The sequence below is a fragment of the Podarcis cretensis genome (assembly GCF_951804945.1).
Source record: "Podarcis cretensis genome assembly, chromosome: 6".
NCBI classification, from domain to species: domain Eukaryota; kingdom Metazoa; phylum Chordata; class Lepidosauria; order Squamata; family Lacertidae; genus Podarcis; species Podarcis cretensis.
The window spans coordinates 21,177,198-21,244,728 of NC_137175.1; the positions used below are offsets into that span (position 1 = coordinate 21,177,198).

At 40.7% G+C, this 67,531-nt stretch overlaps 1 protein-coding gene across 3 annotated transcripts; it reads right to left on the reverse strand.

Moving 5' to 3' along the window:
* Window positions 1-438: 438 nt before the first annotated feature.
* Window positions 439-49,642, reverse strand: ARFGEF2 (ARF guanine nucleotide exchange factor 2). Of its 3 annotated transcripts, XM_079978830.1 has the most exons (39): window positions 49,246-49,631; window positions 41,603-41,633; window positions 39,157-39,280; window positions 38,630-38,776; window positions 36,205-36,384; window positions 34,975-35,194; window positions 32,153-32,224; window positions 31,676-31,839; window positions 30,507-30,637; window positions 29,324-29,558; window positions 28,985-29,084; window positions 27,835-27,974; window positions 27,115-27,223; window positions 26,044-26,245; window positions 25,082-25,193; window positions 24,467-24,672; window positions 22,992-23,076; window positions 22,722-22,893; window positions 20,192-20,343; window positions 19,708-19,836; window positions 19,130-19,288; window positions 17,881-18,028; window positions 17,318-17,417; window positions 16,668-16,708; window positions 16,061-16,230; window positions 14,778-14,929; window positions 14,484-14,656; window positions 13,523-13,683; window positions 12,636-12,766; window positions 12,396-12,525; window positions 11,760-11,895; window positions 10,524-10,662; window positions 10,387-10,441; window positions 10,012-10,126; window positions 9,097-9,227; window positions 8,199-8,367; window positions 7,077-7,215; window positions 6,111-6,228; window positions 439-4,905 (listed from the first exon to the last, which is right to left on the reverse strand). In XM_079978830.1, exons 1-39 carry the CDS (start codon window positions 49,382-49,384, stop codon window positions 4,729-4,731), a joined length of 5,394 nt encoding a protein of 1,797 aa, XP_079834956.1. In that variant the 5' UTR covers window positions 49,385-49,631; the 3' UTR covers window positions 439-4,728. The 3 variants fall into 3 exon arrangements, with proteins under 3 accessions (XP_079834956.1, XP_079834957.1, XP_079834958.1); XM_079978831.1 differs by lacking the exon at window positions 32,153-32,224; XM_079978832.1 differs by lacking the exons at window positions 439-4,905; window positions 6,111-6,228; window positions 7,077-7,215; ... (2 more) ...; window positions 10,012-10,126; window positions 10,387-10,441 and having other exon boundaries at window positions 10,527-10,662; window positions 11,774-11,895; window positions 49,246-49,642.
* Between the last annotated feature and the right edge of the window lie 17,889 nt (window positions 49,643-67,531).

The following is a 67,531-nucleotide window of genomic DNA, read 5'->3' on the forward strand; positions in this document are numbered from 1 at the left end:
AACCAATGTGGGGTCTTTCAGATGTTGTTGAACTCCCACCAGCCCCAGCCACCACTGTCAACTATCAGACAATAGGGGAGTCTGACACACTGCAAAGTGCTGGATAAGTAGATCCTTGTGTTGCAACCACTGGCACCACACATAGGGAAGATTTCCTTGAATGGAAATCATTGCTATGAACGTATCATTCTTGGCTGGATTGGGTGACGCATAACAAGCTGTTCCATCTATCTGCCAGTATTGGAACACTTTGGCTGGTTCCAGACAAGATGTTTATTGTGGAATGAGTGGGTCTCATTCACTCAAAATTTTACAAGGGGAAGTGGACCAGACTTTATCAGGCATGTTATACCTGTGTTTTCCTCTATAGTATCACCCCATCCAACTGGATACAAATAGTTGATGAAAGCTTTAAATCATTACATTTGAAAAAGAAAGTTCGTTTTTAAACTTTTATTTACCACCTGATTAAAGCATGGAATACAACAGTATTATACATAATATTTTTATGTAAAAAACTTTACATAGCTTTTCATAATTATATAATTATTCTGCTATTCTCTCAAAAATGTATACATCCATCGGGCAAGGAATGCTTTTCATTAACTTAATGATATTAAATGCACTTCATAATAGAAGATCTCTTAAGAAAAAAAGTAGCTTGTAACTAATTTTAGGCATTTATATAGGTAAAACATTTTGCACAAAGTATATTTTATTTAAAGTTGCAAAGAGATATTCTGGACAAAATGTCAAGACATTTAGGAACTGCACCTCTCACAAATTGTTTCAAGCCAAGGATCATATCATCTGATTAAATGTTAAAATAAAATTTGGGGGCAAATTTCACTGGCCATTTTACACTGGCTTAAGTTATCTTCAAACACGATTGTGCTAGTGGTAAGCAAACTATCCTTATGAAATGCAACACACAAAGATTTAAGCAAACTTTATTCCATCAACTTTGCTCAAAAAATAAACCAGCTTGTGTGCAAATATGCAGGCTTAAGACATTTGAGCCTCGCTTTGAATTTATACTACAGACCTTTAACATACAGGAGCTGTACTGGACTTTTGTTCTATCTCTGGTTTAGAATTTAAATAAATAAACTTAACTTTCAGAAAAGGGTGCAAAAATAATAATAATAAAGCTCCATAAGACAACCCTCAAACCCTTCAGGATATCTGTCTATGTTAACCGTTTTTCCTCACCTGTTTACTGTAGAGTGCCTCTTCCAAATATTGACTACATGTAGATTTGTACATCTTGTCAAACTGTATTCTACACATTTTACTGTGGCATAACTTACTTTCATCAGTTTAAATGTCTCCAATTGTAAGAGTGCTCTGTGGGCTACTGTAGATACAAAGCTGGACAGCCACAGTTAAAGAGAATATGAGCAGGCTCTGTGTGTTCTTATCTCCCTTCTCCAGTTCCTATTCCTGCTGCCACAATTCCCAATTCATAGTTTAACAATGTGTCTGCATCAGCAATAACCAGGGTTAATGCTAACCAGAGTTTACATCTTAAAACTGTTTGAGAAGCAGGTCTGCAACCTCTGGTTTAAAAGGAAACCTGATGACTGTTAACCACGAGTGCACACAGTATAGTGGTAAAGCTAAACCAAGGTTAATGCTGATTAGGACAGAGGGTAGGAATTCATACTAGAAATGGGAGGAAGAGGCCTGTGTTCTGCATGAGTCCATGGGTCGCTCCTGATCTCTAAGTTACGGTTAACGGATGGGCAGAAATATGTACATAGGACCTTACACAAACCTCTAATCCTACATTGGATCCAAGACACAGAATTCTGCTGCTGACCTGTACCGGCTGAATCAAATTTCATGTGGGTCGAAGGAAGTCTATAGGAGGTACTGTGTTTAGTCTGCAGAATCTGCTCCACGATCTGCACTCAAATGAATTGCTGTGAAAGCAGACGGAGAGAATTCCTATCACTGTTACGATTGTCCTTGGAGTTTGGTGCTGACAAAATGGAAAGGTACACTGAAGCCCATAGCCACTGCAAGAACACATCCAGACATTACATGTACGATATCAATCTCCACAGATCTAGTACACACACACTTTCAGGAACATCTGGAGTAAGGCTATTATGGAGTCTCTCTCTTTCTCTACACACACACACACACAGATCATATGGTAATCTAGATCCCTGCCTCCGCCCCTCCAAGTGTCATTAAATTAAACTTCAGCCATTTGAAAATGTAACTGTTGACTGCTAACAGCTTACTGAAGGAAACGAAGTCATTTAACACTAAGGCTTTAAAAAGTTCTAAGTTGTATGATCAGAATATTATCTATAAGCTAAGATCTCACATATAAAGCTTCTTCATATTATTTTACATTGCAAAGTTCTGGAAGATACTATTACAGTCCCAAGGGTATTGCACTTCTCCTTCAGATTCTGAAGCAGCTGTAATGTTGCCATGCTCTCTTAATAAAAGACAAACAGCTACAACTTTGAACAGGTAACACTTGACAAAACGGGGTGGAGGCCAAGCTGCATTCATACAATGTATTAATAGCAGAACCATAGCAGTGGAAAAAATAAACAGCTCAATTAAAGAATATGTCCAATTAAAGAATATGTGGATGTAAATTTATATATTTATATATAAACAATAAATGACTTGGTACACAGTGAAATACATATCTATGATGCAAACTTAAAAGTTGAAATTTCTTTCAGTTTTGAAGAAAGTCAGACTATTGTTTTTTTCACTGTGGCAAAATGCCACCACAATCTTAAAATAAATTACTCACATTTCTGTCAACGTACTTCATATGAGACAAATGCTGCAGCTCTTATGCAAAAAAATTCTTTGGTAGAGAAATTAAACGTCAGAAACTGTTATTACTTATATTAATGACCAAACACAAATATAAAACAAAATTAACTTGAGATAGAGAGCACCAGTATTTAACAAAACAAATCCAGCCGTCAATTCTGGTTCTCCAAAAACCGCAACAACTTTGGTTGAGCTAAACAGCCAAACTCAATTTACAAAGCAAAAAGTTCCAAACACACTGAACCCCAATCACATTTCAACTCAGGCGTTATCATTTTCAATGGAACTTCAGGAACACTTGCTTAGGATTGCAGCCAACCAACTACCATTTCCCCACCCCCAATTAAGTTAATACTTTTACCATTCTTATTTGCAGATATGGGTAAGTACAAAATATGCTTAATAATACACTTGCGCTTGCATTTTTAAATATATATACACATTTGGACGGAAACAATTCCCTTCCTGCCCTCTTATGCAAATCTTACACTCATATCGGAGGGTTGAAATACAACTAAACAGGTTCTAGCCTGCTATACCTTACAAAACTATTTCCTCTACTAGGCCAAGAATACTAAGACATGGTCTTACAAATAAACAAAACAACTCTACCCCCCCCCCGACCCAAAGTCAGTAGAGCCAATAGAACTGCACTGATAAAACTGCAAGTTTGCTTCCTATTGCCCCTAACAAACAGGATTTCGTCACAAGTACATGTGCACTTATATTAATAAATCAAGTGGTCCCAATAGGAACCAGACTCTTCGCCCTCATACAACTATTGACAATAAAGTACTAACCAAGCCATTAAAAACAACCGCAACTCACAATTCTGCAATAAAAATAGAAATATCTTAATGCACATTAAAGATAGACTGTTTCTACCAAAATGTTAATCTATATATTATTCAAAAGGGGAAGGGCTTGACCAACTGCTATACATTTTAATCCATTCAATGTGCAATTCAAATATTAATTTGAAAGTTTCATTTTGCCATTTCCTCCATACGAGTCAAGAATCAGAAGAATTTCCAAAGATATCAAGCTTCGTGGTGCATTCAAGGCATGAGAGATTTAGTAATGGGATTAAGAGGCTCATGTGTAATGGTTTTCTCCTGCTACATTTGGTGGGGGGGGGTAGTATTTCCTTTGCAATACTGTATACTGCAAATTATTTTCTTGATACAGATCTAGTATCAAGGGTATTTACTTATGATGAAAAACAATGAAGGTCCAGGCCAACACGATATGCCGCAGTTCTGGGAATGATTTACCACACACATTCTGCAACATGTAAGTTGGCAGGGAGGGTGATGAAGATCAATATCTCTTTGGATTCTTGCTAGGTTGTTGGTTATACTACCGCCCAACTGCCATCTTGCTATGACTCTGCAGAATAGACAGCACCAAATCATTTTTTTAAAAAAGCACCCCGTATTAACACAGAGATTGAATCCACCCAAATGGGGGCGTGGGGGACCAGATTCCCAGCATGATTTTCGGATGAATTTAAGCCCTCTCTTAAATATTTATTAATACATTTGCTAACATCACAGGCCTATATGAATATATTCGGTATTATCTCATTTTCCATTCATTCATCATTTCCAACAGATTATGGGCAATTAGCTGAAAGGCATTAAGAAGGAACCATTGCAAACAACAGATTTGAAGACACAAGCTTTGTGATAAGAATGACTTGACATTTACTGCATTAAATTGCAAAATGCTCAACAGCTACTCTTATAGGGAAGCCAGAATTTATTTTTTTTAAAGGAGACAGTTTTCCTTTAGAAATGCTATTATTTTGATCTGTTCCAGTGGTTGTTTCATCTTCTTTGAGTACAATCTCCCTCTCTCTGCATCCATTCTTTGAACTTAGCGTAACTCAAGCTTTGGGAAAGAGCAGTGATGGAGCTACCATGCAAGCGAGGGGGTCCCCGTCGTCCGCAACTGTCCTTCAGGAATCCAGATTTTGAATACTACACCTATGCGCAGGAAAAACTTCCGCAGTACCGCTCGGAGCTCTGGGATAAGGTCAAACTGCATTATCTCACACAAGTAGGGGTAATATGTTGAAGCATGTGCTTTGAACTTGGAAGGAAAAAAAAGGGGGGGGGAGTAAGATTGTTTTTAAAAACCAGCACTTAATAATAAAATAATAATAATAATAATAATAATAATAATAATAATAATAATAGAAGGAACCGAATTCTCACAGTCCGACTATGGCAGGCATCCCCTAACTCGGCCCTCCAGATGTTTTGGGACTACAGTTCTCATCATCCCTGACCACTGGTCCTGTTAACTAGGGATGATGGGAGTTGTAGTCCCAAAACATCTGGAGGGCCGAGTTTGGGGATGCCTGGACTATGGGGTAAGCAACATCCAGGTTTGGAAACTGCATGCCTCTTGAGGCCGCCAATGAACTTTTTCTTCCGTTTCTTACCTAACCAGAACAGCCAGTCCAAGCAATTTTCTTGACTGAGTCAGAGCAGAAAATGCCACTGCCCTTCAAGTTAAGGTTTGTCTTTACTTAAGGCCAGTCAAGTTATCCCATAAGCAACTTTCCCCTGCTCCCTGGGAGTTAAAATAGTATATATTAAACAGTTATCTATTCTGCTGCCCTTTCATAGCTTTAGAAATCAGCTGCCTGGGACGGCTATTTCCACTCTGCCTAATGGTAGGGCTGGCCCTCCAGTAACCAGAAATTCCCCCAGGGATCAATTTATTGTAGAGGTGGCCAGTGAGTGGTGGTTCCCAAACTTGAGTCTCTAACTGTTTTTGGACTACAACTCCCATTACCCCTAGCTACCAAGAACACTGGTCAGGGATGATGGGAATTGTAGTCCAAAAACAGCTGGAGACCCAAATTTTCCCATTCTATGTCAACATATAGCAATAGTAATCGTTTTTAAAGAAATCTTCAAGTTTTAGGTTGCAACACACTAAGCACATAACACTGAGAAAGTCCATCTAAACCATGGGTTTAGAACTTGTGGTCCTACCTGATGTGGTTGAATTCCAGCTCCCACCAGCCCCATGCATTTTGCAACCCCAATCGCAGAGTTCCAGAACAGACACTGCCTCTTATTTTACAGATATCCATGCCTGAGTTGGAGAAGGGCCAGCGCCACCACCACATGACTTTGGGGGGTGGGGCCAGAGGCACATCCCTGAAGCCACAATTTAATTGTGATGCCCTTTCATACAATGTGTGTGAGAGAGAAAAGGGATACAGTTTCATGTTAAAGTGTGAAAATAATGTGCATGAAACCAAGGTGAGAATCTTTTCTTACCTTTTCATCACTGACTTTTAGTGTTTTTGTTAGAAGTAACAACAGGAGATTGGTCCAGGCCTCTCGGTGGCTTTCTGAGTTCACGGTGATAAAATACGCCAACGCCTCACTGCACACACTAGAGAAAGATTATGCACCCACTCAATACATAGAAAAAGGAATCTTAAGCAAATGGAATCAACAGGTGCTGCGGTCTACCCTCAAGCCTACCAGTAAACGTGGAAGCTTGATAGGTTTCACTTTAAATGGGAAGAGGAAAGTGACAAAACATTCAGTGGGCAGGATTCAACTAATGCAAGACGCGGCTGTTCCCTTCTATGCTGCTGCCGCACATAGACCTGCCCCCTAAAACTGGCTTGGAGAACCCCTAGAACAGAGTGGCAGAAGAAGAAATGGGGGATTGTTCCATCTGCAAGCAGAAACGCTTCTACTAATTGGACCATTATCACAGTGCTATACTGAATTCCTCTCAATGTCTTTTTATTTCATTATTTGACCTTTGTGTTTTCTATTTAAAATCACCCGGCTGAAGCTGCAAGTGGGCTTGGAAGTATTGCAGTTCAATGTACAAATGGGCGATTTTCTTTATCTGGTATCCACACAGGCTGTCCAGTGTCATTTATGAATAGGATTATCTTTTCACTCTCTGAACAATTTCACCTAACTAACTAGAAGCAACACTTTGCAAAAAGCACACTGAAGCCAGAGCAAAAAGCTCTTTTATCAAATGGTGCGGAAGGGATGAATGGCCTGCTTCAAGTATCAGGTTACTTTCACAGACACATTCCAGGATGGTCTTAATGGAAGGCCCAGATTTGAACACCCATCACTTTTTATTACCTTGACTGAAATTAATAGGAAGATTAGGGGGAGGCATTCCATACAGACACTGGAATCCAGAAGCCAAAAGCAGTCAGTTGACTGGGCAACCTAGTAACATCTTTGAAGGATAGAAATAATGCTTACTTCAGGAGTCTCTCTTGTATAGCTTCCCAGGAGTCTCTGCGATTTTCATCAACGTACATTCGGAAGAGGATTCTCAGACAGCAAGCCAAACTGCTGGTTTCTTGTTTTAAAAGATTAGGCTTGGATTTACCCTTGAACCCTAGAAATCAAGGACAGCGATATAGCTAGATAACTATACCTGCATGTCTGCTCCAACTCCAACAGACTTGCATACATACAACTTTTCCACACTGTGAGGTCCCAAACACACATTTGGCAAGACACATATGCCTTTGAAACCACATGCAGGTAAACACTATTGAAGGTAGAGCCATTTGGAGAAAGGAAATGTGCAGCTTCACTTAAACCCTGAACAAAGTCTCTTAATGCCTCACTTGGAGCCTGACTCCACATTACACTTAAATGTCCATAGTTACCACCCAATCACTTTTAAAACTGGAAAAAAATAAAATTTTAGGAGGAAATGATTAGAACAGAAAAGGGGAAGGGGTACTTAACGCTTCTATAGGTATAAGGTTTACAACAACCCAAAATATGACATGCTCCCTCTGTACCATAAGGACAAAATAAATGCCATTAGCTTTGGCTTCATTTCACTGAATCTGAGCATATCTTCTGGAATCACATTTATGGAATTCCTATATGATGAACGGATATGAACAGCTTTTGCATACTGTGATCTTCATACGAGGCAGGGATGGGAAACCTGTTGCCTTTATAGGCTACAACTTCCATCACTCCTTTACCACTGGTATGCTGCCCGGGGTTGATGGAAGTTTTTGATTCCCCAACTTGATATAAGATCATTAGCAAGGTACATTTCTTAATTGGATTATAATATCCCAAGTTATACATTTAACCTCAAAATCAAAATAATAAAATTCCATGTTATTAGATCAGGTATGGTGAATCTGTGACCCTCTAAATATTGCTGGACTGCAACTCTCAAACTCCAGATAGCATGACCAATGGACAAGGATGATGGGAGTTGCAGTCTAGCAATATCTGGGGAGCCACCAGTTCCCTGAACTGGATTCATGTACTAGTCCTGCAATTTTTTGCTTACATTGCTTTAAGTATATTTTTAAAAAACCCTTTGTGCACCACACACTTGGTGCTTACCTGCTCTCCACAGGACGGTCCTTTGTTCGTAATTTGAGTTAAAAGCTTTTGAAAATGAATGGGACTCCTGCAAACAATCCAGCAACTTGAACAGGTGTTGGGAAGACATGTATTTGTACATTCCTTGGTCTTCAGTATCAATGTGGATGTCTGTTTCTAGTGTGTCCCTCTAAAATGGAAAACCCAGTTACAAGAAATGTTGACTGAAGGAATAGGTGTAATCATATATTTTTTTTAATCAGAGTATATCACAATTTCCAAGCGCAATAGACCAATTTTGGTATCAGTCCAGTGCACCTGGATGCATCAGTTGCTATCCCCCCACCTCGCCCCCCAGCCAGAGCAGAGGGCACATGCCACAGTTTCTGGTATTGGTAAAAGAAGTGTCATTATTCTATGCAGAATCACCATTAATTGATGATGCCTCCCAGTTTGTGGGAGGCAAAACCTACAAAATCACAGATGCACAGGTAGAATATGTGCCAGTTGCTTCTGGATGCAGTTTAGGAAATAAATGTAGTTCTGTTATCGGAAACGTAATCTAAATTTCTCTCTGGTTCACAGCAACATTTGTCCAGACAGTCGGCACATTGGGTCTTCTGGAGAAAAACAGGGTGGTATTGGTTTCAAGGGTATCCTTAATTTTCACTGATGTCGTTGACCTATCTACAATTGTTCAGTAGCAACACTTTGTTTGCTCACTTCATGCTCTTGTCAGACACAGCAGAATGCTAAGCCTCTTCAGCTAAATTTAAGGCACTGTTATAGCGGGACCTCGCATACAGGGCAAAAGACTGTCAGGGCACAGTTCACTCCCTGCCTTCCATACTAGCTGATAAATGTTAAACAAATGGGAAAGTCAAGATGTGACTCTGGAGAAGAACGTGAGGTTTCTTACCTGAGCGGCAGCCATATGCTCAGCATCTTCCTTCTTGCTCGTTGCTGGGTAAAATACTATGTTATCAATGGTCTGTATCAATTCCAGCTGCACAACACACTTAATAAGGAGGCTGGCAAAGAGTTTCTGGTCTAAGAGAATATCAATATGATAGGTCTTAGTTTCAAAGTAATTTGGCTGTATGCACTAAAAACTGGTGTAGCCAAATATAGGTACCTTGATGTCCCTATCATCCAACAAGATTCCTTTCCAAGCATATACTGTGCAATATTCTCTAGCAACAGGGAACCATGGATTTCATGGTGCCAGTGAAGATTACCATCATCCCTAGACTAGCACCATGCCATTGATAAAATAATACTGAGACTTCCGGGTATAGGGCAGTATATAAATTCAATAAATAACATCAACAACAGAATACATTTCCCTGTGTAAGTAAGATAGCAGACTTTTGTGTCACTGCTACATGAATGCTCCTTAAATTGAGGTTAACCAACCAGCATAATTTGACCTGGAAAATGGGACTGTAAACCTCTCAGAGGTTATAGATGATTATGTGACATATGAATCCTGTTAAGAAAATTTCAAGAATCTATGAATCCCATCGACCCAAGCTCTTAAAAGAACAACAACCAGCAATAGGCTGTCAATGGTTGTGGACTGCCATTTCCAAGGCTCTTGCACAATGCTACAAATCTGGAAACAAATTTGTACACAAGTTGGCAGCAATACTGTAGTGGAGGCTAGGAACTAATAATGCCTGAATGCAGATGGTGCTGAAAGCAGAATGGAAAACCTCAACAGCCCTTCAGCACAATGGGGTGGTGTTGCTTGCAAGGGGACTTGGGTGAGGAGTGGACAGCCCTCAAAGATAGATGATAGATAGATGTTGAGGAGATTGAAGTGCAGACTTACTTGAATAAGGGCCACCTTTCCAACTTTCATCTGTAGGATTTGAAAACTGGCTCTGTCCCCTTTCTGAAGCATTTTTATCTATGCTGCTTAATGACTGGCGATCTAGATCCATATCCTAGAAGTAAACAGGAGCAATTCAATAATAAAGAAGAAGAATAAAAAACAATATATTATTATTAATAACAAGTTTAAAACACACCCAAAGATACATATTGCTGCTACTAATATTTTTATTTGTTAATAAATATGAGTCTAATGAATGTTCTTGTAGATAACTCCTGTTTCCACATTAAATGTCTATAAACATGAAGCCGTCACATACATCATTTTGCGCACATTTTTTTCAGCTAAGGAATGAGTAATCAGAGCACTTACCAAGTGCTTTTCAGATGAATCATCTTCCATTCCTGCTGGTCTCCATGTCAGCAAGCTTCAAGGAAGAAAAAAATTGATCAGAAACGTAACCTAATTTGAAACCACTTTAAATATTCTGCACTTAGAATTATACTCACACATGAGGAATTGTAGTTTTGAAGATCTCTAGCATACAATTGCAGGTTTGGTCCCAGACTTCATGACTGAATTTCTGCCCATTTAATATTACCAGGCTTTCTAGGCAGTTGGTACCCGATCGAGCCAGCTGTTCATTATCTGCAGAAAATGAAGAACCAGCTTAAAAAAAACCACAATCCTCATTTATGCAAAATTAAAGAACATTTACAGTGACTATAGACACACAGTGTCAGAGATCAATGGTATTTATAAACCACCTAACAAGAACTTGCAGTTGTTTGGCGCTTATTCTTACTGAGAAGTAGTAAGTCAAGGCAACACTGCAAAATGAGACGAGATGGAGCAAATGTAACATTATATGTGTATTGTATTCTTTTCTTATCTTCCCCTCCCCAGAATATTTCCTCCCCACTCAACACATTTCTATCAAAAGCACAAACAGAATATTATCCAAACAGAGAGCTAAGACCTTGCCCCAAGGTTATTCATTCAGTATAAAGTTGGGATGTGGGAAGAAATTAATCCAGCTTGTCTGTTAATGCAAATTACCCAATTCATGCTCTCTGAACCAATACATGAACTGAAATGCAGCTAACCTTCAAGATTCCCACTTGTCCAATTTCTATGATGCCGTTCTCCAACCCCAAATCAGGGAAAAGTGCAAACAAAAATGCATCAACTAATGGAAACAGCATATAAAAATGAATTTTACTTTGTAATATGAATTTTATTTGTAAGACAAAGTAGTTACATATTCAGGTTGAGTAATTTAATATCTTAAGTAATGATATAATAAGAATAGGAAAGGAAATGATTTGCAAAAAAGTAAAATTTAACTTTGTGAACCATTAGGAGGGAGGGAGGGAAGTCGTTTAGGCTCGGTTGAGCCAAGCGACTTAATAAGAGGACACGATGTTACGTATTGTGATTTAGTGTATTTTTCATCTTTGTTGGAAGCCGCCCAGAGTGGCTGGGGAAACCCAGCCAGATGGGCGGGGTACAAATAAATAATAATAATAATAATAATAATAATAATAATAATAATAATAATAATAATATGTAAAATTAATAAAAATTATTTTAAAAAACAAAAATGAATTTTACTAGTTAAAAACTGCAAGCTGATGCTTAAGTGGGACAAACTGAATTTAGAAGATTTGAAAAATTAGAAATTGAGAGAATTTGACCAATTCATCCATCCAGAGAATAAAGTGACATGTATGTAAATAAGCTACCTTGTTTTACACACCAGTGTAACTGTGCAAATATGTCAGCAAGAAGAATCTCATTCAAAGCGTCATAGAACTGAGTGAATACATCACAGATTGCATAAAGTGCATGATTACACGTAGTAGTCATCCATTCAGATTTCTGTCAAGAGAAAAAGCAGACCTTGTATTTATTTAATTATTTTTTTTTTGGGGGGGGGGAAATACTGCTAACTGGGAAAAGTTCTGATTGAATATTGAAAAGCACAATAAAGCTTATCAATTTAAAGGCTGCCTCCATGTGTTGCCCCTTTCCCATTGTAAAAATGTAAGACTGCAAGCTCCTAAGGATAGTAACTTGCTATTTTTTGTTTATGCTAACCCAAGAAGCACCATATACTGGTCATAGCAAGAACTAGATTGCCTACTGAAGCACAGAGTGGCCCAACGTTCTTGCTCAACTTGGGCAAGGCACAACGACAACATGGAATATAAACCTTTGCCCTTGTAGCATGCTACCTCAGGTAGAAAAGCCTCAAGCTCTACAATTCCAGTCCCAACCCTGCCCCCACAAAAAAGGAATAATAGCACCCCACTAGATCAAACTTTGACTTCAATTTCTGTTTTTAATATTGTTTGCTTCTATAAAATGGCTTCCAATACCTCTGTCTGCTGCTCTGGAAGCTTCATGTTATCAAATATCCTAAACACAATTCGAAACAGATCTTGCCACCAGTGTTGTTCAAAGGTATGGCCATAGCTCTTCATGATTTCAAACATAACTGTTAGGCCTCTACAACATGGAGGGGAAAGAAGTAATAAGACAATACAAGTTAACAGGGAAAAACATTAATAACTGGGTAGAACAAAAAAAAAAAAAAAAAGATGATGATGTTTCATTACCTCGTCCGCACATCTAGCTTGCACCGATTGATGATACAAGAAAGTTCAAATAAAATGGGGAACCAGCCTCTAACCCAAACTCTGTCCCCAGGGGCCACATTCATGTCGTCACTTGTGTATTCTCTCAAAACCTGTGAATAGACAAGAACTGGTAGTTCAGTACAAACACTTAAGCCACTCAATCAGGTCTTTTTAAAGAACGGAGAAATGCAAAGAAAAGTGCAAGACAAAACACACTTTAAAAATGTTTCACACACAAGCAAATCGCTCCGTAACCTCACAAAAAAATAACATCCCTCCTAGTGGGCCATTTTTCTGCCCAAGCCACTAGGCAAAAATGGTAGATTCCCTATTCATATTTAATTGGAGATGCAGGAGGAGGAAGGAACTAAGATTTGATAGAGAGAGTTGCTGAAATATAATGGGTGTCATCCAACAAAATCATTCTCAGAGTAGGTCTGTTAAAATCAATAGGCTGGTGTCAATCATAATGTTATTCTGAGAATGATTTAAGAAGCTGCTACCCAATAATAACCAGCATAGGCTTCATTTAAAGCAGGTCTGTGGTATAATATATGTGTTATTACTAAAATCATTTGATACAAATTGATCTTTCATGTTTCTTAAAAAAAAAACTACAAAATTGAAACAGTTTGTAAAATCAATAAAATCCAATAGCACAAAACAGTAAAAAAGAAGCAAACAGTGGTCATAAAAAAGCAGTGAGCATATCCAAAAGGCTTGCTGGAATAGAGTTGCCTTGCCTTGTTCCCTAATGGTCTTTAGGGAATGAGGAAGGTAGACATGCCTAGGAGTGAGTTCCGTTACTGAAAATGTTTTTGAGCCTCTGAAAAAGCACAGAAATACAAATGAGGGGAGGAAAGTACCTGAGGTCTTTCTGAAACGTATTTTGCACAATAACGAATAAGCCTAATTGCTTCCATACTGGTGTCTGGAAAGGCAGCATTACAGGCAAACTCTGATAAACATTTTACGGCATCCTGGAATGAATCTATTGCTGCAGGAAAATGCTGTTGAAAAATATTGGCTGTGGAGGGAAATGTGAAATAAAGACAAATCACTACTTTTGTATTTCTGCTCTGCTTTAGAATACAGTTGGTATACAAGTACATAAGCAGAGCAGGTCAACAGGGCTTGGAGTTACGTTGCGATACAAACATTTGCCCTTCTATATAATAAATGCTGATTGCAAGATGGTTGCAATTCTAAGAGGTGACCCATTGCACCTGCACAACTTGCATGTGTTATAGCCCATCACAAAGTCCAGCAGCTATTTATGGTGGTCCAGCGAGGTAAGTAGGTGTGTTGAAATTTATTGCAATTGCAGGGCACTTCTTTTGTCAACAACTTTCCACTGCTAATCCAATCAGTCCTCCAAGGGAGGAAAGCCATCCAGCAGAGCCCAGGAACCCATACAAACCTGTGGGCAAGGCAGGGATTTCACCTAAGGGTAAGCAGAGATTTATAGCAAGCCTCGCTGTGCCGGAGCTGGTGTCACACAATGTGGGCAGTTTCTGAAAGTGAACTTGTTTGACACAACTACATCATACAATGCTTTCAGTGAGCCTACAGCTGCAGAAATTTCAAAGTTGTGGGCTGCTGGATTCTCTGTTCTCATAAGGAGCTTTTCAATCCCTTCTTAAAATGTGTTTTCCTTAACAGCAAAATCAAGGAGCACCCCCCACCCAGCATTTTCTAGAAGGTAAAGAGAGGGAGAAATATTATTTGAAGTACATGTGAGGAATACTACAAGTCATTGTTTCAAAATTTTGAGGTTGGTCTCTACAATCATCATTTGGCACATTAGTCTTGCTGAAATTCACTTACTAACTATATGTCCCGTTGACTGGAACGCCAGCTCCACAATATTCCCATCATGATCAGACGCCGCTTGATGAAATACTGCGAAGATATTTTTCCACCCTGAGCGAATATTAGCAGCTTGAGAATTTACCATCTGAGCAATGCAGCGTATTACCATATCTCGAATTGTAGGAGACCTGAAGAAAAATAAAATAATAATTACTGACTTATTTGTTGTATCTCTCGTGTATGATGATGCCAGAGGAATCTGCATTGGCATAAAAGAACACATTTACATTTCAAGTTATCAGGACGAACCTGTTTTTCTTCATGATATGCTCAAATGGCCTCAGAAAGTCTTTCTGAAATCGGAAGTTGGCTAACTCTCCCTTCTCAAGGAACTTCATTGACAGCTGTCTCAATGAATCAACCGCAAAGATGGCCACGTCTTCATTAGGATTGCAACCAACCTATTAAAAAGAGAAACGGGCATTCTCTCAGAAGAAGTGCATATCCACTGAAAATTGGACTATACAAATACAGCCCTGAAGCCTGATTGGTCCATAGAACAATGACTGGCACGATGCTGCTAACAAGACAGTCAGAAACAGCCTGGGGCAGGCCTGGGGAAGCTCAGGCCCTCTGGGTCTCTCTATTCAGCCACTGGAACTCTTCCTAAGCTATGCCACACTTCCCAGGCAACCTCTCCTTCACAGACCATCCCTACTCAGTGGCCCTGCTCTAGGCCCTTCTTGGGTCTGCCCCAGCCCCTTTTGCCTCTGCCCATAGCTGGCATGTGCCCCCTAAAGACTGACACAAATCTTTGCAGTGTGTCAAAATGAGCTTGGCAGTAAATATCATCAATCGGAGTAGTGTTTGTTTCCCTGTAATTTTGTTTATGATCAAGACATAAATCCAGAAACTTTGAGCACAATTAGGACAAGCCAATCATTAAGGAAAGACACATGGTAATATAAAAGGCTATATATTTTAAAAAGAAGGGAAAAAGAAATGCAGACTCTGTATCACACTAAGCCTGTTTGCGCTGACAAGGAGCAGTAAGGGAGAAAGCTAACTGTCCATGCTTGAAAATAGGAAGTCCAACCACACCCTAAAGGGCTTTCAACTTCTTAAACTTCTTGTTTCTTCTTACAGGCTTAACACATTTTCTTAACACTGTTCCAATTCCATATTTGGGATCATCTAAATTCCAAGGCTGTGTGACTCATGAGGTCTAGCCAAGAAATAAGTCATGTCCAACATAAATTGGTGTCTATGCTAAAAATGGTCTGTAGTTTTGCCCAAGTGCTGCACGTCACCTCCAGGCCCCTTGGATCTTCCTAATAACAAAGGGTGTGCCTTTGCAGAGTTGCAGTTTTGCCAGTCAAGCTTTATATAGGACCTGCCAACAATATTTTTCTACCTAGTAGTGTGGGCGGAATGGATTCCAAGTCCATCTTGTTCAATCTAAGTCTATATTTCATTTTATGCCATCAGAGATTGCCATGTAAATTTGATGGGTCTTGAAATGAAGCAGTTGTGTGCATGCTAACCTTGGTGTTTGAACCAGAAAGGGAAATAGGTTTCAAATGCTGAAATACCTTATTGAAATGATCTCCAATGACGTGCCATATCCTGGACCACTGCAGCCTAATTCTGTTCATGTTGTAATAGGAGATCTCAACAATCTTCTGCAAGCTGAACATGCGTGGATGGTGAGGGGAAGCTAACTCATCCATGGAAACAGCACACAACCACCGAACGAAGTCCACTGAAAATTTTGAGACCAAACATGTCAGTAAGCCTGAAATGGTACAAAGCAATTACAGTGGTGCCTCGCAAGACGAAATTAATCCGTTCCGTGAGACTCTTCGTATAGCGGTTTTTTCGTCTTGCGAAGCAAGCCCATTGACAGCTTAGCGGTTTAGCGGCTTTTAGCGATCAGCTGTTAAGCGGCTTATCAGCGGATCAGCTGATAAGCAGCTTAGCGGCTTAGGAAAAGGGGGGGGAGGGGAAAAAACCCGCAGGAACTCGCAAGACATTTTCGTCTTGCGAAGCAAGCCCATAGGGAAATTCGTTTTGCGAAGCGCCTCCAAAACGGAAAACCCTTTCGTCTAGCGGGTTTTCCGTCTTGCGAGGCGTTCGTCTTGCGGGGCACCACTGTATTATTTGCCTTAGGGTATTCCCCCCTCCCCCCAACATACATACCTATTGCATTTCCATCCAGTCTGGTTGAACCTGTAAATATTCTGTGAGATAAATTGAGATAGAGTTAATTCTCAAGATGCAGAACATTTGGGAAAGCCCATTACGTATTATTGTAAATTTATGTGATGTTAGAATGAAGAACACTGTTTTTCCTGATGGGGCTCAATGCAACATACAGAAAAAAATAGAAACTGTTAAAAGCATAGAAGAAACAATAATTAAAAACAATTAAACATTGATAGAATTTAAAACTATATGTATATGTGTAAGAGTGTGTGTGTGTGTGTGTGTGTGTGTGTGTGTGTGTGTCATACCAATAATTACAATAGGAAAGTCTTCACTTCATGGAACTCCTAACTTATTATGGAAGGGTAAAATGTGCCATGCTGTTTTTAAGAGGGGAAGGACAGGGGGATCCAACAATAGCAAAGACAATTTCTCTGCTCTTAAGTCCCAACTTCTGATCCCCTCTCCCTTTTTTTGGTATCTTTAACTACTCTGCATCAGAGACCAGGAAACTGTTAATTTTATAAGCTTGAGTTAAAATTATGGTTTGTATCTAAAAACCTGTGCCACAGCCTGTTGTGATAATAGTGACAGTAAGCCTTTCAATATTTCTTTTTTTTTTTTTTTAAAGGTCACTGTAATACCTGTCTACTGCCACCACCACACTTTGCGAACTGGTTTCTCCCACAGATTCCTGAATACTGGCTATTTGCCTTCTATCAACACCTCCGCCAACGAAGTTACCTAGTTAGAAAGAAACCCCCAACTGTTAAATCTAACATGAAATATATTACCATCAGTGAACTACCAATACCATTTATAGACTGTAAAATCAAAGGAACAGGCTCAAAGAATAACAGCATCTAGCGGTCTGAGAATTCACCCACCAAAGTGGTCCTCTTATAAAATACGGTATTGTATGTGATGCAATAGTTAAGGAAAGCTTTATTTCCTGTTCCCAAAATGACATGAATAAATATATCACCCTGCGTGAGCTATATATGATTAATCATCTACCCTTGTTTCTTATTTCCAAACCAGCAATTCAACGAGCCACTGCCATTAATTACTTTAAACAGAGGGTCTTTAAGGTTAAAGCAGTCTGAAATCAAGAAACAGGTAATTTGTTATGATGACAAATGCTTTTATTTAATTAACCTGAATCCTTAGGCATGAGAACAGACAGAGTCAAGGCTAATCTTCTCACCTAGTCCAAGACCCATGAACTCTTCTCCTCCAGATGTGAAGCCTTTGAGGCTCCCTTCTCTTTCGCGCCCAGATCCAGACAGGTAGCGTGTTTTAACTCCAGTCCCTATGAGCTGTGCTAGTTCTAGCTGGCTGATACATTTCAAGATCTAATGAAAACAAATGCGCATTTCAGTACTGAAGTCAGCAACTACAGATTGCAGAACCAAGAAAATACCTCCAATGCAAATGCCACACTCCACATCATCAGACATATCCCCATTCACTTCTAATGCTAAGGAATTGCTGTGCATGCACTTCCACTGCTCCACTTCAAAAACTGCAGTTCTGACATATGTATGCAATCCAGGCGAGATTGTCCAATAAGACAATTCCTGTCTACTATGGATGGCTGCAGCTCTTTGGGTTCTCAGCCAAAGGAGTTTCCTACCCGATCATTTTAATTGGAAATCCTTTCTTCCCCAAAGCCACAATCCCTTCTTCCCCAAAATATAGCTCTTGGCACATTGGCCCATTAAAGTCATGGGGCGGCAGGATTAAATTTGCAATGCTATTTCAGGACCAGGTAGGTTAAACCCATGGAATTACAATTCACCTAATATATAGTTGAGCAGGTAGAGAGGATTTGATACTTCATTGTGGGTCCTCTGTCTAGCAGACAGAGCCAATTAGCACTTTAAGGAAACAGATAAGCCATTTTGAAAAGTGGAAGGCAGTTATGGAGAAATAAATGTTTGGTTTCTTTTGACAAGCCTATCTCAAGGAACCTCAAACCCCCATATCCCAGAAAAGTTGATGCTGTCTTGAAATTCACTTTTCCTAGGCTTGGCAATGAGAAGGGCATGTTCACAGAATTGCTTTGTGTACTTTAGCAGTGGAGAACGTCTAGCTCTCCTTAGGCCCAGCGAGACTGTTTTCCCCAAGCCACGCCCACCCCATACATGTTGTCATACATTATGTCAAGTATGCGGCAGAGAAAGACACAGCTTCAAAGGAACCATCTACAATATCAGAATGTAATTCCAATTGCTCTTTGGAAAACAGGACTCTTATTTGGCACTGTTAAAATTTGGTGCCAAATGCAAGCCCCACTGGGATTAGTTCCACATATAAATGCAATGAGAGGTTTTCTGCTTCAATTCTGAGACTACATGCATGAATATGTAGAACGTGTATCAGCAGATCAGTCTGATACAGCAAGACTTCTTCAAAATTGACAGCACACAGCAAAGGCGCAGGTGCTTTCTTACCTCATGCCAGGAATTTCCAAGGTAGTTGCCATCAGTGTGGGCCACTGTAATGAGGGTCTTAATTGTATCTATGTTTTTCTGTTTCATTTCTGTGATGCTGGAGCTGGCAGTCAACAAGGAAAAGCGAGCAAGTGCCTGCACATAAGCATCTCGTTCAAGCTAAAATGTAAGAAGGAAAATTCAGAAGTAGAAATAAACCATGGTAAAAGACAGGCATGTTGCATTCCTCACCCCCACCACTCCCGCCAAAAACATGTATCTCAGGAAATAAGAACATGGAGTGAAGATGGCATGTTACTCAGTGATGGCATGTGGCTAACTTGGATACGGTTCCAGAGAAGAAAGAGTTCTGTGGATGGAATAATCTCTTAAAGCAAGTGAACAGGGAATAGGATGGATATTCTGCAGTGTTTTCTAAACATCAAAATCTCTGAAGATCTCTAGTTCAGTGTGCATTTTGGAGAGATCTTGCTTTGGCTCAAACAAGCCCCAAATCTGACAGATGGCTTTGGTTCCTGGGTTGAGGATTCATACAACTCTTTTTGCACACCCCTACTACATACAGCAAGCCTACTAACCTGCATGCCAAAAATGCAGGCTATTCGGATGGCACAGCGTATTCCTTCCAAGCATAATGATGCAACTTCAGTGTCATCACAGTTCTGAAGACCCACGCTATAAGCAGCCAGTAACGGAGTCCACACAAGCTATTAAAAAAAGGATGGGGAGAGGAAGAAGGGGGAGGCTTTAGTCAATCTGGCTTTTTTAACCCAACCATATTTTGCCCCAGAAAGTTATTTAATGTAGACATAACTCAAGTAAAAAAGGAACTGTTGTACGTCATGTGACATAGACCAGGAACATTACAATATTTTTGACATTCTTGACTATCTTCTGACTGTACCTTCTCCCCTCTGTTATTTCACACATGTTAAGTCTATCACTGCACAGCCCCGCAAACTCACTGTTTCTTAAATGAAAGCTGTGCAAATAGGGTCCCAAGACAAAAGGATGCTTAGGAAGTCTGACCTCTGGTTTCCATGACTTCAGTTCCATACTCACTTTGAACATAGGCCTGACATGATCCAGGTGAGTTGCACTAGTAAAAGGTGCCTTTGCATGGCTCACTGCCTCCATTAGAGCTTTAGCTGTCTTTGCCATTTGCTCCATCTCCAGGTTGTACAACAACCTTCGCTGCTTCTCACTGGCTACATCTAAAAATAAAAAAAAAACCAAACCCCCCACAAAGTTGCATTAAATATCTTTTGGCACACCTACACCACATTCCAGACAAATCAAGAGTATGTAGTCTTTAAAAAACAAATCCTTCTTCCCATATCCACCAAGAAATTTATGTGCAACTTAAGAAATCCATGCATAATTGAACATATTAAATACCGAGGATATAATAAATTCATTTTCATTATTATACTGAGGATATAATAAATTCATTTTCATTATGTTTCTGCTTCACTTCTCAGAAAAGACCAATCTAAATCATACATTTCATACTCAGACTGTATCATTCCTTCAGAACCTCTCAGTTTCAGTTAAACATTATAAGAATTATACTGTTACTCCTTGATGAAGTCATGACGCTTACCAGTGCTGATTCAACCTTATCTGCCATTTTAGAAGTGGCAAATGACCCACTATTCAAGTTGTGTTACTCTGGTTGGCCCCAAGCAGGTGCAGCAAGAAAATAAGGCTTTTCGTGCTGCTTCATTTTGACCTTTTTTAACCCTGTTGCAGAAGTGGGGAAAAGAACTGACACAATTGCTTTGTTCCCTCAGGTAAAAGTGAAGAAATCCTGCAGTGTTTGAGTGTACAACGGTTGCTGTCAGTGTTGTTCTGCTGCCACAGCTCCCAGTACACCTTTTTGAAGGAGGTAACAGAGGACTGTTACCAATGTTCACTTAGTCCCGGCCATACGTAATATGCTTTACTGTTACTACCATTACTATTGCTTTATCTGGGTCGTGATGGGAGGAGGGGGTGCAGAAAAAGACATCCCCAAAGGAATGGAGACACTTGATGGGGTATTTTGGGGAAAGTTTTGTTGGGAGTTTTTGCTGTCATTGATATTAATCTTTTGTAACTTAATTTTTATGTGGAAATTGTTCAGTTTGGTTATGTAGTTTTTTGTTTTTTTTTAAGCGTTTATTAATTTTCTAATAAAAACATCTAATTAACATAAAATCAAATCAAATCCAATCCAATAAAAATAAAAAACTAAAATTAAAAAAAAATCCAATTGTCTTCCAAATTGTAGTAATTTTTGTTTTGGCTTCCCACGGTCTGAATTCCGAAGCGCTTTCAGCATCATAGTCCTGCCTCTCATCATCATCAATGTTTTTCATAATTCCATAGCCGATCTTTTCCTCCACGTTTTGACTCTGGTTCTGTGATCCTCATTCATGTCAGAAGACAGATACTTTTTTTTCTATGGAGTTTGGTTATGTAGTTTTGATGTGTTTTATTTATTTTTATGAGTATTTTGCTATGTTTGTAACTATGTAATTTTTTTCATATTGAGCATTGTTTTAACTGTGGAAAGGTGGCATACAAATAAAATGATGATGATGATGATGATGATGATGATGATGATGATGATGTGGGAAGAATGACCACTCGGTGACTACAGTTTTCTTAAGCCCAGTCCTTAGGAATCACTTCACCCAGCAGGGTGGGCAGCTTAACATGCCAGTGAAGCTTTCCTCTGAGGCAGCCACAAGAATCTCATTCCCCTCATCTGAGCCTCCTCAACTGAGCTATGTGTTAAGAAGAGATCATCTGTTTTAAGCAGCTATATTCCTATACTTTCTCTTTCCTGTGGCAGTGGTTTGACTTTTAGGCCGCAATCCTACATACATGTACCTGGGAGCAAGTCCTCTTGGACTCAGTGGGACTTACTACTGAGTAGGTAAGTACAGGAGCATGCTGTTTATTTCAATCTTCTAAGACAGCATGAAATAAAAGGACTTTATATGTCAGCTTGAAACAATCTCCAACCTAACTCCACCAGGTAAACAGAGGTGTGATGCTGAACATTCAGAGAACACAGAATCATAGGCCTGGAACAAGCCTGGTGTCCTCCAGATGTTTGGAACAACAACTGCAACCAGCCCCAGTCAGGATGGTCAATAGGCATGGTGGGATGATGGGAGTTGTAGTCCAAAATTTTTGAAGGGGAATTTGGGGCAGGAAAGGAAGCCTGCGAAGTCTAAAGCACCTGCTCCAATGCAAGGTCAGCCAGACCAGCAACAGACTATTTCCCTCTTGTTTCCACAACATCTGGAACCAGCTCCTCCTCCAAGAAGCCCAGACTGGAAGCATATGAGACTGTTTCACCCTCACAACAACTTTCTGAGGCAGCTGTGGCTAAAAGATACACTGGCCCAAAGTGAGCCAAGTGATGCCAGAGCAAGGATCTGAACCCAGACTTCCTTAGGCCATATCCTCTGTCCACCATACCGCCTTGGTTATTCTAAGTATCTTCTGCGCCAACAATAGGAAGTTAGCAAGTTGAACAATGAAAACATACTAAACCAAAGCCTAGGATTATTGAGGGTTCTGGGTTAAAACATCATACTTGGCTTAGTAGACTTTGGTGTGATTGCATATTCTTTCGCGTCCTTCATTGCAATTTTCTTCCCTTCTATTTCATCATAGATGGTAGATAAATACTCTTCTGGAAGGTCTTTGCTGTCATTGATCCCACGATTCATTTTTATATATTGCTCTTTCGTCATCTTATTCTTCACCTGTTATGGCAAAACAGTCAAAAGCTGGTAAAGAAGTTGTGAGTTACTTAGAAGCCCATTTGCAACCATTCTGTATCATTATATAGATACACACATACCTGGGGACTGTGCAAGTCTGTTGTCAACATTATAATAGAATATGCTAGAACGTAAGCTGTGTCGGCACTAGCAAACAGAATTTGACTGGAAAAGAAAGAAAATCAGGTTTTTAGAATCCTAGGGTATTGTTATTATCATCTTTTCATGTGTGCATTTTCAAAACACCATTAGAAACTCTATTATAGCATTTCCTACTGAAATGTAGACGCTGTTCATTGAGCTGTGACTATAGACTGCTCCGGAGTCCATAACAATTTGGCAAAATATCAATAGGGAACTGCCAAGTAGGACAATTATCACTATGTTCATCCAGAAAATAGCTATGCTTGCAGAATATCTAGCACTGGGAACCAGCAGCCAGATTCTTCCTGAGCTCTTCCAAATCCACTGCCTCCCCAGTGATCAAGGGTCAAACCAGATGTAGTGCCATTCAGGCAATTACTGATTGTATGAATGGCTTTTTTTAAAAAAGAAGATAATTCAGGTGCGGTACCCCTTACCAGTTTTCCATCAGAAAAAATGGTCATTCTCCTGACCTGACAGAAATGAGAGCAAGGAACATGGTTTGTCTGTCTCTGAATTTTGTGTTTCAGCATTCTCTGTGAACACTTGCCCTGTCTGAGGCCTAATCACTGACCTTGATTGTTCTGAAACACTGGAAATAATGTCAGTCAGGAAAAAATGAGTGCCTTGAGGCAAGGCAGGCGGAAAAGAAACAATTATTTTTAAATTTATTTTTAGGCCTAGAGTTATGAGGATGGAGAAAAAAAATGCTTTGCTTTTAAGATATTCAATTATCTTATTGCACAAAGAGAGTGGGAATCGGAGAAAATGCTTTAAATCTACTATATTATTCTACTGTTTTTAATATCATTTTTATACTGGAACTGAAACATAATGTTCATGATGTAAGTGTATGTGCGTAAATAATAAAGAGCCTTAAACATCCCTACTGGATAGGTGACTTAAGCTATGTCAGGAACAAGTGAACTTATTCTATGTAAGGTGGTCCTGTTTGAAGTATTCATCAAGTCCGGCTTCCGGTTGGTTTCTTTCAAAGTTGCAGCCAAGTTCTAATTGATTGGGGAAGGGGGAAATTCTCACATATAATAAAAACAAGGTGTTGAGAGTCCCCCAAGCCCTGATGCAATGCCTGGAATATACGGCCACTGACCCCAGAATAGCAACATCAGCTTATGAATCAGTTCTCCCTTAGGTACAGATACACTTCCCTAATTTTCTTAGGATTCTATGGTCTGGCTACAGAAAGGTTTTGCTTTTAGAATATGTCAGCCATATCCTATTTTTGAATAATATGGTATTCTACGCATGGTATTCTACAAATTGCTTTTGCTTGATGAGCTGGATGACTAAGGCTACCTCGCCAGTCTTACTAAACTATATCTTCTCCCAACCGCTGCTTCCAAAAATGCATTCATTTCTGTTATGATTTGTCCAATATCTTTCAAGTTACCCTTGGTTGCATTCAATATATCTAGCAGCAAACTTTTCCATTAGTCTGTCAATCTTCTGAGCTTCGCCAGGTAACCGAAATCCTTCCAGGAATATGCGTAAAGCAGAGACAAAGTCTTTCCCGCAGAAATCAAGCAGGTCTACGTAGGCGTACATCACCTCCTTGTTAAACTTGTTACTGTCCCCCAGAAATTCTCCCACCTGGCTCTAACAGAAAACAAAGCAAAGAAAGAAAGAAAAAGAAATGTATGAAATATTGTAAAGGTAGCAACTTTGATAATTTCCCCTCTTACAATCCAAATATATTACATTACAAAATCATCATGTTTCACCATCACGTTCACTTTATGTTGTGAACCGCTCTGTGATCTCTGAATGAAAGGCATATACAAATTTAATTAATTATAATGAAGTGATTAAGGACATTTGTGACTCCATTAAGTAGCATTAGCTGTCAATCTGGTTATCAATGCCTGGTCCCGAAACGCCACCAAAAGCCTCATTAGTGTGATATTTACACACTCACATCCCCCATGGAAACAGCTGTGAAAAGCATGTACGTGTATAGCATTAACAAAAGCGTGTGATTTTTGAACAATGTAAGATTCAGCCTTACAGAACTCAGGCGCTCTTCTTGGTGCAGAAACTGTGCTATGTCTTCTGCTGTTACTCCAAGCATTCCCTGTTCCTGCAAATACTGCAGTCCTCTCTTGGACTTTTTATTAAACCTATAGTTTAGAGACAGGACAAGGAGGAAAAGGATAGATCAATCGGATGCAGAAAAACAGTCTCCTGAACTCTCAAACACTGACAGAAAATATCAGAAAACAATAAGGTTTAGCATAGTTGTTATTAATTTTATAATATTTTGACTTCCTCTTGCAGCCCTAGCAGGCCCCTTTCTAAAATGTACAATTAAAAACTTATGAACTACAAACCAGAGTTAAACCTGAACTGGAAATCCCAGGACTTCATACAGAAATATATTGACAGCACTGTATAATTTTAAGGGATATTAATGGCTAATGTAGCCACAAAAAACAGAAAGCAGGTGTTCCTTTTAAAGGGAGTTTTACAAGTTGTAAGAATGGACAAAACAAATGGGAAGGAGTTACTTATGCTCAGTTGGATGGAATTGGCTCAGTAGGCACAGAAGTGTTAAATCAACTAAACAGAAATGTTTAACAATCTTTGTTGAACATTTATATATTTCCTAAAATGTATGCACTGCTTTATTTTGTAAGCCGCTCTAGAGTTTTTTCAAATATAAATTCATAAAATCTGGGGAAAAATTACAGTACATTAAAAGATACAAGAAGTTAAAATGCTAAAACAGATTAAAATTCACTTTTGCACTCTTACATATTCTGAAAAATGGGAAATTTACTGAATGAATACAAATGCCAAACACTCAATGCAATAAATTATTTGGCACCAATCTGAATTCTTGTTGATTCCTTGGTACCAGCTTACTTTTCTTTTCACTGTTAATATGCACAGCAAATAAAGCAGTAAAAAGTTTAAAAGTACAATTAGAAAAGCCATTTCAAAGCTACTTTAGCAATAGGTTCAACTCACAGTTCAATCCCGTGCTCAATTATCTCTTTTTGTTGCTTGATCACCTCAAATTGTTCAGGATCATCAGGGACAGCAGTCTGGGTGCCAACACTTCCAACTCCAGAGGAGACTGTTGAATCTAAGGAGCTTGCACTACTTCTTCTTCCCCCAATATCTAAACATTTGACTTCCCCCATTTCATGTTCTGAAGGCTTGTCTGGACCTGCATGTAAGAAAAGGGACGTAAAGACATATTCCCAAATAATGCGTAAGTAAAAGCATGTGGGCTCTCCAAACAGACGGACACTCACACCAGCCTTGTGGTCTTAGACACAGCTCAAGAGGTCAGCCAATACACCCAACCACTACCTTCCAAGTTTCCCACCAGTCCAGAAATTGTCTTCCTGCAGAGTGTATTGAGGTATTCTGCATCTGACCCAGAGACCATTCTGGGCAAACCATGCCCACCTGTCAGTCAGCTGACATCGTATGACATCATGCATGGACACCTGTGATCTCCAATCCAAGCATTAAGTGCCAAGACTGGAGATAAGTGATCTCAATCCTAGGCACCACAGTGCAAAGATTGGAGATAAAACACAGTAGCCCCACGGCACTAGGATCAGATACAGACCTCTACCAGTTGCCACGGGCTGAGATTCATACTACCTGACGTTGTATGATTGACATGGGTTGCCATGCCCATCTGTCAAAAATGGCCCACAGGGGGCAGGCCAGATTCCCACCTCTGATCTAGATAAAGAGCCACAGTTGCCCCATCACAAAGGAATCTTTCATCTTGATAATCCACGAAAGCAAGTGAGGAGGGTGCTACTGCATTCAGGGCCTCTTTGTGGGCTTCCAATAAGCAGCTGGTGGGAATGGGATGCTTGATTATTAATTATTCACTGGCAATCCCCCAATATTAAAAAGTCACAAAACTTGCACCAGAAAATTCTAATTCTATGATAATATAAGGCCTAAAATAAGAAGCCAGCTTTAGGTAACATGTACGAAGCCACAAATCATTTCTCTCCGGCTTCCAGCTATTTTAAGTAAGGTTTTGGATACAGAGAAGGTTTGATTTCTCACCAACGCTGGCCTGATGGTTGGGGTTCACATACAGGTCTTTGCTCCATTCTACCATGCACTTTAATATAGAGACCAAACATTCAAGACCTTTCTTCCGTAGGCTTAGTTCCTGTGCACAAAATATGTGGAGAAAGAACAATTACAATGTAAACAGGTCGAGATCTTTGGAACCTCAGAATATTAAAAACAAAAAACAAAAAAGCCATAGCCTTTCAGCTATTTGGGGCCTAAGTTGTTTTTGCCTTTAAATGCTACTGCAAATACTTGGAATTTGGTTTGGGAACCAACCAATAACTCAGGCTTCCTCAAACTCGGCCCTCCAGATGTTTTGAGACTACAATTCCCATCATCCCTGACCACTGGCCCTGCTAGCTAGGGATCATGGGAGTTGTAGGCCAAAAACATCTGGAGGGCCGAGTTTGAGGAAGTTTGCAATAACTGATGCAAGCTATTTTAAAACTGAGGTTATGCGAGCTCTAAATGGAAACCCAACCAGTAATCTGGCTGCTGCATTTTGGAGCAGTTTCTGAGTTATTTTCAAGGGCATTGCTTTACACTTCTGCTCAAGTTTGGCTCCATGTTCAATTGTCATGAAACTAAGTGCACTCCTAAACTCTTTGCAAGCAAATAGACAAGTGGATGGAATACATACAAGATACTAATACAAGGCTGCCAATATACTTAACTGAACACAGTGGGAATTGCACGAATGAGTCTTACCTGCAGCGGTGTCATGCCTAACTCATGTCCACTCCTTCCCTGGGCAATTTTAGATAAGTCATTTACTAGCCGTTCAAAAATATTAGCAGCATTCAAATCACAGTCATAGTTCACATATATGTCCACCACACACTGAGCATCTAAAACAAAACAAAACAAAAAAATAGATTATGAAAATTGAGTTGTCTGGGAACAATGTATGCAGACAACAGACTATTGTGACAGGATACACCCCCCCCCCATTTAATACCTATGAAACGTACTGGGGAAAAGGGTGAGGAAGGGATAATACAAGCCATTGTTTGCATTATTATACCAGAGCTGGGTTACATTTTCTGAACTATTTCCCCCACATCAAAAAAGGCCTGCACTAGTAGCAAAAAGCAAGACTAGGGCTGTGCATATGCACTGGTGGGAAAGCCAGGCTTGCTCCGATGGTGCATCTGTGCAACTCTGACCTTGTCACAGCAATGCCCCATGCCTACCACATCCAGGTAACAAGCAATTTTGGAGTCAGGAAGCTCCACCCCACCCCACCAGCCACTGCTGGAAGGCAGGAAATACTCAGTTGGCACCCAAACCCCTTGAAGACCCCTTTTCCCACCACTTTTTTGCCTCTATATTCCAAATGCCTCCAGTGTCTGCCCTTTGGCTAAACAGGACATGAGAGAGTCCCTGCATAGCCAGAAAGCACAGTGGGTTGATTACCTTGAACCAATCACCACCAGTCTTTAGCAGACTTCCCACTAGTTACGGGGATAAATACTGCAAAACCCTTAGCACAGTGAAAGACACCTACATTAGCTGCTTTTATTCCCTCCTGCTACGCCTGACATTTTCACAGCGCTACTGTACTTCTCATTCCCTCTTGTTTCTCCTGGGCTCCACCAACCTCATATTGTCTTAGCAACTACGTTTGGGAAATACTTCAGGTACACACTCTGGGGGTCACATTCCAACAATTCCAACAAAAAAGTGCCCAGACTAATATTTTTAGTGTGTATGGTGTTTGTGGGTGTGTTGCCTCATGGCACTTTGATATATTTATTTTGTTATCACTTCTATACAGTATGCCTATATTTCTTCTATTCATTCTTGATATTCTAAACAGGCAGAAAAGGAAAATTTCTTGATGATGTTATAAAATTACCTGCAGAAATTCTAGTCAAGGTCTGAATTACCATCCATTTGTGCTCAAAGGAACTAGAAGAGGTTTCTAAAATGTTCAGGAAGATCTCCTTGAAAAATACCTGTTGAATACAATTAGGAAAAGTAGGTGCAAGGTCTGTACCCCAGGCATACATTCAAGGATATCGTTAAAAGTTCTGAACACAAACACACACACACACACACACACACACATTCAAATACAGAACATACAGGGTTGATTCATGATCCATATGCAGAGGCAGTTTCATATTACTATTGAACTGAACTTAAGAAGAGTATCAAGCATTTGAAGCAAGAGAATAAAACAAAACCTTCTTACCTCAATCTGCATTTTCAAATGGGTCTTAAAGTTTGAGAGAAGGGTGAGGAAAATGGCAAGGGAGAGCTCAAAGACGTCAGGAACGGAAGATACTCCATTTTTAGATAATGCTACACAAAGGTATTGCTTGATTGCATTTATAAACATTTCATGTGTCCTGAAGACCGGACCAGCATTTTGCAAAACTGAAAGCAACAGCTGGAGAGACACTATTTTAGAGCGTAGTTCATGGGATCTAAAAATAGTAAACAGAAGAACAGAGTCAAAACAATATCTTGTTATAAGCTCTTTGTATGTTATAAGAGTAAAGGTTGTCCTACATGATGTCCTCCAGATCACATGGACTCCAATTCCAGTCAGACCTAACCAACATAGCATCAAGAGTGATGGTAGTGGCAGTGCATAGAATCGGGCTGGGTGTATGTGTGTGGAGGATGCAACATTGACTATAGAGCATGTCTGATGTACTGAAACATTTGATTCTCTTTCAACGTTCACGAGAGAGTAGTTTTTAGATGATTTCACCACACTTAACAAAGAAGCTAACCTTTAACCTTTCCTTTCCTTTGTAATAAGACACACACTCACACCCTGGACAGCACTGCATGCTAACAATGCTTGAGGATCACTTAATTCCATTGAAGGCATCAAACTTTACCATGCCCTTTACAGATGCTGAATCCCTTTGAACCTTCATCCATTTCCCAGCACAAGAAATACAGCAATTTCTGTCAGCCGGAATCATATCACAGCCCTGAGCCTTCTGGCATCTCTACAGCTTACATTTCACTTTCTCTCTCACACACAAATCTTACTTGACAGCAAACGTACAAATCAAGTAGTGAACCTATACACACAGTTAGTCTCCCTCTGCTGCAGAGGAGAGAATAATATGTTTTGTGTCTCTCTGAAGTCAAGGCATGCAGCTGTTCCTTTGGGCATGTCTCAGAATTCAGACATGGTCCAGCAATCATGGATCACTTTAGAAAAATATGACTTAGCAGTTTCATAAATGAGGAAGGTTTACACCCAAGATAAGTAAGGCTACAATATACTATACACCAAAGCAACAATACATGCAGCTTGATAGCTAATTAAATTATGAATGCATTTTTAACTGTGTTACGTCAGGTCTCATTCTGGATAGTGTACAAATCAATAAATGTAATATTTTCTTTTTTACTTGGGATCTGGAGGCCCATCACCAAGCGGTTTCATCGAAAGCTTGCACAATGACCGAAACACAAGGAAGGCATCCTTCTGAAGGATATGGGAGAATCTGGCAGCTGCCTGAGGTCCAGGTACATCAGTTTCCTAGACAAAGAAACAAAATAATTAGTTTGGATTCAGCCACAAACACATATGAACAAGTGGCATTTGAATTACACTTATGTTTTGCTGAGATCAGTTTTAAAAAGGAAATAAAAGTCTTGCTCAGATGTAATGCTGCACCATGATTATAGGATCAAGTCTGTGTAAGCCTTGGGCTTGTGCACTCCCTTCTGGCATGGCTGCAAGTCTTGAGTTCTGAGGCATGCACTTCAAATTAAGCACAACTTATTATGTCTGGACAAACACTGATAAATCTTAATTATGGTTTCTTGAAACACAGCTACCTTCAAACCACAGTTTATGAAGCTATTCCCCCCACCCCCCGCCCAACTATTCTAAAAAGAAGAAGCAGATGCTTCTGATCGTATTGCCATGCCGAAAGAGGAAAGAGGTGCATAAGTCCATGGCTCACGCAGGCTCAGTCTCATAATATTCAACCAAGGTCTAGCATTACATTCAAATGCAGTTGTTTGAATAGAAGGAAAACTGCGTATAATGTCAGATTTGGTTACATTAAGCACAACAGACCGTTGCAAAATAAATTGCACGTAGAAAACAATTAAGCCTTAACCATTCCACTACAGAAGGGCTACAGCTCAGTAGAACACATGATCTGCATGCAGAAGGTCTTATGTTCAATCCCTGGCTTCTCCACATAGGCCTGGAAAGTTGCTGTTTGTCACTGCACATAAAACTGAGGCAGACTGACTAAAGGTCCTACTTTGTCTCAAGCAGCTTTTTATTTTACAGCCCTGTTAAAGTAAGTAAGGCTTTGCTTTCAAGAACAAGACTGAATAAGGATTCTCATATAAGCTTCATATTATATTAAGCTTCATACTATACTTAATGATAGTATGTACCCAAATCACATTTCTATGGAAAATCTACTAAAGTAGTGGGGATATGTCCTTTCACACATTTTGGTGTGTGAGTATCCTGTGGTCCAACTGATCTCCTACCAATTACTCTCAGAATGTTAGGAACTTTGCATTACGTTTACTGTACACTTAAATCTCCTACCAGATTATCCGTGGAGGAGACAGACTGTCTATCATCAGGAATTCCATTTGCTTGTGTGTTTTCATTAATACCACCAGGAGAGGCAGGAACTGCACTTGCCAAGTCAGATAAAATCCTAACCGATTCAGGAAGAGACGGCTTTTTCATTTCTTCTTCTAAAGAAGCTGCAGGGGGTGGGGGGTGGAAATGCAGTATTTTTTTTATAAACAGCATCCTCAATATATAATCTCATTCAAACCAGCTAAAAGAAAGGGGAAAAAGCACTGCTAAACAATTAGATAGTACTTATCCTATCTTATATATGGGAGATTAGTAGATATAGAATCCTATCGGTGGCAAGTCATTAACGCTACTCCTGCACAGAACTCTAATATACTTTTCTCAGGATTTGTAGTCTTGGAAGAAAGGTTTTAAGAATGAGTCAATCTCTTAGGAAAGGGATGAAGAAAGACAGAGACTTCCCCAAAGAAATTTTACCTCTAACTGCAGATGTCACCACATCCTCCAAGATTCCTTTAACAATTTCTTTGCCTTCATCAGTTTCTTCTTCTGATAAAACATATATCAATAAGTCATTTGAAAAATGTTGCAATTTAGCCTTCCCTTTTAAAAGATGGCTTCAACAATTTACATAAGATCAGAGATTAGGTTTATATTATGTATATGTGTGTGTGTGTGTGTGTGTGCGCGCGCGCACACGTGCGTGCGTGTGTACACACACACACAGCACAAAGCCCTGGTTAGGAAAAGCTGATTAGAGATATTTAGACTTATTTCACACAGGACAGGAGCCCTAAAGCTGTTTGACATTTACAGCAAGCTTGCTATGGGAACGTATGGATAGAACTATAGAGGTTCCAATGGGGAACTCTACACAGCAGCCGATTCCAGCAGGTATGTTGTCACCACCAATTAATTGATCGGCACTGACAGCAAGCCTGACTTGCCAAGGAACTATCAAAAGCATTTTAAGGCTTCCAAATGTTCCTTGCAAATGCATCTTCACCTGGACACAGGACATCAGGTGGTTGTGGGGAAAATTACCTCGTGGGCCAAACTGAGACCTGTGCCAGGCCTTAACAGAGCCTCTACATAGCAGGAAGTCAGTTCACTAGATAAGCATGTTATATTCTGAGATAGATCTTAGGGGAAATTTGATTCTACTCTGTGCTCCTCTTTCAAGGATGGCTAAGCTCCAGTGGTTCTTAGCTATTATGGAAGTCACCTGAAAAACCATTTTGATCAAGCTGTTCACACGGCTGAAGAATCAAGTAGCACAGTAAGGTAACATTGCTATGTCAGAGAATGCTTTGTGGAACACCAAGGCACTTGGACTCACCTAGTGTCAGTTTCAAAGGCTAAAACTGTGTTTGTATCAGTAAAATAGGGCTACAATGGCTATTAAACAAGTCCCACCACTGTAAAATTTTTACTTTCCACTGAAAGACACATGGAAATGAATATTTGGGATTCTGAGTACTTACTTCAGTCATCCTAGAAAAAAATAACAGTTTTGGTGCAGTCAATTATTATTAAATTGGGCCAATATGTCAATCATTTCCTAGAATATCTGTCAAATGGATGATATCTGAAAGAACTTATATTTGATGCCAAATACAATACTTTCTCCTATATACGCTTTTAAAAATAAATGTTGGCAATTAGAATCCACTAAAAAAAGAGATAACATTCAAGATATTGAACTAGGAAGTGAGATCTATTAGCAGGTGACAAACTACTTATTATACTTCAGCCAATAAGAAATAGGAATCAAAATAGAAGATTTTACATTTTAATAGAGAGATTATCAGGATTAATATTACCGATATGTAAAAATACTGTTTTTATCTTAACATAATTAGCTTGGTCTCATAATTAAAATTTATTCTCTCTTTTTTTTCTGATGCTGCAATCTGTAGATTAGTCTTCAACAAATAGAGTCCTATTTAGCAACAGTACTTGAAGTTCAGCATCTAGATGGCCACAAGTGAGCCACACCTGCCCTATAGCTACACAAATGAATGCTTTTAGCTATCTTGACAAATCACGGCATCCAATAAGCTGGAAAATCTAGCAGTTGTTTATTGTGATTGATTCGTTTTTTTAAAAAATTGCCTTGCATGGTTTTTTGTCAACCATTCACCTATCCAACATACTTTTTAACGATGCCAAATTCCATTAGACTAACATTTGGCACAAAAAGCTGCAATTTGATAGAGATACCTACAGATAAATTACACTGCTTGGAGCTGCAAGCCTTTGAGAAATAGCCAGCCTGCTGCTGAAAGCTTTGATGAAGCAACAAGTACTACAGTTTGGGATCAGAGGCAATTTGAGTCATTTTTTGGCAAGTGTAAAGGTAAAGGGACCCTGACCGTTAGGTCCAGTCACAGACGACTCTGGGGTGGCGGCGCTCATCTTGCTTTACTGGCCGAGGGAGCCGGCATTTGTCCGCAGACAGCTTCCGGGTCATGTGGCCAGCATAACTAAGCCACTTCTGGCGAACCAGAGCAGCACACGAAAACACCATTTACCTTCCTGCTGGAGCGGTACTTATTTATCTACTTGCACTTTGACATGCTTTCGAACTGCTAGGTTGGCAGGAGCAGGGACCGAGGAACGGGAGCTCACCCTGTCGCGGGGATTCCAACTGCCGACCTTCTGATCGGCAAGCCCTAGGCTCAGTGGTTTAGACCACAGCGCCACCTGCGCAAGTGATACAGGCAATTAAAGGAAAGTGACTGAATAACCATTTTAAAAGGGAATATCATAAAACAGTGTGGGACTCATGATCCCATCAGCACTAGCCCAAATGGTCGATGGTAAGAGAATACAAATGTTAGGATCCAACATCTGAAGGACCCATACCTTCCCCATCCCTGCTGTAACAGCTCTCAGGTATATGAGAGTATCTTAAGAGGAAGTGTAAATCAGCATTATCCTTGTAGACATATCACTTTACTTTGTAAAGCCTTGGAAGATTGTTTGAATGCTGCCAAACAATAGCTCCCCTATCCTTCCATCCCATGCCAGATTCAACAGAAAAGCCCTGCCTTGCATTAAGCTGGAGCTCTCTGCTACATCTGAACCAGAGAACCCAGGCTCAGTGCCAGATCCTGACTTATTTTCCTGATCCATTACCTAATATTATGCCAGAGTTCCCTAGATGTAACACAACGCTCCAGCTTAAGCTAAACCAGGATCTTTGTGCTGAAACTGGCACATAACAAACTTGGGTACGACTTCATAAAACTATAGTTGATAACTTAAGTCAGCCCCAATACAGGAAGTTTTCTTACCGAATACAGAAGGTGTCAAGCTGTCCTCTGGTTTCTGGTCTCCATTTTCTTTTCTTTCAGGCTCACCATTAGTCAAGTCTGTTTTGACAGGAGTTGAGGGTCTGCTTCCATGCTGGCTGTATTTCAATCGGCCAAATTTGGGAGACCCTGAAGCACTATGAATCATTGGAGACTGGGGTTTTTGTTGATTTGATTTTTCCAGGTCTCTTCCCTCTTGTATCTAAACAAGCAAGATAGAAACATACTGTATTTATCAGGTATGTAACAAAGTAATAGTCAACAGGGGGCATAACCAAATAATGCAGCATGCTTCAAAAACCATTCACCTTCTTATTGCATCAGCTCAATACATAGGCCTTCAGTTTTAACATTTATGTAAGACAGTAAGGGTTATTGTCCAATATGACTTTGGAGTTCCATCATACAGAAAATTTAAGTCTACATGGTACAGACTATAAATAATGAAAACAGATTTTAAGGAAATTATATAATTTAAATTCAACCTCTGAAACAAGAAGGACAGTTGTCTTTGCTGGCAAAGTTCCTCATATTTGGAGAGGAATCACAGCATGGCGGAACCACAGTACAACAAAGAAGTAGTTGGGCACATACAATGTTCATGATAAAAGATCACCTGAGAACTCACAACACAGCAGAGTCCTTATTCTCTAAGCCAAGTATGGGAAAAGTGTAGTTCTCCAAATACTGTTGGACTACACCATCCCTGACCACTGGCCATACGGGCTGGGCTGTTGGGAGTCCAATGACATTTAGAGGACCACAGGTTCTCCATCCCTACTCTAAATCACAGCTTGGAGGACTAAAATGCAACATCAAAATTGAGAAAGAGTCCTTCCTCTTCTTTCTGATTTGCTATTTCCTTTGATGTCTGAACAAGGTCTAGTATGGTTAGCACAAATTAGGAATCACCTCCAAATTATGGATGTGAAATCATGGCTTGAAGTGAGTTTTGCAAACCATGGTTTAGCAGGAATTCCTGGTTGATGCTAACTATGGTCTGCCTGATTGAGACGTCATGGTGAACTATGGTTAAGACAAACCAGAAAAGAGAGGAGATAATTGGCATGCAAGTGGAGAAGAGGGAGCTTGTAAGCCTGCAACATGCTTACAAATAGGAATCAGATGACAATAGCTCAGAGGAGAAGGAGCAGTAATATAACAATTAAATGATGTACATAAAAGTCAAATTGATAAACATTTACTACATACAGCTTGGTTTTCCATCCGGGTGAAAATGACATTCAGCATCTGAGTGAGAGTAGCCTTGGCAGTTGTTTGATTAATGAGATTTTTACTGGCTAGATAAATGTTGTAACAAGTTCTAACAGTCTGAAGGATTGTTCCTTCGTGAATTTCGATATACGGGGACGTGACAGCGGTGAGAAGAGCCTGGAGGGGGAAATACAACATACACCACAATAAAGACATCTAAGCAAATGGGAACAAAACTTATTTAAATATAGTGCTCTGAACAACGAACAATCAGTCATAAGGTCAGCATGGCTCTTGCCTTCCCATAGTCCCATAACTTAAAATTAATAAAAAGTATTACAATGGCAGTACTGGCAATTTATAACACTATTGAGAAAAAGCAATCTTTGACCAAAGATTAAGGGAAACATTCACAATGTTTTTGGCAGCAAATGAACCCCACATCCTCCTTTCTAAAAGTATGAGGATCAGGAGAGGGGGACACTATGGGCAGGCATGAGCTCTTGCTAGGGATAGCACAAGTTTCTACTCAAAAACTATTTTAGACTGCATTTTTGTCAAAGATGACATACTGTTACTTTGCTTTGGAGTTCATGATGCTTACAAGCAGATGACACAACCTTCACATTTTCCTCTTCAAATGTTCTGCTTCTTTAAGCAACCCAAGTGGATTTCAAAACACACTACCGACATGTAGATCAACTTCCATATTTGTTGTTCAAAACTGAACCCCAATGTTTTGCTTTTATTGTCTGAGAATGTCTCCTCTACACAACTCCTAAAACCTGCTTTCCCCTGCATTCTAAGATGGCACCTTACACATCTGACTAAACATCAGGAAGAACCTTATGAAAGTAAGAGCTGTTTGACAGTGGAACAGACTCCCTTGGGAGGTTAGGAAGAGCGTTTGGGGGTTTTAAAGCAGAGGCTGGATGGCCATCTGTCATGGATGCTTTAGCTGAGATTCCTGCACTGCAGCATGTTGGACTAGATGATGCGTGAGATCCCTTCCAACTCTACAATTCCATGATTTACCTGGGAGTAATTCTCATTGCATTCAACAGTGACTGTATAGACATGCATATCCTTGTGCTGTAAGCATCTCTTTGCTAATAGTTGTTACAGAATCTGGAAGTTTACTCACGAGCCCAAGGAATATCCAAGATGCCAGAACATGTGACACACAGTCATGTGTATGTCTCATTCATGAGGAGTTTCTCTCTTTTAAATCAAAAGCAGCTGCAGAAGATTGAATGTGATAGAACGGGAGGGGGAGCTGTTTGCTCCTGCTCCAGCCATTTTCCCTCTTAGTGCTCCCAGGTGATTTCCTCACACATAAAAATGCACACAACTGCATGTTATATCTAGTTCAGGCCTCATGTGTTAAGTGTTTAAAACTAAATTTTACTGCAGTGCATCATCCTGACAATTTAAAAGACAGAGGTATTTGAAATCAATTGACTTTTTACACTAAAAACTGTAAACTGTAAAAACTTTTTACAGTAAAAACTTATTGTCAATAAGTTTTGGAGAGACCTGTTACATTGCTACAATCAGCAAAAAGAATGTTTGCAAAATGTTAATGCTGTATCCTATGCTGTAGGCCCTATATACCTGAAGGAGACCAGTACTCCCATCATTCAGCCTGGACACTGAAGCCCAGTTCCAAGGACCTTCTGGTGGTTCCCTCACTGCAAGACGTGAAGTTACAGGGAACCACACAGAGGGCCTTCTCAGTAGTTGTGCCCACCCTGTGGGACGCCCTCCCATCAGATGTCAAAGAGATAAACAATCAAATAACTTTTCATAGACATCTGAAGGCAATCCTGTTTTGGAAAGCTTTGATGTTTTGTTGTGTTTCATTATATTTTGTTGGAAGCCACCCATAGTGACTGAGTCAACCCAATCAGATGGGAGGGGTACAATGAATGAATGAATATTTGCTGCTGCTGCTTCTACTACAATCAAATGCAATACAGATTTACTTACAAGCTAAGCCCTGTCAGTCAATAGCCATGAGTTATTAAGAAAATTAGATCTCAAATGAGAAATAAGGTACTGGAGCTTCAGAAAATAATCTTTAGCTAGTACACAACATGCAATTTGCAGAAAGCTAAGTTGGGTGAAGGAGAGGGAGAAATGAGCAGCATATGGCAGAAAAACATTTCAAATCCATTAACAGAGCTTTGTGGTCTAGGAAGAAATGGCTACTTAAATAAGATATGAGTTCATATTTACCAAGAGGTAGTTAATTTAATTTTCATAGTATGGTGCAGGAAGGGGTAAATTGTACAGCCTTTTAAAATTAGATTTGGGGATTCTCTAACTGGAAGATAAAAGGAAGAGCCTCCTCCATTTAGAAAGCATAGACTAAGCAAAAGTCTTATTAACAAACAGCCTTTCTAAAACATAAATAAAATACCTTTATAATTTGTAACTGCACTCCCTCATCAGTCTGAGGACCCTGAAAGCAATTGCAGATTGTTTCAACGATGCGGTCAATCAGGCGTTTTCCAGGAGCTCCACTGTCTGGAGCATTGCCAGTGATATGTCCATATGCAATAAGTTTCTACAGAGAGAGAGAGAGAGAAAATTGTATTATAATCACTTTCACACATGAAACACTTTCCATGTCATTTAGAGGATTCAAAATGCAGGACAGCTTCATTAGCAGGTTCCAAAGAGGCTGATGGTGTGTATGTGTGTCTTAAAATATGTCAAAGCTGAGGGAGGGGTGAGCGTGGAACAATTACTAATAAAACCTGTAACAGATGTTTTAAAGAACTTTGGAGGCAGGGAAAGGAAGACAAAATAAAGAAAGTAGCTTCTCAATTCTGTCTGCAGCCTAACAATATATACATACATGCATCTGCTTCAACATAAAATTTAGAGGACACTGTCAAAATAAACACAGCCAAGGTTGATAAATACTTAATTTAAAAAGGATACCTGCAAGCAGTCCAATGAGGTGCTGACAATCCGTGGGGACTTCGACTGGCAGGCCAACTCAAATGGGAGGAAATATTTATCGGCTTCAATGAAGTTTGCTTTTGGAGTGGTTTCATTGCCTTGGCTAGTTGGAAAAATTGAAAACAACAAAATCACTCAGTGTTATGAACTGAGCAATGGCTTTCGTATTAATTTCCTATCCACGTAGAACATACAACATAAAAGCCATTGATACATTCCTTTCTAAGGCATGGAAAGTAATGCAGGTCCTATCGCCAAACATATATAACTATTTCCAACCCAGAGTAGTTGGCCTTGCTGCACACCTCTTACAACAAGATGGCAAGGGCTAATATCCACCATACCTAACTGGCAGCAAGTTTGTCAGCAAGCACGTGAAGTATTGAAACCTAGGATCACAGTCTCCAATGTCCATGCTTGTCAAAAATCAGCACACAATTATATACATGCAGACACACTCTCTCTATAGTCTCACTCTTAACAGCAACTTGGTTTAACTCCTCCCTCAAGTACAAAACCACTTTATTTTTCGGTTGATGAAAGACTATTGAGGAAGTCATTCTTGCATGCATGTACTTCAAGATCACAGCCTAAAGAATTGGAAAAACAACATCCAATTGCACTGAATGAATGGATGTGTCAAGAAGTAGTAGCTAATAAAATTAAGTACTGTACTTTTAAAATATATCAGTGTGGAAATTTCTGAGCATGAATCGTTTTCTCATGGATTCATTCCCTTTTGGCTTATAAGTTAAAATGAAGGAAGGGAGATAAAAACAAGAACAATTTGAAAGATTATGGTCTCCTTTTATGACATATAAGGAGCAAAATTAAAAGATTCAATAATTTAATGCTTTTTCAGCACCAAGATCAAATATAGCTTATAAGGAATGAAATTTAATCTGTAATAGGACATATGTTACATAGGAATGACATATTTGTATGTATGTTTTTGTATAGTTTTTTTTAATAAAAATGTATATAAAAAGTTAAGATATCTTTATATTTAAGTATTTTTAACGACTGGGTTCAAGATTATTAAGTTTCAAGAGGCAAAAAATGTCAATGTATCCTGGTACTGCAAGGCCAACCATCAAAACTTGCTAAGAGCTACTTCTCACAGTATGTTTATGAAGCACTGGAATATTCCCATATAGCATGCAGTGTCTAAGCTTATTTTGAAACATAAGGAAGGAATGGTTAGCACATGTATCTACCTAGAAAAATATAGTGAAAATGCTTATTAATGTTTTTCTGCAGAATAAAAGATGATGAAAGTCATGTCAAGCTACCTCCAAAACAGTACAGTGGTACCTCAGTTTACAAATTTAATCTGTTCCGGAAGTCCGTTCTTAAACCGAAACTGTTCTTAAACCGAGGCACGCTTTCCCTAATGAGGCCTCCTGCCACCAGTGCCCTTCCACCGTTCAGATTTCATTCTTAGACCAAGGTAAAGTTCTCAAACCGGGACACTATTTCCAGTTTTGCGTAGTTCGTAAACGGAATCATTCTTAAACAGGGTTGTTCTTAAACTGAGGTACCACTGTAACTTCTTTCTTTGGCAATAGGTACATGACTCAACACTGAATTTCCAGATTGTGTTGGGGGAAAGACAAACAGAAGCCCCCAGCCTACATCACAACAGTAATCCAGTGTGGAAAATGACTAACAGTGGCTTGGAAAACTAACACAGAACAATAGAAGAAAATCATTAGGATTCTTCCCAAAGTATAATGAACTTGTGTTTGCACCAGGCACAGCATGCCACTGAAGAAACAGAGATCCAGAAAACAGAACTACAGTAATTTTCTAATCCGATAACATCAGAGAGACAGCTGAACACCAAGAGATTAGAGCTGGGTTTCATTAATCATGCAGATTGGTATCTCTGACCAAGCCAATTACACGCATACATTATGGAACATATGCAAAAGAGATCTAAAGAGAGGAAGTGGAGGTTCTGTTAGCAGAGAACTGCCATGTCATAAGCAAAAATCCAGTTGAGAAGAAAGGAAGTGGTAAAACAATATCTTTGGGAAGTCGTTACTTGCAACTGAAATACAATTAATTCTACTTAGGTCACTCATAGCCACAGGGATTACCTAAACTTGTTCATTTTCTTCCAAATTCCCAACTTTTTTCCTAGAGACACAGTTGCAAATAACTGTACCGAGGGCAGTTTCAGAAGGTCTTACCACATCCAAAGCCACTTTTTTTTTTTGTCCATGCCACTCAACTCCTGCCTAGAAGCAAGCCTGAAACATGTTCATTCAAAAGAAAATGTTCTACTGCTAGAGCGACATTCGTTGTGTTGCTGTGATGCGTTACCTTAAAGAGTGTTACCTGAAGCAGCCAGATAAATTATACATACACCTGCATATTAGGTGTTTTTATATTATACGTGTGGTCACCAGCACTTACTCACCTTTGCTTTTCTAATTCTGCTTTTATTTCATCTGGGGAGAAAAACGGAACAAATGGTTTATGTTGCAGACTTATACTATACACAGATGCCAATATAAGACAAAAGCCAATAACTTGGTAAAAAAAGTGGATGATACCAACAATGATATATGTATTACCATTCTATCTCAAAACACATTTTTATGTCATGTATAATAGACAAATTTTGCCAGATGCACTTTTGAGAATCAATAACCAAGTACTATTTATACTAAATGGACATCTGAATTTACTTCTCTCATTAACTTTGCGAATGCGGATAGCCAATGTGGTGGCCATCAGCCCCAGCCAGCATGGCCCAATGCTCAGGCATGATGGGAGTTGTAGTCCAAAATATGTGGAGAGAGCCAAGTTTACTAGCACTTATCCTGCTACACTGCCCTTATATTCCTTATGGCAAAACTAATGACAGTTACTGCAGAAACAGGGAGTTAAAAAACTAAATGTTTTGTATTTTCCTCTTGAAACAAAATATTGGTTAGACTAGTATCTGCTCCAAATACCTTTTATTTTTTATAAACCACTTGTGTCACTTAAACGAAAGCTTAACAAATACAGTGGTGCCCCACAAGACGAATGCCTCGCAAGACGGAAAACCCGCTAGACGAAAGGGTTTTCCGTTTTGGAGGCGCTTCGCAAAACGAATTTCCCTATGGGCTTGCTTCGCAAGACAAAATGTCTTGCGAGTTCCTGCGGGTTCCCCCCCCCCTTTTCCCCCTTTTCCTAAGCCGCTAAGCCGCTTATCAGCTGATCTGCTGATAAGCCGCTTATCAGCTGATCGCTAAAAGCCGCTAAACCGCTAATAGCACTAATCCGCTAAGCTGTCAATGGGCTTGCTTCGCAAGACGAAAAAACCACTATACGAAGAGCCTCACGGAACGGATTAATTTCGTCTTGCGAGGCACCACTGTATTCCCCTACTGTTGTGATTAGGTGCCCATGTTTACCCAAAATAATTTTCCTTTCCAATTTATGTTGTAATTTAAATACTGTTCCAGACATGCAGATAACACAACCCAAAAACTATTTAATTGTGGGGAATTTCAAAACTTTATTTGCAAAAGTTTTCTTAAACAAGTAGTACTGCTGGCTACATCAACTTTTACTGAATTTTTCTGCTGCTGTTCACCTCAAAAATGATATAGTAGTGCTAATTGTATGCATTAGTACTTTATTATCCCTTTGGAGCTGTGTTGTATCTTTGTACTTTTGTCCTTCCAGGTTGCGATGCTTTACAAAAATGGACTTTGTTTTCTTTCTTTTTGTTAAGCTTGCACCTTTTTTTTGCTAACAAATCAATAAAATATAATTTTGATGAGGGGCAGGGGAAGTCTACCGTACATTGAAAGTCCAGTAAGAAATCTCTGAGCAAACTACAGTACTTTGCAAGAGATAGCTTCAGTTCTGACTTAAATGTTACTGTGTTAAGAAACCTGAGATATCAGCAGCTTGGGAAAAACATATCTTCCATCATGGGGAAAGCATTGCACAAGATTCCCTTTACTAAATGTTGGTTTCCTCCAGGCTTCAACAGTTTTATTCAAACACACTCACACTCCATCCAGTTGTGCAAGGTAGTTAATATTAATGCAGGCAAGAAACTACAAACACCTTGTCTTCTCCTGCTGGCTTCTACTCCCACAAGAAAAAAAGTTATAAATTATATCGAAATCCCTCCTCTAACAGACAGGCCAGTTTGGCAGGTCAGACTGCTCTCCAAACTTTAATTTGTGGAGAGGTCAATTTATTTGGAACAGCTGGGCGTGATTTAATTATTTCCCTCCTTTTTCCTGATCAAAACCCCATACACATGCCCCAATTTGTCAAATGCCCCAATGAAGGAAATCCTACGATAAAAGAAGGGGAAGAAAGAAAATTCAGAAACAAAACATTTTTCTTCCACCTGTTTTCTATTCTCCTCTCCTCTCAGGGTACCATTAGACGTTCAAAATTAAGTGTTATCAGAAACAACCGCCTTTTAGACATACAACTTGGCTATGAAGAAGAGATTGCTATAGCCCACTTCTATATGCAGCCGTTTTATTAAATACCATGTGATATTTGCAAGGAAAGAACGGGAGACAAAAAGGAAGATTTGTGAAAAACTGTGGAGATATATAGGAAGCAGTTGGGAATGTTTTTCAGACTCAGGCCTCCTTGACAACTTCCTGGGAAATACCTGCTACTGGTGGGCAGAGTCAAGAGTGGGTGGAGGAGCAGACGAGACTGTACAGGAGGGTATTCCAGACATGCAAAACTCAGCAGTTTCTACACACTGACCTGCATCTCTGCATCCTCCATAGAGGGAAGCAAGGGGCATTAGCATCACTCAGGGGCACAATCCAGCCCAGCAAAAGCACTCAGGCAGAGTGTAGAGCAGAACTAGTGAGGGATATGACTTGAAGGGCTGAATAGCCCCTAGGTCTGATATTCCCCAGCCCCGTTACAGGGGAAGGAACAGGAAGCTAATTATACATTGTCAAACACTTGTAAATTTACTGGGTTCGGTTACAGGCCACAACAAGCAGTCCTTTGCAGAAATAATTATTATACCCAGGAGCAACTGTTAATTGGCAAAATTAGAGGTTCTACATAATGACTGCTTCTTAATGAGAGCAAAACCTGCTGTTCCTTATGAAATAAAGATCTGTGAGGCAACTGACAAATTTTAAAAATAAGACACAAACTTTTTTTGTGGCCCTGGGTCCAATAGTTCTAAATCAGGATTTACTTTGGAACAAGCACTTTTATCCCTTCCTGCCCCTGATTCAATTCCAGTTGCTACTGGGAAACTGTGGAGCTTCTACAGTGTACAGTGGTACCTCGGGTTACAACGCTTCAGGTTACAGACTCCGCTAACCCAGAAATAGTACCTCAAGTTAAGAACTTTGCTTCAGGATGAGAACAGAAATCGTGTGGTGGCAGCGGGAGGCCCCATTAGCTAAAGTGGTGCTTCAGGTTAAGAACAGTTTCAGGTTAAGAATGGACCTCCGGAACGAATTAAGTACTTAACCAGAGGTACCAGTGTAAGTAGAATGAATACACAGAAAAGTATTTCATGAGGAAAGAATTATGAACTGCGAAGAAGGAAAAAGTTACTGCAACAACAAACTTAAGCAAAACTCCCGAAAATCTCCCTTCCCTGAATCTGCAGAACTGTATATAAGAAAACTGCAATCTCAGCTACAACAAATTCCTTAGCCAGGAGTGATCTGCCATACCCATAGTACAGGATAACATTACATGGCAGCAATTGGGGTAAACAATTTTAAATACAGCATATGCCGTCGAAACAAATTGTAAAGAGCAATTATTTTCAAGGAACACCCAAAGCCAAGTAAGGAGTTAATAGCACAATCTGTTATTTGAAAAACCTATAACAATTTCAGTGGTAATCCCTAGTTGCTATATCCTTTAAGATAATAAAATAAAAAGTTTAAAGTGGCTATGACTGAAAGCTATAAGTTATATGAAAATGCCATTCAGTGCTGTGAACTATCTAGCATTTTTTGGTACATTTTAAAAGACATTTTAGATCCTGCAAAGGTTCCAGTAAGTAAAAACAAATATTTAGGGAAAATATGTTGAAATATGTAACTGTGTGCTTTTGCAATATTTTGTTTAAGTTGTATATTGTTGCTTCAGTTTTTGTATATCATTTATATATTAAGCAGTACAAAATTAAATCAATAATAAATCAACCTACAGCATAAAGTGTACAGTGCAGCTGATGTGGGAAACTTTATGATTGACTTTTTAAATGTTGGTGATAATTATTTACTGGAAATGAGTCTTGCCCTGCTACCTATTCCGGACAATTAGCATACTATTCTTCAGTGTAATGAGCAGAGGTTATTAACATATAAAGTTGTTATGCTCCCTTTCCTTATATAATAGGCTAGAAATTAGAGTCTCTTTAAACTTATATTAATTTAAAATGATTCAGTGGTCAGTTTTCAGTCCCTCCCAGTAGCTTTCTGCCAAGACCTTGCTGGCTTCCAGGCTGTACAAAATACTTCTACTTTTGGCTTAATTCTAAGTCACTATAAATTACTTTTTGTATGTATTCAATAAACCTGAAACAAATACCTATCAAAGTGGCACCTGTCCATATCTAGTCACCTCCTCATCTGTGTAAAAAAATAAAAATAAAAATGGGCTGCTATATCACAACCATGCAAGTAACCCTTCAGATGTTTTCTTATTAATTTCCTGACAAACACATGTATGTTTCAGGTCAGACAAACCAGTTGATCAGGTCGAACAGGAGTAGACAAGACAGGCTTGTTGGTTCCACTTTGCTTTTTTACTAGAACCAACCAGAAGCTTGTGCAATAAGCAAAGTTAGAATTAAAGAACATGATTCGCTGAGCATTTCAAGCCCACAAAATTGTTTTCAGTAACAGAATGGAACTGACTCCACAGTACTTTAGCACAAAAATCCACTCCTGGTTAGCTTTCTTCATTTCATCTTAATTTAGGTGGCAAAGGTCATTCTGTTGCTGCTATTTTTAAACAATTAGAGCTTGGAAACACTTGCCAAGCTACTGCAAAATGTGCATAAATCTACCAGTAGATACTGACCTATCTTTTGCCCACACCCCAATGCAGAATTTGTATTCAGTCACTCTTATAACCTTAAACTTTTATAATCCACATATTTCTCCCCTCCTGCACTAAACAGATTTAAGTCTCTTGTAACTATCTTAGAATGTTCTACTAAATTGTGCCCCAGCTACTTTCTTGCCTCTTACGATACCTATTTTGCCAATATGGTAAATGTTAGACCTTTGCCAATACAGTGGTGCCTCGCAAGACGAAATTAATTAGTTCCGCGAGTTGCTTCGTCTTGCGGTTTTTTCGTCTTGCAAAGCACGGCTATTAGCGGCTTAGCGGCTATTAGCGGTTTCGTCTTGAGAAGCAAGCCCATAGGGAAATTCGTCTTGCAAAGCACCTCAAAAAACGGAAAATCCTTTCGTCTAGCGAGTTTTTCGTCTTGCGAGGCATTCGTTTTGCGGGGCACCACTGTATGTGAAATGGTGATTTTATGCCTTATTTTGTTCTGCCTCTTACCCACAGTGAGATCTGCCTGGGATTACATACCCATTTTCAGGTCAGGTCTCATTTCCACCCCCCTTAGACAAAACTCTACTATCAGGTCAATAGAGGGTTCTGTCAGTTAGTTTGTATATAACATTCCTGTCTGGTGTATCCCAGCCTTATATATCATCACAATGAACATAAGCTCTGTATAGCAGAGGCTTTCAATTAAAAATGTACAAGGAACATTGAGGAGGCTATAGTAAACAACAGAAGCATGCTGTGCTATGGTACATGCATTCCTGCCATTATCATCTTCATTCCCCCTTTCCATTTTTCTCCTTATGATAATCTGGATATCTCTTATACAGCATGGAAATACAAATTGTCTCCCTTCCCACCACCAGCCATATAAAGAACAAAACATACTTAACATTTATACATGAGTTGAATTGTTGCATGAATGCAATGAACACAGGAATTATGTTGTATATTATATCATAATATAATTATTTTTCAGATTATGCTTTTGTTTTTGGCTGAATATCAGATTCATTTTATTCTTTGAAAGCTGGGGGCTGTGAAAAATATTTCATGTGGTATTGCTAGAATTCACGTTGTACTGTAAGAATGGCTAAGGCTGCAATCTCACATCTGCTTGCCTTGTTGTCAGTCCCTAAACCTAAAAATAATTATTTCTAAATAGATCTCCATAGGGCTGAAGTGTTAAGTACTGTACTTCACCACTGGTGGACTGAGGATACAGAATGCTTTGTAATACACTTCTTGATCCTCAAAATATTAGACCAAAATAATGTCTATTTTACAAATGGGCCACTTAAATTCAGACAGTGATATGCCAAAGAACATTCCTATGTCTACTCAAGAAAGAAGTCTCATCAAATTCAGTGGTACTTACTCCCAGGTAAGGGTTATAGGATTATAGTCTTAATCCCATCTCGGCCTACTTAAAAACATCTACCGTAAATTTTCGCCAAGAAAAAATAGACACAAGTCCCAATGTCCTATTTGTATAGAACATGCAGTTAAGACACTAACAGAGAAGGCAGCTGTCAAACTGCCCCCCCCCCAATTTGGACTTATTGGCACAGAAAATTATAGAGCCAAAATGAAACTGTCTCTGCTTGTAATGCAAGTTGATGTTTCTTAACTTTTCTTTTAAAGAAAGGTCACATTCATTAGAAACATTTATCTAATTTCTTTCATCCTGTAAAACTATTCAGTAAGGCAGTATTGATCTACTATTTTGTACTTAAGTCTCACAACAAATTTCATTATTTACCAATTATAAACAATTCAAGAAAATATTATAGGAAAGTGTTTCACATGCACACAATCTGCCTATCTGATAAGTAAAAAGGCTTGCAAATTGCTCAAAGATATCTACAGCAATTAGTACTGCATGTTACAATCAGATAAGCCAAGTGAACCTTGTTCTCTCTTCCTGAATGAAAGGAACCTCCCTCTTTCCCTTGACAAGCAAACCTGACCACAAAATTTATTATGACACTTCCTGTTAGAAGATCTGTAGCGTGGTCACCTGTTCACAAGCAGGGGAGTATCCAACGTGGCAAATTAATCTATCGAGCATATCTGATTCCAAGCCCTGTCACCAACTACACTCATGTGTGTACAAAGTCATTCATTAGACACTTCCCAGAAACACTTTTTCTAATTTCTTTCATCATGTAAAAAATCTAGAGAGGCTTTAAAAACAGAAAGTCATTGGCTAGGGAAGACAGATAGGAGTCCCCAGGAGATCTGACAGGAGTGTCCCATAGGCACTGGATCCCCATCACAGCATAAAAGAAGGGGAGATGAAGAAACGCAGAGAGCACATGCCTAGTAAGATCCCAGATCACACTTTATTCAGGGAAACCCCCCCCCACACACACACACAATAAGAGGAAGCAAGGAAGAGAAATTTTAACCCAGATCCTAGGCTGCAATCAGAGGAACCTGACTGCTTTTCACACAGCTGTGTAATCACAGAGGGCAGGCTCAATGGGAGCCAACTCCGCTGGACTCACTGGAACTAAGAAGCATGTAATAAGATCAAGGGTTCAAGCTTGAGAGAAGCTGGTAGACTCCCAAATGCGCGTGGCAAAACATTTTAGAGAAGACAGCTCATTTGACGGGGGGGGGGAGGGGAGGGGAGGGGAGAAAGAACCCAACTTTTCTATCCGAGAAGAGGGGTTCGCATTTGTGTTTCAGAGATATCTGGCAGCTGTCGTGTGTCCCCCCCCCCGGCCGACCTCATCTCCATGTGGGCAGAAGACGCGGGGCTTTAAACCGCCTGGGAGACGGTCGGATATAAACAACCTGAAGCAGCCCTCTCGGCGACCTTCGGCAGTTTCCCCCTCGGCGACATTATGCGCGGGGCGGAATTTACGCAGGAGGATGGCGAGGCGGCAGGGCTGGGAGCGCCGGCAGCCCTGGGCTCCGCCGCCCGGGGCTTTTGACGGGGCTCCCTGGAGCTGCGCCTCTGTGAGGGGAGGGCCCCGAGCTTCGTAGCCGGGCGCCTGCGGGGGCCTCTGCACTCACCGAGCGCCACTTGGCAGGCCCTCCGCAGCTGCCCGTGAGGGGGCCGCTTCGCCTCCTTCTCGGAGAGGATCTTCTCCAGGGCCCGGGAGACGAACATGCTCTTGGTGCGGGTGTCTTCCTCGCGGGTCGGGGGCTGCATGGCCGCCGCGAGGCTTGAAGGCTCTGCCGTCGCCGTCTATCCCAAGCGGGGCGGGAAGCGGCGCTCACGGGCCTTGGCCGCAGCTGGGCTCCACGATCCGGAAGAGACGCGGCTCCCTCAGAGGTAACGCTGGCGGTGGTGGTGATGGACAGCGGCACGGCGCCGCCATATTGGAACCGTCACGTGACCTAGCCCCCCCCCCCCTCTCACGGCCACCTTGTGGAACGGCTCTCGCTGCCCTGTCAGAGGCGGTGACGCGAGAGGGCGGGGCTTAACTTCGAGGTGGTGATGGGAGGTGTGATGGGCGGGGCCAGGGATTCCAGCCGATGATGTGTCGCACTTCGCGTTGCCTTTTAACTCTCGGCTCGCGAGATTACAGGGTGGAGGCTTATAAAATAAACACCTTGGACGTGTTTTGAAATGTTCGTTTGTTTAAAACATTTCCGTACGAGTTCCAGTCAGTTCCAAGATTTCCAGGATTCCGAAAAAGCGATTAAACTAATAAAACGCAATAAAGGAAGAAAGATTTAAAATGGCATCAAAAGTTCCCAGAGAGGCTTTGCTGAGGACTAAGGGGACGTGGGTGGCGCTGTGGTCTAAACTCTATACCACTGAGCCTCTTGGGCTTGCCGATCGGAAGGTCAGCGGTTCGAATCCCCACAACGGGGTGCGTTGCTCGGTCCCTGGCTCCTGCCAACCTAGCAGTTTGGAAGCACATCAAGTGCAAGTAGATAAATAGGTACCGCTCCGGCGGGAAGGTAAACGGCGTTTCCGTGCACTGCTCTGGTTCGCCAGAAGCAGTTTAGTCATGCTGGCCACATGACCCGGGAAAACTGTCAAACACCGGCACCCTCAGCCAGTAAAGCGAGATGAGCGCCACAACCCCAGAGTTGTTCGTGACTGGACTTAACTATCAGGGATTCTTTACCTTTACCTTTTTAGTGGCATGAAAGACAGGCAGAGGTTTAGGAAAAAGAGGAAGATGTGGGTTCGGATTCTGAACCAGAGAGATACAGACCTATGAAATTATACATTATATCTCACAATGAGATACAATATATCTCACAAGGAAAGCTCAATGCACACCTTTTTAATAAACAAAAATGTAAATAATGCCTGGAGAAAATCACTTCCGGAGGCGGCGCGAACGGCAATGGCTGCCCTTTCCTAGCCGGGGAAGGGAAGCTCCGCCGAAAAAGGGTCTCCCGCTGCGGCGAAGCGGGGACCCATTCAGGAAAACCACAGGCAGCAGAAGCCTGTGGTCTTGGGGTCCGGCGGGCGCCAGGAGCAGCCCCCAAAACGTTGAAGGAGCCCCGTAAGGGGCTCCGGATCGCGGAGGGGGTTGCGGCGCTGTGGATCGTTCCGCAATCGGCGGAGTGAAGCCGCGTTGCTGCTGCCGGTGAGCGCTGTCCTTTCTTCCTAAATTACAGACCCGGAAAACAACAACCCGTGAGTAAATGGACTTTAAAAATTTCGGGACTTAAAGTACTTAAAGTACTCAATTTGGCTGAAAGCGGAGTGACGAAAAATAGGAAGTCCGTCTTCCGCTGTCATTGAATTACCAAGCAAAGAGCCGGAGGAGTGGAGGCAAAAAGCGAACTTTTAATTTAACTGATCTGGACACCCGTGGAAATTATTTTTAAGCAGAATAAGGACTTTAAGCAATTGATTACATGATTTTTATGTGGACTGTGATACCTTTCTTCTATTTGGATTATAATTTAAACAAGAAACCCAGGTGCTGGAACTGCCTGAGCAATTGAGCAGCCAGTTTGCAGGGCTGGATACTTTTGAACTTAAACTTTGAAACAATCTGAGGGAGTTTGAACTGGCTACTTTGAAGCACCTTTTGGAATACCAGCAAGCACTGTCTGAAATACTGTGACTTTTTAAATGCAAACTCTGCTAAAAGTTACCTTATAGAAGGTTCTCGGACATTAAATGGGACTATATTATTTTTATTGGAATTGTCTTCTTTCCTAAAGACATTTTAAGCTCCCCCTAGAGGATTTGGGATTAATAGCAGTGACATTGTTTTACTTTCCTTTTCCCGGCCTCCTGTTTGACTATTACCATCTGGGCCGCTGCTTTCTCATGGGAACAACTCAGCTTGACCTTGAATTTTAGATAACTCTGGAATGAGTGGCGCAAGAAAAAAGGGACTGAGAACCAGACAAACAACCCTAACCGCAGTCTCCCAGGCACGCAGATCATCTGTGCCTACTGTGCTTACTCTGCCTACTCAGACTTCTGAGAAAGAAGCTGCTTTTCTGCCACGGGCAGAAACTGAGGAATTTCAATCGGAAGAAATGGCCTCAGGAGAAATTAGTTCTACTTTAGAGAAAATTCTTGAAAAATTGGAATCTTTGAATAAAAAAGTGGAATCTTTGGATAAAAAAGCTGATCAGCAAACAGCTAAAATTGATCAAAATACTGAATGTTTAAATAGACTAACTGGACAAGTTGCACAGAATGTGCAAGCAATTGGAGAATTGAAGGAGACTGCAGGTGAAAATCGGAAATTGGCTGAAGATACCAGCCAAAGATTGGGAAATTTAGAGAAAGAGGTAAGGCCACTCAGCAAACAAGTAGGTGAACATCAGACTTATCTTTCTATGATAGAACTACAGAATAGACAGACCAATTTAAGGATAAGATCGGTACCAGAGGTGGAAGAAGGCAACTTAGCTGAGTTTTTGACCAAAGAATTTTCCAAGTTTTGGAACTTAGAGGAAAAAGACTTTAAAATCATATCAGCCTTTAGACTTGGAAGACTTATAAAGAGAGAGAAGCCCAGAGATTGTTTAATAATACTGAGATCAAAGGAGGAAAGGGACAAGATTTTGGGTCTACATTACGGAAAGTCACTGGATATTTTGGACAAAAGAATCGAAATTTACAAGGATATTCCTAAACAACTGTTGGACCTTAGATCTGACTATTTGGAACTAACAAGATTGTTAAGGAGTAATACAATTATCTTCAGGTGGGATTTCCCTCAAGGATTATCTTTTACTTTTAGAGGGAAGAAGATTAAAATTAGATCACCGGAAGGCAAGGATACTCATCGCTAAGAGCTGGAAAACTCAAGATCTACCCACACTGGAAGAGTGGCAGATGCAGCTGATGGACTATATGCAACTGGCCGAGATGACTGGCAGAATTCGAGACCTGGGAGAAGAGAGGGTTGAAGAAGACTGGAAGAAATTCAAGATTTATTTACAAAAGTATTGTAACTTGGTTGAATGCTAAGAAGGATGCTAGATCATAAATAATTGCCTACCATTAAATTAGATCTGAATTTGATGATAAGTGAGATTGAGGGAAACATAAAATTTTTGGAGATTAGATTAAGTTAACAGAATAAGATTTAAGAATATAAATAAGATGATAAATTGCTGGAAAAAAATTTACAATGATGTAAGTGGGAGTGGGAGACGTGAGGGAGTCCAAAGAAGTTCTGAAAAATGTGTTATGATCCATGCTATATTGTTTACTATTTTTGCATTTTGTATCTAAAAAATTTCAATAAATATTCATAAAAAAAGAAAAAAAAGAAAATGAGAGAGCAGCAGTTAGCCATAATCATCCATGCTCCCATCATCCATAACCATTGGCCATTCTGGATGGAGTTGTTCTAAAAACATCTGGAGGTCACCAGTTTTGCTACTGCTGTGCTAAGAGGTTTATAAAATTGTGTACAGCGTGGAAAAGGTGTAAGGCTGTGCCAAAGCATTTTGCTGCATGAGGAAGACAACATGGCTCGGCCCCCACCTCCCACCCCTGGAAAATACAGGTGCTCATCATCCTGGCAGTTGAATCTTATTTCAACATCAATGATGGGGTCATAAGTTCCTGAGGGCAGCAGTCTAGCTTAGGGGGCGCAAGGCCTGCATGGCCTACATTGCTCTATCCTGCAACACCACACCAACTTTTCCCCCTTTTCTCATCTGGCATCTCTGCCTAATAGTAAGGCTTGCCTGGAGCAATTAAAATAGAAAGAGCTCTTATTCCGCTGCTCATATAATGTTAGAATTAAAGAGTCTTCTGGTGAAACTCATAGGCGTGGGAAGAATTACAGCAAAGCACATCTTCACACAATTTATTTATGGAATTCAATTCACTGCCACAGAATGTGAATGATAGCTGCTGGTTTAGGTGGCTTTTAAAGTAGAATGTAGGCCAATGGGTCATGTGGCTAAATTGAAAGTTTATGGTCAGAACTGCTATAGTCAGTAGGCTGCTGAGTACCCATTGCTGTAGGGCAATAATTGCCTTCCACCCCTGTTTGAGGACTTCCTAGAATCTGTCTTAGCACTGGGGAAAACAGGGTGCTTGACTAGCAGTGTGATCTACTCAGAAGTAATTCCACAAGATTGACTCCCAAGTGTTTATAACTGCAGTCTAAGGGGACTTTAGCTCTGATCCAGCAAGACTCTCCTTATGTTCTTTCTCCTGACTGGTACCTGATGATATCCTTTAGTTAAAGATGATGATTAAAAGCATTTTTAACCCAAAACGGCCCCAGAGCAGCTTACAAATAGTAATGATTTGTAACACAAACCCTGCCCTCTGGCTCACAATCTGAGAGACAGGACACAAAAGAAAAAGAGACAAAAGGGAAAAAAGAGGGAGAAGGAAAAAAAGTAAGCTTAGATATTAGTCCTTGTAGGGACTGGCTAGAATGGAGAGATTTGGAGATGAAGGGCCAAATGTTCCTGCTGGTCTCTCAGCAGAGCTGATGAGAAGATTCTGCAGTCCCAAAATAATAAGAGGACATTCCCAAGCCTCAATATTTCTTTTCATGCCTGATGTACACATGCAACCCGAAACATCTGAAGAGATTACCATCATGAATGGAAATTACATGTTGGTCACATGTTAATTACTATATGGAACAAACTTTTGTAATGTGAGTTTCTGTGTTGCGAAAAGGGAATACTGGTGATCATCCCAAGTGTTGGTCTAAAGAATAGAACAAGGAATGTAATGCATGCTGTATGTTAAACATGTTTTGACAATAACAACTTCTTAATAAGACTAGGGTCAGGTGTGTATGTGACCAAATTAAGCAAACCCTTTCTTTTTTTTGCCTGATAGATTAGCGTGTTATAATGTACAAAATGTCTACTATAGGTGGCAAGTTCATTGAAACTGTTCTTGAACTTGTAGAGCAGGATTTGATCTTTCTTCACAAGTAGTGGAACGAGATTAGAATAGAGATTTGGGGGGCAGCAGCATTTTAGGGATGCTCTTGTGATGCCAAAACCCAATGAAATGTTACCAACTTGGACATAAATTGTCCTGACAGTCACAGCTTTGTACAATTAACCTTTATTGGCTTGCCATAATCATGCTTGTCAGTTTAATGCCAATCAAATGCCAAGGACCAACATCCCTGACCTGTCATCTTGCTGTGAAATCTGATGTACTGGAAGACACCCAACTTTCCCTCTTGGTGACATACAAAAGCCAAATCTGTGCAAACCTTTTCTTGCAGCTCTGCTTCAAGCAGTGACTAGGCATGGCTCAAAGAGGGGACCTACCAGTAGATGTTTTCATGTGGAACCCCATGAGAGGCAGAATAGGAGCCCAAAGGGAAGCAAGGATGCAACCCAGTGTGACAGGAGTAGGAAACCTCTACAATGTGGGCCAAATGCACTCTCCAGTTCCTCATACCATTTTCTTAAACAGACTTATTCCACACACTTCTGAGGTACTTTTGTCTGTTTTCCATGAACTGCGATGGTGCTTCTTGCTTAACTGGGTTGAGAGAGATGGGTGGGAGCATAGAAAACTATGGCTTCTGCACAGCCATATGGAGCCCACGGTACGAAGATAAGAGTCACACTTGCTGTTCCACTTCTCTATGCCTCTGACCCTGCTCTACACTAGCATGCAACTCCTGGAAGGTTCCTGTTATGTAGTGAAGTTTCACCTTGGGCCAGCAGGGGGATACTGTATATAGTTTTCACTCAGGTCTGTAGATAGTTTTCACTCAGGTCCACGTCAGTTATTTTAGGCGGGAAACGCTGGGCTGTTGTTGCTACAATGTTGACAGCCGGCTGCCTATAAAAGCAGGCCGGCTGAGCTGTTTGCAGTCAGTTCTATTCCAGCTTACAAAATAAAGAGCTACTTGGAGAAATCGCTGTGTCGTCTGCTATGTCAACCCACAACTTAACAGTTCCCTACAAGAGAATGCAGATCTTGTGCTGGAGAACACCTTCTACAACTGTTTGTGATGTTTCCCCACCCATTGTATAGAGGGCTATTTTTCAAACAACAACACTCATTTAAGTCACCGCTAAGGTCCACGTACCATTATGAGGTCTGAATAGATAACTATTATGTCTCCCCAGCTGTTGCCATTGGCTGCAAACTGCTTGTGATGTCACAAGGAGAGGAAGGCAAAGGGGGGGGCTGGGATCTATAGTTTGTTAAGAGTCCTTAGAGTTGTTAGGAGACTCTTATTCCCCTCACAGATTGATTGTCAAACCACTCTAAGAATTGTAGCTCTGTGCAGGGAATAAGGGTCCCCTAACAACTCTCAACACCATTAAAGTTTCTAAGATTCTTTGTGAGAAACCATGACTGTTAAAATGGTATAACGGTGCTTAAAAATGTATGATGTGGATGTGGTGTCTGAATTTTTGGAGAGATTCTAGCTGGGCTTGAAATGGCTTTTCTCCACTTGAGGGCACCATTGATCTAGCTAAATATGTTAAAGTGAGGCATGTCCCTGCTTCTACTTTATGCAACTGAGCTTTAAGTGCTTTAACCCATAAATTTCCACTGACCTCAGTAGTTTGTAAAGAGTGATCACCCATTCAAGAATAAATAATACAATAAAGACCCACTAACAGCAGCAGGATTACATTCTTAAGTAAAATGCGCTTAAGATTTCAACATGCATTCTTGTGTCTGCACAAATACCAAGCCTACTATGACCTGAGCAATAAACAAATAACAATAATTTTCAATTGCAGGTAACAAGAAGTATCTCATGTGAAATTGTGTATCTTCTTAGAAAACAAAGGAGCACATTCCGCTTTAGAAGTTATACAGGTACAATATGTACTGCAAATTCTTCCATAATGCTATATGCACCCTGTGCCATCTATCGTATGTGAACAGCAGGAAGTCAAGGAACAACACTGGATGAAGTTGTAGATGCATAGGGTGGGTGGGGAGGTAAACAGGATGTACATCAGATTTACCCTTCAAAATTTCAGTCTGCAAATGCACCCTAAGACTTGATGGTGCAACAGGCTTTTGTTTTTGCAGCTGCAAATTAAAATGGCTTGTCTGGAATTTGTCATTAGCCTTCGTTTCCGCAGGTATTTCCACAAAGGTCTTTGAACAGAGGCATGATTTAGCAGCCTTTTGTAAGTATTGGACAACCACTTCCTTGATCTCTCTTCACAGCTGCATCTGCATGGAAGACACATAGCTAAATCCAATTCACGGACACAACAGGCAACTGAGTGTTCGTTTGATGTCATATACAAGGGAATTTTACATAAATCTAATCTGTTTTGCCTTGTTGCTTTAATGCAGTGGTTTTGTTTTCCCACTTCATGTTTAAAATGCATGACAGGTTTGAATGTCCATTTGTTAAGAACACAAAGGTAAAGGGACCCCTGACCATTGGGTCCAGTCGTGACCGACTCTGGGGTTGCGGCGCTCATCTCACTTTATTGGCCAAACGTAGAACATAGGGATCTACATTATAGCGAGTCAGAACATCATTCCATTTAGCTTAGTAGTGTCTACACCAGCCATGCCCAAAGTCCATCTTGGGGGCCTAATCCGGCCTGCCGGTCATTTTAATCTGGCCCCTGTGACAGTTTATTTCCCGGGGTAAAATTCTAAAAAAAACCCCAAAGGTTGGCCTTTGGTCGGCCCTCACGGCCCTTCACTTCATCACATCTGGCCCTCCTTGAAAAAAAGTTTGAAACCACTGGTCTACACAATAACTGGCTGTGGCTTTCCAGGGTTTTAGGCAGAGAGTCTTTTACTGATCCTACCAGGAGATGCTGGAGTTTGAGCATGGGAGGTTCTGCATGCAAAGCTGATGTCCTGTCACTAGGGATGGCGAGGAAATTCAGTGTTGCCTGCATTTTGGTGAGAAACTACCCAATTTTCACTTATTGAACTAAGCGAACTGAAACAGCGATCTTTTGAAATTTTACACTTCTCTGAATTTCGCAACGCAGGATGTATAAAAGTGCATTATAATAGGGAAATGTAAAAATGCATATATTGACGGAAATAACATACAAGAATGCATTATATTTGAGAAAATTCCTTGCAAAAATATGTTTATTAGGACATATGAGGACATTAGCGCAAAATGCTGATGAATTTTCAGGAGGATTTCTAAAAAATAAATAAATCACAAATTGCTACAGAAATATGGAGAATTAAATTTAATATTTGAAAAATGAGAAACTAAGGGAGACTGAAATTGACAGACAGATTGCCCATTCTTATCTATTGCCCTTTTTACTGGACCCGATAGTCTGGCACATCTACATTATATTTGAAACATACATTAACAAACAATTCCTTGTTTATTCCATAAAATTTATGGTATATACCACTTGATTGTTTTAAAAAAATAAGAAGCTCAAAGCCGTTGTTCTTCCTCTCTCTTAAATCTTGCAGAACAAAGCCACTTAAATAACCATGAAACCAGATATTTATGAACAAGAAAATCATATCAAAGCTGATAATGGGGGGGGGGGGGAGTCCAACCTTTTTTGTGCCGAAAGCGAAGTCCATAAGTAGAAGGCAGTGTCACTCTGTTCCACATGCAGCTCCCTCCCCCCCCCCCCGATGTGCAGCCATGGACTTCTGTCAGGTCTATAAGATGGGCATCAGACATCAGTTGAGCACCACAGAACCTGACATCGTGCCTAAATCAGGTCCAGGGATCTTCCTTCTTGTCCTGGTGTGCCTGAAACCACGGATAGCCACGCTGCATTTCCTGTCAACTTCGTAGGGGCCAAAGCTATAATTCACCACCTTCATGACCTTTAATGCTTCCAGCCATTCTTTTCTCTCTGATAACTTTTTGTAGCTACCGTATTTTTCGCTCCATAAGACGCACTTTTTTCCTCCTAAAAAGTAAGGGCAAATGTGTGTGCGTCTTATGAAACAAATGCAGGGGGAAGGCAGGCATGAAAAGTCCCCAAGAGCTCCACGCGGCTCTTGCGGGCTTTTCAACGAGGAGGGAGAAGGGACTGACGTGGCCAGTCAGTCCCTTCTCCCTCCTCGTTGAAAAGCCCACAGGAGCCGCACGCTCCTTAAAGGGTGCTCGGCTCCTGTGGGCTTTTGCGGGAGGTGGGGGAATTGCCATAGCCGCGCACAGCTGGGAGAAGCTGCGCAAGGCTAAAGAAGCCAAGACAGTGAGCGGGATGGATCACACGTGCTGTTTTGGCTTCTGCCATAGCCGAGTGCAACCTCTCCAGCCAGGAGAGGCTGCACAAGGTTAAAGAAGCCAAAACAGCGAGCGGGATGGATCCCGCTCGCTGTCTTGGCTTCTTTGCTCTTTGGGGCTGGGGGGGGGGGGGACCCGGGCTTCCCCTGGCAGCCCCGAAAAGCTGTGGGAGAAGCGGACAGATTTTTTTTTTCTTGATTTCCCCCTCTAAAAACTAGGTGCGGCCTTATGGTCCGGTGAGCCTTATGGAGTGAAAAATACGGTAATTCATGCAGCTTAGCAGACTTTGCCTTTCCTTCTCTCCAAAAGACTTTATTCTGCAAAGTTGACTTTAGTTGCCAGAAGCCTCTCACCGCTTTGTCAGTATGGCCTGGATTGTGAGGAAGTGATCTTTTTATTTCGAGTTTGCAGAGATGAGCCCATTTCTGCTTTTTTACTTCCTCTAGGTGCTTATGTCTTAATCCAAGACATTACTTGAATGGCGAATTCTCTTTCACATATATTTTTTCTCTCTCTCAAGTCATTCTCCTCTCTGCAGGTGATCCCCCTCAACAGAGGAGCCAAAGCTATGAAGGAGCTTGCCTGTACAGTGCTGAGATGGGTGTTCTCTACCAGTAAGATTATTTTAAACTGTATTTAACAACTGAGCTTCACCATGGAGAGATTTGGCTAGGCTGGGATAGACTGATCTAAAGATTTGCAGTAAATATTTGGGTTAGGACCTCTTAGGCAATGGAAATTCTGTGGAGAAATCTAGGGAGTATTTGGAGCCACTCAATCAGTCCATGTAACTATTTAAAACCTAAAAACTTTGCCTTTAAAAATCTGTCTAGAAAACTTATGGTGGTAGCATTGCTTTAGGATCCAAGTTATTTCTGTTCAAGATTGAAGATTCAATTACACAAACATCCTAAGACTATAATCCTTTGCACGTGTAAAAAGGTAAAGGTAAAGGGACCCCTGACCATTAGGTCCAGTCGTGACCGACTCTGGGGTTGCGACGCTCATCTGGCTTTATTGGCTGAGGGAGCCGGCGTACAGCTTCCGGGTCATGTGGCCAGCATGACTAAGCCGCTTCTGGCGAATCAGAGCAGCGTGTATTTGAGAGTAAACCCTACTGAACACTGTTGGGTGTCTTTCTGAGTAGACATGTCTTGGATTGCACTGAGCAATACCCGAGGAGAAGTAGAAACATCTCATATTTCACAATTCGAACAAGTTACTCCATTCTTCATTAGACTTGCTCCCTGATGGGTCGGAAGTCCTATACAAAGCTTCCTATCTTTGGGGCAATGTCCAAATGTGGTGGCGGTAGCACCCACTTTTATGGATATTCTAAGCTCCTTGACACTATTTCTGTTGCCCATTCTCTCCAACTGCTTCTTTGGACATTGAGCCTACTTACCCCAAATCAAGGATGAGAAATCTGTGGCCCTCCAGATGTTTTAGACTACAAGTCCCATTATTCCTGACCATTGACCATGATGTCTGAGACTGATGGGGGTTGGAGTCCAAGAACATCTAAAGGGCCACTCTGTTCCCATCCTTAAACAAATAGACCATTAACTCCAAACTTGCAATTTGATAGCAAGCTATATCTTCCTGATTTTACTCAACTACCACCTCTTGGCCGACATCTGGGGGCATTCTTGCCTATCATGCCAGAATCTTTACACTGGCCTCAATTGCATAACCAGCTCTGCATGCCCAGTGGTGCTTTTAAACTTGTATTTTTCCTTCAGACATCAGCACACTTGATGCTGCATGGAAAGCTGGTTATGAAATTTGGGGAAGTTTCAAATCTGTTTTTTGTTGTTGATGTATGGGAAGCTACTGCTGAATTTTTTAAAAAATGCTTTTCAGACATGATAAGGTTTTTTTAAAAAAAAAACATAGTGCTGAAACAAAAGTGCTGTGGTTTTTTTTTAAGGAAGCACGGACGCTACTGGTACCAGATTTATTTTTAAAAAGGAAAAGAAATTGGAGAAAGAAAAATGAAAGTATGCATTCCTTTCTACAGCTGACACCCAACAAGATGAAGGCATGCTGGCCTTCATCTTGGTCCTTCCCTAGCCAGGAAAGGGGTTTTAATATGAGGGGTTTGATTTGTTTTTCTGTAGTTGAGTTTGTGGTATCACATCCCATGCTGGTTGCTAAAGCTGCCCCGAATTACTTCCAGTATTGCAAGACAAAATGTGCTGGGCAGTTTCACAAAAGAGTAGAACCCTCCTACATCACACAGGGAAGTGTTCTCTTGCCCCACAACTTTTACAGCACAGCATGCTCCCTTTTCCCCAACAGCTGATCTAAGAAGGCCTTGTAATTTGCATTCTCCGTGCTTCATTTCAGCTCAAGTAAATCTCCCTGCTTATGCGCTTCCTGTGAAGAAATCAGCTGTAGGCTGAAACGTAAGGCATTGAACAGGAGGGATTCTGGCATATGACGCTCCTCACATTTGTCAAGTGTGCTTGGGTTGTCTCTCCCCTCCTCTCTATTCTGTTTAATCTGGAAGAACCATCATATTGTGCTTTTCTGCTATTTGAAAGCAGACAGAACTATTAGGACAGATAAGAATGTAAGAAGACCCTGGCTGGATCAGACTAAAGGCCCATCATAGTCCAACATCTCATTCTCACAATCAACAGCAGTCTCCCCACTTGTAATGCCAGCAACTGGTTTTCAGAGGCTTCTTCTTCTTCTTCTTCAATCACTCATAGCCAAGTAAGATTGTCTTCCATGAACACGGTTTTAACAGTGAGTCCGTAAGTGACTGTGGAGGCCAATTTTGGATCCACACATCCTTCCACAGTGGGGACATAGGCTTCCGGGTGGGAGCTGATCACGGTGAGGGTTTGCCAAGCGTTCCTTCCTCTTAGCACGTTTCTCCCTTTCATCCTGAGTTCAAGCGTCTTCAAAACCCATGACACCTTTGGTAAAGGCTGTTCTCCAAATGGAGCACTCGCAGGCCAGTGTTTCCCAGTTGCTGGTGTTTACATTACATTTTTAAATATTTGCCTTGGGAGAGTCTTTAAACCTCTTTTGTTGACCACCAGCATTATGCTTTCCATTTTAAAGTTCAGAATAGAGTAGTTGCTTTGGAAGACGATCATCAGGCATCTGCACAACATGACCAGTCCAATGAAGTTGATGTTGAAGAATCATTGCTTCGACACTGGTGATCTTTGCTTCTTCCAGTACACTGGCATTAGTTCACCTGCCTTCCCAAGTGATGTGTAATATTTTTCAGAGACACCGTTGATGGAATCTTTTGAGGAGTTGGAGATGGCGTTTATAAGTGGTCCATGTTTCACAAGCATATAGTAAGGTTGGTAGTACAGTAGCTTTGTGAACAAGCATTTTGGTTTCCCTGTGAATGTCCTGGTCCTCAAACACTCTGCACTTCATTTGGGAGAAAGCTGCACTTGTGGAGCTCAGGCGATGCTGGATTTCGGAATCAATGTCGGCCCTTGTGGAAAGATAACTGCCCAGGTTGGAGAGGCGATCAACACTTTCCAACGTTACACCATTGAGTTTGATTTGTGGCACTGCATAGGGGTTGTTTTGTGCTTGTTGGTGCAGCACTTTGTTTTTTTGGATGTTGAGTGATAGGCCAAGCTTTTTGCAAGCTTCTGCAAAGATATTTAGGAGATCATCCTCTGAGTGTGCACACACTACGTTGTCATCAGCATATTGAAGCTCTATGATGGAAGTTACAGTAACCTTATTCTTTACTTTCAGACTACTCAGATTGAAGAGCTTTATTCAGAGGCATAATGGATCCAACAGTGACTAGTAGCCATGTTTAGCCTTATCCTCCATTCTCTCTCTCTCTCTCTCTCTCTCTCTCTCTCTGTGTGTGTGTGTGTGTGTATAAACAAACAAACAAGCAAGCAAGCAATGTGGTGGCCACCACTGCCTGTTGTGGAAGCAAATTCCATAGTTTACTATGTTCTATGTGATGAAGTACTTGCCTGTCCTAAATTTTCCAGCTTTATTGGATGTCCCTGTTGGTGGCCACATAAACTGTAGGGTGTCAACAGCCTCACATTCTTATGTATATAGGAAGATATGTGTAAATTAGTATTGGGAGAGTATTTGTATTGTTGATGTGAGTTGGCAGTGTTTATTCCTTCTTCATTTCTGTTACATTTGCAACAAAATACATATTTTTAAAAAGTAATTTTTCTTCATGAGCTCATATAGAGAAGCCAGGTGAAAGCACAGTGTGGATCACCTACCTTCAATCGTTTAATATCTTTGCTCTTAGATAAGAAAACAGGAAACACCTTTAATCTGAAGTGTTCGGGAAGTCAATATGATGTCAGGGCTGCCCAACGAGAGAAGTGCATCCCTATTATTATTCCCCATGTGTGGCATACTTAGCAAAAGCTCTTTTTTATCATCCTATCAAAAAGGAAATGTATTCTATTTTAGCCATAGGCAACCACCTGGTGCAAAATCTTCTTTTTGTAGCTATTGTTTTCCAAAGGAAAACTAATTAAGTAAACGACAGCAACCATTAATAAAAAAAAAAAAAAAGATGCAGAGGAAGCATCCTGTCATCAAAAACTCCCCCTCCATGCAACAGCTTTTACAGGAAGGATGGAGAAACCCTTTCTTCTGCATGAGTGCTTGGAAGGGGAAACGTCAGTGTCACGTGATCAGAGGTAATTGTATTAAGACACTGGCCTTCAGCTAGTTGTTGGGATCCTAGAAAGAGGAACAGAAGAAGGTGTCCATCTAGCTTAGTATCATCCACACTTACTGGTTTGAGGTTTCTAATGGGACCTCTACCAGCTCTACCCTGAGACATTGGCCTTGAACCAAGGACCTCCTGCATGAAAAACATATGCTCTGCCACTGATCTGGGTTGGCATATGTGAGTGGTGCCACCAGCATTTGAGAAATAATATTGTAAAAGAGAGAAAGAAAGAAAGAAAGAAAGAAAGAAAGAAAGAAAGAGCAATAAAATGCAGAGGAGGACAGAACTCATTCCCAGTGCAAGTAGATAAATAGGTACCACTGTGGCGGGAAGGTAAACGTCATTTCTGTGCGCTCTGGTTTCCGTCACAGTGTTCAGTTGTGCCAGAAGTGGTTTTTGCCATGCTGGCCACATGACCCAGAGAGCTGTCTGCAGACAAACACCAGCTCCCTCAGCCTGAAAAGCGAGATGAGCGCCACAACCCCATAGTCACCTTTGACTGGACTTAACCATCCAGGGGTTCTTTACCTTACTTTACTTAGTAATAGTTGTAAAGAACAGGGGAAATATTGGTGGTAAGATCGATTTGACAATAAAGCCAACCACTTAGAGGCAGAGGCTTGAGGAAGGACTTTGCTTTTTATTAGAACACCAAGATCCACCAACCAGAGCCTAGTGTGAAAGGGAAACAATTTGAATCGAAGAATTCTGAGCCAAGGAACTTGTTTTGAGCACCAGGAGTGAACTGAATCCACCATCCTTCCACAAATAATGAAACCAAGGTGACCTAAAAGTCCCCGTCCAAGTCTTATGAGTTGGAGGCACAATCTTCCACTCCGGCCTGACAGACTGCACCTGCCTAAATTCCCAGTATGGAAGATGGCAACCCTGTCTCCAATGTAATATAAAGTGTGCTGCAAATAAATAAATATTTGCACAGATACTTTTTTTAAATGGAAAAGCTGTGTTGCCTGTGTTCACTAAGCATGGGGGTTTTTTTTGTCATTTTCGGTGTGTAGGTGTGTGTGGGTAGTCACCCTAAAATGCTGAGTTGTAGCTTGAAATGGGTCTGATGGAACTTCCAAGTTGGCAGTTAAATAAGTGTACTAATAGTATGTTGTTCTGGAAGAATGTTTCTAAAGGTAGCCTTATGGGTAAAAGGTAAAGGGACCCCTGACCATTAGATCCAGTCGCGGACGATTCTGGGGTTGCGGAGCTCATCTTGCTTTACTGGCCGAGGGAGCTGTTGTACGGCTTCCGGGTCATGTGGCCAGCATGACTAAGCCGCTTCTGGCGAACCAGAGCAGCGCATGGAAACGCCGTTTACCTTCCTGACAGAGCAGTACCTATATATCTACTTGCACTGCATGCTTTCAAACTACTAGGTTGGCTGGAGCTGGGACCAAGCAACAGGAGCTCACCCTGTCGCAGGGATTCGAAACGCCGACCTTCTGATCAGCAAGCCCTAGGCTCTGTGGTTTAACCCACAGCGCCACCTGTGTCCCTTATGGGAGAGAGGCACAAAATGTAGAACATAGGAGAGCAAGGAAAACAAGTAGCTCCAGATGAGAGAGACCAACAAGAGGGGCATCAACTCACTTTGCATTCCTTCCTGCTTCTGAAGAGGCTGATAATGAGATTTTCTGGCAAATACTTGATAGACCCTCATGCCTTTGATTATCAACCACCCACTTGTCTTAACATGTGCATTTTAGAAAAGATTGGTTTTGTTTCATCTTTTCTTTTCTCCTCTCATACACAGATTTTACATGTCAGAATATTTATATACAGCATTTAGTGATGGGGAGGGGGAAAATGGTGATAACCATTTCCCCCCCTTAATTTTTTAAATTAAATTTTCATAATTCAAAATGGTGATAATGATGTCGGTGATGTTTGCTTAATTAATCCAGCCCCATCCAGAGAGCCAGAATTGCAGGAAGGTGTAAATTCCTAACGGATGTGAATTCTCTTTTCATTTGCAGACTTCTGGACTAGTGCAGCCATTAATATTCATGTGTCCCAGAACTTGTTTCTTATGTTATGCTTCTATCTCCACAGAAAAAGCACTTATGTGTAAGTGTGACAATTGAATGTGGACAGTCTCAACTTGAAAAGCTATGGCCAGTTACTTTCTCCGTGCTGGGGAAGGGTCGGTTATGAAGGGACTTTAAACGTACAAAGGTGATGGAGATTTTCTGGATGAGAAGATGAAATGCAGTTCTGTAAGTTAGGCGAGCGGCAAAGTCAGAACCAAGCAAAGCTAGACAACTGTCAGCATATGGAAGGGAGTCTTTAGGTAAAGACCCCCCCCCCCCCACAAAACAATCATGAGGTTGAGAGGGAGGGGAAAGTTTCATTGGAAACAATGATGTCCCTTGCCGTGCCCATTTAGATCCTTCAAACACATCTTACCAGAGGTATAATGGCTTATAAACCACTTGTAAACACCATTTCCAACTCCTCGAAAGATTCCATCAACTGTGTCTCTGAAAAATTTTATACATCACTTGGGAAGACAGGCAAACTAATGTCAGTATACTGGAAGAAGCAAAGATCACCAGTATCGAAGCAATGATTCTTCAACATCAACTTTGTTGGACTGGTCATGTTGTGCGGATGCCTGATGATCGTCTTCCAAAGCAACTACTCTATTCCAAACTTTAAACCGGAAACCGTAATGCTGGTGGTCAACAAAAGAGGTTTAAAGACTGTCTCAAGGCAAATCTAAAAAAATGTAGTATAAACACTGAAAACCTGGAAACACTGGCCTACGAGAGCTCCAGTTGGAGAACAGCCTTTACCAAAGGTGTCATGGGCTTTGAAGACACTCGAACTCAGGACGAAAGGGAGAAACGTGCTAAGAGGAAGGCACGCTTGGCAAATCCACACCGTGATCAACTCCCGTCTGGAAACCAATGTCTGTGGAAGGACGTGTGGATCCAGAATGGCCTCCACAGTCACTTACGGACTCATTGTTAAAACCGTGTTTATGGAAGACAATCTTACTTGGTTACGAGTGATCGCCAAAGAAAGACAATGGCTGTACCATATGTTTGAAATCTGAAGCACATTTTTCTCTCTCTCTCCCCCCCCCCCAAGATTCTTGAAAACTGTAGTTTGCTAAGGGTGCTTGGTAATGCAGCTCTGCAACTACATTTCCCAGGATTCTTGGGAGGGGAAATTGAGCTTTAACTGTATGGTGCTTATGTAGCCAATGTGTGCGGCCATAGGGAAGCGGCTGCCATACCACTGCCAGGAAGTGTGAATCATCTTTGAAATCTAAAGAGTCCCAGGAAGTTGATTTAATGTTTCTGTGCACTAACACAGGCTGGCTGAAAGACAGGCACAGCCTCAGGATGCTGTTGCACATGAGGGCAAGGAAGGAAGGAAAGTGGTTGGTTCAAGAGTCTCCTTGACTTTCTGCGGTGGCTCAACTGCAAGGGGTTTAATTCAGTGATGTAATGGAGGCGGAGTGAAGTGGAGCACAGTGCTGGGACTTTTTTCAGAGCATGAATGATGACATCATCTGCCAGAGAGCCAAGGCAATTTGTGGATACTCCTTGCTGGGGCAAGTGAACAAGGTGATAACGAGGCTTTCAGGTTTGTGACATATTAGAGAAGAATTCAGAGAATGAGAAAACAATAAACCAGGGTCTGCATACGTCTTTCCTTTGATGGGGTTCCTACTTCATGCTAGCAGTTTAAATGGCACTTCTTTGCAATATTGTTTGCATTATTATCTATTATTTATTTATTTATTTATTCATTCATTCATTCATTTATTCATTCATTCATTTATATGCTGCCTCTTCCTCAGAGGCAGCATATAAGAACTTAATTCGTTCCAGAGGTCCGTTCTTGACCTGAAACTGTTCTTAACCTGAAGCACCACTTTAGCTAATGGGGCCTCCTGCTGCCGCTGCGCCGCCAGAGCATGATTTCTGTTCTCATCCTGAAGCAAAGTTCTTAACCCGAAGCACTATTTCTGGGTTAGCGGAGT

What these genes read in the sequence shown, in the direction of transcription:
- ARFGEF2 (XM_079978830.1), bottom strand. Translation starts at nt 49,384, where the DNA reads ATGCAGCCCCCGACCCGCGAGGAAGACACCCGCACCAAGAGCATGTTC. An exon ending in GGCCTGCCAAGTGGCGCTCG is followed by an intron (nt 41,634 to 49,245) that starts GTGAGTGCAGAG and finishes TTTTCTCCCCAG; the next exon opens with ATGAAATAAAAGCAGAATTA. An exon ending in ACTGGATGGAAATGCAATAG is followed by an intron (nt 16,231 to 16,667) that starts GTATGTATGTTG and finishes CAAAATTTTCAG; the next exon opens with TGGACTTCGTTCGGTGGTTG.